The 68,091-nt window shown below is 59.2% G+C and overlaps 4 protein-coding genes across 6 annotated transcripts; 1 reads left to right on the top strand and 3 right to left on the bottom strand.

Moving 5' to 3' along the window:
• The first annotated feature begins 9,318 nt into the window (after positions 1–9,318).
• ALX3 (ALX homeobox 3) lies at positions 9,319–11,828 on the top strand. Its single transcript, XM_055728307.1, is given in 3 exon segments — positions 9,319–9,588; positions 10,800–10,874; positions 11,457–11,828. Coding segments are annotated over 3 exon segments (717 nt in total).
• Positions 11,829–15,009: 3,181 nt separating this feature from the next.
• STRIP1 (striatin interacting protein 1) lies at positions 15,010–25,359 on the bottom strand. The gene is made up of 21 exons (XM_055728256.1): positions 25,129–25,359; positions 23,645–23,714; positions 23,281–23,355; positions 22,622–22,756; positions 22,117–22,237; positions 21,680–21,748; positions 21,131–21,237; positions 20,575–20,702; positions 19,936–20,118; positions 19,597–19,814; positions 19,271–19,336; positions 18,988–19,051; positions 18,524–18,595; positions 18,177–18,251; positions 17,884–17,981; positions 17,476–17,602; positions 17,283–17,383; positions 16,993–17,059; positions 16,601–16,705; positions 16,090–16,294; positions 15,010–15,762 (listed from the first exon to the last, which is right to left on the bottom strand). The coding sequence occupies exons 1-21, from the start codon at positions 25,342–25,344 to the stop codon at positions 15,515–15,517; spliced, it is 2,550 nt and encodes an 849-aa protein (XP_055584231.1). The 5' UTR covers positions 25,345–25,359; the 3' UTR covers positions 15,010–15,514.
• Positions 25,360–25,955: 596 nt separating this feature from the next.
• Positions 25,956–53,725, bottom strand: AHCYL1 (adenosylhomocysteinase like 1). Of its 2 annotated transcripts, XM_055728194.1 has the most exons (18): positions 53,423–53,521; positions 52,409–52,559; positions 38,107–38,218; positions 37,601–37,744; positions 36,689–36,789; positions 36,308–36,410; positions 35,966–36,060; positions 34,962–35,068; positions 34,765–34,881; positions 34,484–34,547; positions 32,948–33,036; positions 32,397–32,467; positions 30,872–30,966; positions 30,689–30,787; positions 30,042–30,110; positions 28,793–28,871; positions 28,189–28,309; positions 25,956–28,041 (listed from the first exon to the last, which is right to left on the bottom strand). In XM_055728194.1, exons 3-18 carry the CDS (start codon positions 38,195–38,197, stop codon positions 28,035–28,037), a joined length of 1,452 nt encoding a protein of 483 aa, XP_055584169.1. In that variant the 5' UTR covers positions 38,198–38,218; positions 52,409–52,559; positions 53,423–53,521; the 3' UTR covers positions 25,956–28,034. The 2 variants fall into 2 exon arrangements, with proteins under 2 accessions (XP_055584169.1, XP_055584167.1); XM_055728192.1 differs by lacking the exon at positions 52,409–52,559 and having other exon boundaries at positions 53,423–53,725.
• A 4,485-nt stretch (positions 53,726–58,210) lies between these two features.
• CSF1 (colony stimulating factor 1) lies at positions 58,211–66,681 on the bottom strand. Of its 2 annotated transcripts, none has more exons than XM_055728257.1 (9): positions 66,561–66,681; positions 65,153–65,284; positions 63,305–63,367; positions 62,812–62,991; positions 62,370–62,547; positions 60,556–61,394; positions 60,233–60,288; positions 60,091–60,143; positions 58,211–59,758 (listed from the first exon to the last, which is right to left on the bottom strand). In XM_055728257.1, the coding sequence occupies exons 1-8, from the start codon at positions 66,579–66,581 to the stop codon at positions 60,092–60,094; spliced, it is 1,521 nt and encodes a 506-aa protein (XP_055584232.1). In that variant the 5' UTR covers positions 66,582–66,681; the 3' UTR covers positions 58,211–59,758; position 60,091. The 2 variants fall into 2 exon arrangements, with proteins under 2 accessions (XP_055584232.1, XP_055584233.1); XM_055728258.1 differs by having other exon boundaries at positions 60,556–60,683.
• Positions 66,682–68,091: the final 1,410 nt, after the last annotated feature.

Below are 68,091 nucleotides of genomic sequence, written 5' to 3'. Positions count from 1 at the left end.
CTCCAATCCTCCCAACGGAGCAAATCTGGAATAAATTCCTTTTAATCCCTAGAGATATTCCTGATTTTGCGATCGCTATCAGATTTTTAGGAGTCAAAACACCCATTCGGCTCCCAGTTACATGTCTTTTACTGGGATTAATGCCGTAAGGACACATCCAGCCCAGCATCTCCCCCGAATCCCCGGCACCACCGGCTTGCTGCCACTTCCAGGCTTAATTTCAGCTCCTTCTTTTTTATATAATATATATATATTTGGAGCAGCTGGAAGGAAAAACAAGCCCGAACTCAGCATCCCGAAGCACTTTCCAAAGCAGCCTGAAAGTCCCCCACAAAACCTTTCCTTATTAAAGCAGAAACTGGCCGGCGTAGGAGCACGGCGATGGAAGAAGGGATCCATCCCTCCGGCTGGGAGCCGGCAGCACAGGGCTCGGCGGTCCCCGCTGCCTCCCAGCGTAAAATCGAGTTTATAGAGCCCAAATTACCCAGCACTGGAAATCCACCCCGTGCCCCTGCCTGCAAGGATGCGGCCGGATCCTGGTTTAAAGCAGCCTGAGGGAATTCAGCTCATTTATTCCTGCGGCTCCTCTAAAGGCCACTACATATCCGAAGCACTTTATAAACACTTGGCTTTTTAAAAAACTGCTATTTTTTACATCGGTTTGGATCAAGCCAAAATACTGTTGATTTTTTTTTTTTCCTTTCCTCCTAATCTATCTCCATGAACGCAAACGAAAACAAAAGCGATGGGGCTTGGCTTTCCCGCCGGGTTTCATCCCGTCCACAGCCCCGCCGTTTTCCCGGGTTTTGTTTCCTCGACTGTTATTGCTATCATTAATTTACGGCACGCTTTGACACCGAACGCTGCTCCGAAGTGAGCGCTGGAAGGCAGCGCCAGGATGGAAACAGTAACTTAGAGGTTTCAATCACCAAAAAAATATCTCAAAAATATCGCCAAAAAAGTTACCATTTCAACAAATTTGCTATTTGCGGGGAAAAATCCCCCCCTTGTTATTGCAGCAGCCGCGCATCCCTCCTCGCTGCATCCACAGGGTTCCAACCCAGCTCCGCAGGGCTGGCCGTACAGACGATACCACCACATTAAATTTGTACAAATTTAGGTATTTGTGCAATGATGTGGGTGCGATTTCCACACGCTCATCTGCATGCCTGCGCAGTCTAGACGCAAATTACGTGATTTTAGTGCCCGTGTGCTGATACAGAAACACGCTGCGTTTGTGTGCAAAATTATAATACGCATTTGCATGGGATTAAATTCTCAGTGCATGTATCTGGATGGCTATGAATATGTGTGGCTATAAATGTGTGTGGCTATAAATATGCATGCATGTATAAATGTGCATGTATAAATATGCATACGTTTATATGAATATATACGTGTGCACGTAAAGCACGTTCATGACACAGAGGCTGTCGCCTGCCTTTGTGCAGCGGGATTACACGTGGGTGGATGTTGGTGGTTGCGCTTTGCTTTTGGGAGACCTGGAAACAGGGCCGTTTTCTACATCCTCAACCTTGTTAAATACCGAATCTGGGCCCGGCTCGGTGGATCCCGTGGGTTTCCAGCAGGATCAGCCCGAGGGGCTCCGTCTCCCAGTCGCTAACGCAAACCCGGGGTTGCAATCAGCAAGGGAGATTTCCCCAGGTGAATCAATAAAGACATTTTTGCCGGCATCAATGTGCACATTCCTGAGCGAGATCGACCCGTAGGTTGAGACGAAGCTCTGCAATGAGTCGGACGTTAGGAATCGGAGGATTTTCTGGGATATTTGGGAAGCAAAGAGGGATGAGCAGACAGGGAAGGGCTGAGGATTGAACCCACAATAGCTCTGCAGCTTTAGCCAAAAAAAAAAAAAAAAAGTAAGCAAGGGCACAGATTCCCTTTGCTGCTCAGAGCCGAGATTATTGTCCCTGTGTGACAGAGAGGCAGGGATGTGCCCAAGACAGCTAGAAGCCTGTTGGCACCCAACAAGTGGTGGTATAAATCTCCCCAGGGATTAGGAGAAGGTCCTCGCTGTGGGACGCGAGCAGCCAGCGTGGCCAGCTGAGTCCCCCGCCGGGCAAGGGAAGAACCTCCCCAAAACGCATGTCCTTGCAGAGGTGGGGGGGAATGGCCTGCGTCGCATCGTCCCAGCTCCTTTTGTCCATACGTGGGGTTTCTCCAGGCTGAGGACCTGACCTGGGCATGGAGAGGAGCAGCAGAGCTGGAGATCAGCCTCCAAGCGCTGGGCCAGCAGCCACCCAGCACAGCTGGGGATGCTACAGGCTGGAGGGGGGCTTTGGTGTCTAACAGTGTCATCAGGAGGACAGATGTCCCCAGGCTCTGTCCCTCCTGCCTTCAGCCTGAAGCTCATGTGCCAGAGCCACGTTGAGCTGAGCTGCCTCCCTGCTTTCCAGAGGAAGCCATAGCTTTCTCCCAGCAGGCTGCTCCCCGGAATGGGCTTTCTTCCCAAACTGCAGAGCGCAGAGGGGAAAAAAAAACAATAAAAATCAACCCTCTGGAGAAAAAGCCCACGGGCTGGACCACGGCTGCTGGTCCTCCTCTAGGCTGCCTGCTGCTCGACCTCCAGGCTGGGAGGGAAAGCCCAACCTTGGAAAAGGAGAGCCCATCCCCGGTCCTGTGCGTTAGGCACTGCTCTGCGTCCCGCCAGCATTTCCAAGGCTCTGGGTAATGTTGCAAAGTCTCGGCTGTGCAGGGATGTTCATACAAACCACAGAGCTATGCAAACCCTCCCAGCCTCCTGCCGAGCTCTTCAGTGACATCTCATGATCCCAGGGGAGGCGAGGCAGCTCTCTGGGATGGCTGGAGACGTGGGGAAAGCCAATGGGAGGCAAAGGGGGGGGGGGGAAATCCTCCTCCCAGCAAGCAAGAGAGAAACTGAAAACAGAAAACATTTGCCCACAGAGCATCCTGCTGGAGTCCTCCCACTGCACTTGGTGGCTCTCTTGCCAGGTCTCGTTTGGTGGCAGATGCAATTAAAATGGGGCCACAAAAGGTCATTTCAACCCAAGAGCCGACCCAGCAGCGCTTCCCCTCCGGAGATGGCCAAGTCGGACACTGTGACATTGTGAAAAGTTTCTCCTGGAAGCTTTTCAGCCGAGGAGGTTGTTGGGATCATCCTTCGCCCACAAATAATCCGGTTTGTGGCAAATAAACCCCAGTGAGACCTGGGAGCACCATGGGGACCTCCATGTCCAAGTCAGTCCCATACTGGCACCCATCCCCGGTGCTCTAAGAAGAGGCACCCACCCTGGGCTGCCCCAGCAGCCTTTGTCCCCGATCTCAAAGCACCCAACACCAAGCACCAAACCAGCAGAATGAGGCACCCTGGTCTGGCTCTACACACAAAAAAAACCAAGGTAGAGGGTTGGTGGAAGGTTTAGGAGATCCCAGGAGTCCTGGTCCTCAGCCGTGCTCGCTGGAGGGACCAAACCCCGCAGCAGTTCCATGAACCAACACCGACCCCACAAAAAGATCTCACAAACCTCTCCTCACACTGCCTTCAGCTCCCAAATACCCCGAATCCCACCTTCCCAAGACCTCTTCCACCTGCCCAGAAGGGTTCCAGCAATGGCTCCAGCCTGGAAAACCAGCACATCCCAAACCAGCCTGCCCATCCCCTCCGCACCACCGGCACACATGGAGAGACTCATCCCCCTGCTATCAAAATCCTTTAAATGCCAGCAGTAAAACTGAGAGATGTACATTGAAACTAATAAGCCTTTACAGGAGTTATGCAATGTTTAATAATGTTTAATGACTTGTTGCATGCCAGAGGACTTACAGTCCGTATTTAGCAATAATTTACAACACGCAGCAAGCTGCGGACAGTCAAACAGGGAAAATCCCGACAGCTCCAGCTGCTGCGAAGGGAAAGCGTCAGGGAATGCTGCAGGATGCAGCGGAGCTGTCGTGGGCATATAAAGGGTGGGTGAGGAGGGGGCACTGCACACTCAGACCCCCGTTTGCAGAGCCAGACCCTCATGGGACTCTCTGCCAGAAGAGGTTTGAGCCCAGGATCCCAACCCAGCCGCTATTTTTCTTGCAACTCCCAGGTTTCCCCGACTAGGGGCTGGAAAATCCAGCCGTGATTTATACCACACGCCACAAACCCGCCGCGCCTGCGATAACACGGGTTTTTGCAACGACCCAACAACATCGTATCCATCCTGCAGCTGCTGCCAAGACATTATATTTTTATCATAAGCTCTTTGAAACGAGACTGTCTTGTGATTCCAGATTTGTACCGTGCCCGAGATAACCAAGCACAGCCCCAGCACCGCAATAAAAGCGATAGCACGCTGCATAATGTTATTTAATGGTCGGTGTTAGCCTGTTCCGCTATTTAACATCACGCGTCTGCGAGCCGCCTGCTCCTTCTCCACCTCTTTTCGTGGCTCCCAACCAGTCCATCCCCTGCCCTGCAGCCCCGATACCTGCAGGTTATTTTTTTCTAGACCTGGTGCAAGGAGCGATGCCCCAGGGTGAGTTAAAAGCTGCGGTCTGTGCTGTGCATAAGGGAAAACTGCAAATGGAGGTGTAAAAATCACCCCTCAGCCCGGATATCTGCTCATTTTTCCATGCCTGTTATTTCATCCCCTCTCTCCACGACACCAAGCCTTAGGATCGCCAAAGCTGCCCCGTTATTCCGCACACAACCCCCCCCAAAGCTGTATAACCCCCCTCCCCCTCCACCAAGCCCAGCGCCCGGCCACCGGGAGCAGCCGAAGCGGCTCCAAGGCGGATGGATGCATCAGAGCAAAAAGAGAGGAGAGAGGCTGGAAAAAAAAGTTCAGGCAAGCTCTGATCAGCTCTGCCCCACACTGGTGCCCGCTGGGATGGGGGGACCCAAATCCTGGTGTGGGACCAGTGGCAGGGACACACCGAGAGCAGGATAGGGCCACCTTGGTGCTGCGGGCAAACACCACCCATGCCAGCAGGCTCCAAGGAGGGACATGTCACCGTGGGATCCTGGATCCCATGTCCCAGTGTCATGATCATTGCTGGATCCCATGTCCCAGGGTCACGATCATCCCTGGATTTCGCATCCCAGGGTCACGATCACCCCTGGATCCCACGTCCCAGGGTCACGATCACCCCTGGATTTCACATCCCAGGGTCACGATCACCCCTGGATCCCGTGTCCCAGGGGTCACTATCACCCCTGGATCCTGCATCCCAGGGTCACAATCATCCCCGGGTTTCACATCCCAGGGTCACGATCACCCTGAATTTCGCATCCCAGGGTCACGATCACCCCTGGATTTCACATCCCAGGGTCACGATCACCCCTGGATCCCATGTCCCAGGGTCACGATCACCCCTGGGCTGCCCTGCCCAGGCAGTATCCCTGGCCCTGGGGAGGGAAGGGCCGCCGCCGGGCTCAGCACAGCTTGGAAAAGGGAAACGATCCCAGAGGGAGTCAGGGATGGAAGTTTCTCCCCCCGCCTGGGATCTGGAGCCGCTCGCAGCGGCTGGGGACGAAGCTTTACGCCAAGGCAGGGCCTGGGCATTTCCTGCGGCTGGGAGACACTGGGAGCGCTGGGAGGGGGGGGGGCAGGGCTCCCCCACGGCCCCTGCTCGGGGCTGGGGAGGGGGGGGTCCACTGCTCCGCTCCGACCCACTCGGGAAGGGCGCTGGGGTGGGGGGGCCGGGATTAGCGGGCTGAGGAGGGGATGGGAGGACGCACGTGACTGGCTGTGGAGTGGGGGAAGTGGGCTGGGGTGTGCGGGTGGGGGGGGGGGGGGCGGGGGGGGCTCGGCGATCCCTCCCTCCCCATCCCCACCATCCCCCTCCTCCCCGGCCCCCCGCACAAAATCCGCTCCCGCCGGCCGCCCCACTCCCTCCAACCTGCGGCATGGAGGCACCGGGCTGCCCGGCCTTCCCCCCGCCGGGCCGGGCCGGGCCCCCCCCGGGGCTCCCCCGGGCTCCCCCCGCCTTCCCGGCCGGGCCGCCGGGCCCCCCCCCGGCAGCCGCCGCCGCTCAGCCCGCGCCCGGCCCGCTGCCCGCCCGGCAGGGCTGCGCCCCGATACCCGGGGGCCGCCGGCCCGGGGCCGCTCGCCGGGGCCGTCCGTGGGAAGCCGTTCTGCCCGGCCGGGGCTGCAGGTACCGGGGGAGCGGCGGGGGGGAGGGACCCGGGTCCGCGACCCCCGCCCCGGCCCCTTCGGCTTCACTTTGCTGCGCTCTGCCCCCGCCCGGGGCCTGATCCTGCCGCTGCCCTCGGGGGGGACGGCCCTGATCCCCGCGCCCCCACAGTGTCCTGTCGCCGACACGCAGCCCCCCGGCTTCACCGAGGCGGCCGCTGTCGCGATGTGGCCCCGTCGGTGCGGAGACCGCTCGGGCATCCCCCGACGGTAGCCGGCAAAGGCCGGGCCGGTGCTGCCGTGTGTCGGGCAACCGGGCCTGTGTCACGACAGAGAGACCGAGGTCTCCGGGATCGTGCTCGCCCTGCTGGAGCGGCGGGAAGAGGTGGCGGGAGAGCCCCGGCCCCGCTGCCGCGACGGCGGGGACCGGCCCGGGCCCACTCCCCCGGCCACGGAGCCGGTTACCGGGCAGGGAGCGGCCCCGGCCACGGAGCCGGTTACCGGGCAGGGAGCGGCCCCGGCCCGCGGAGGAGGCTGGAAAGGCGCCGCCGGCTCCCGGGACCGGGCCGCACCGGGCACGACCAGAGGCAGGACCGGCCGCACGGACGGGCCCGGGGCTCCCCGGGACGCGCGGCTGCCCGGTGCCCGGTAGCCCTCCCCGCCCCCGGCAGGACGAGCCGCAGCCCCGGGGCTCTCCCCATCGCTCCCCCCCGGCCCAGCGACACCGCCGGCCCCGTCGCGCTTCCCTTCCCGGCCGGGACCGTCGGGGACTGCGGCCGGGGCTGACCGGGCTCGTCCCGTCCCCCCGGGGCTCCCCGGCCCTTTCATTCCCCCCCTTTTCCCTTCGCTTTAATATAAGAAGAAACAGGCAGCGCCGCGGGTGTAATGGGAACCAGGTGGGGCCCAGCAAAGCCCCGCTCCCGGCTGGGGGGGAACAGGTAGAAAAAGCCCCCCCCGGGGGTCCCGGGGGTCCCGGGCTGGTGTCCATCCCCCCCGCGCTTACCTGCTGCCGCTGCAGCGGGGCTGTGCCGATCCCGGGAGCCTCTCACCGGTGGCCAGGGTGGTGGTCCCGGTTCCCGGGAGCCCTTCCCGTGCCCCCATCCCTTCGCTAATGATCCCTTTGAGTTCTCCTTTCCCCTCCCGGTTACAGCTGCTCCCCAGCTGCCGCCTTCCCCAGCGCCGCCAAATCTTGCGTGGGGGTGTCAGTTTTAGGAAGGATGGCGGGGGGGAAAAAAAATATCAATATCTTCCCTTTTTCCCATCCTCTTTGTCCCCCTGCGATGCCGTGTTTATTTAGCTACATGCCCGTATCCTGCTCCCTTCCTGCCTTCTCCTTCTTTCTGGCCATTTATTTATTTGTCTCCAACGCCAAAACCCGCGGGTTGCTCGGAAGCACGGCGCGTTGCCTTTGGAAAGGGGGGAAAAAAACCCCCAAACCCGCTCTATTTATCGGACCGCTTTGTGCAGAGGAATTTATTTTAATTTATTTCGGTCCTTTTTCCTTACTGTCGGTCCCATTTGGGGGTTTTTGCCTTCACTCTGCACCTTGGCGGGACTTGTTTTTTACCGGTAAACCTCCCCGGCCCAGCGGCCGAGCCCTTCAGAGGAGAAAACAGGGAGGAAACGGCAATTTGGCCTCATCCCTTCGCCGTTACCCACCGCCGGGCACGTAGACAGGTCAGTACCGAGGGGGACAAGGAGCCTTCACCCCCCCAGACACACCCCCCGCCCCCCAGATAACAGTTTGCCATTAATTCGAAGCAGCTGGGGCTTGGCGCTCAGCTGCGTGCCGTAACCCCCAAATTGCCTTAATTACAAAACAACCAAAACTCAAAACCGAAAGTCCGGAAAGGGCCGCGGCGCCGAGGGCTGGTTCAGGGGGTGCGGAGCCCCCGGTGGGTCCATCGGGATGGGGACCCCGTTCACCCGCTCTGCCAGGATGTGATGGTTAACGGGACGGGAAGGAGGATCCATCCCGAAGGAGGCGATTTCCCCCCTTGCCGGCCCCAAGCGCCGTGCTCTGCCCAAGGCCCAGCCATGGGCCTGATCCTGCCCCTCTGAGGGGGCCAGTGGTCTCCACCTGCAGCAAAACTGCATCTCCGGAGCCGGTGCTCAGCTTGGGGGTGAGACCAGGGCAAACCCCCGTATTTTCGGGTTGTCTCCTTCCCAGGTGACACCCCTGTGTCCCCTCGGCCGCTGGGGGACACCAAGCCATCCCTTCCATCTGCTGAGCCCCCCCTCAGTTCTCCCATCACTGGTTCAGCTCCTTGGGGTACCAGTAGCACCCGGCATCAGCCAGAGGTGCTGAGCTCCGTGTGTCCCTGCGTGGGGACAAACCACCCTCCCGGGGGACAAAGGTGACCTCCGAAATGCGTTGGCCGTGACTGATCTTGAACCCGTTTCATCAGACACCCCAGAGATGCAGCAGCAGCAGCCAGGGGAAAGGGGGGAACCCCCATATTTCTTGCTTTGCCCCCCAGCCCTGAAGGAGCGTGGGGAGGGGGAGCTCCTCCCAAGCAAAAAGGCTGGGGGGGGTGGGTGGGGGTATTTTTCACTCCTTTCCAAATGGTTTCCTGAGAGTTACAGCTGCAGGGAAATGCTGGGGGTGGGGGAGGGAGGGGGGCAGGCAAAGGCTGCCCTTGAACCGAGCTCAGGCACGGGGGTCTGGATAGGGCCCAGCGCCAGGGTGGGCTGGGGGTGCTGGTGGCACCGATGTCTCTGCGGTGGGCACAGCTGGGCAGGGTGGAGGCGCCAGCCTGTGCTGGGGGGGGGGGAGGGGAACTGGAGGAGAGGGACGAGGAGAATGGAGTAAACCCTGCCTGCAAGGCAGCCCTGCGCTCGCCTTCTCTGCCCCCCATCCCTTAACAGCAGCATCCAAAAGGGTCCCCGAGCGGGGTCCCCAGCCACCCGCTGCTTTGGCCGGGCTTCCCCCCACCCTCGGGGGCCATTGCATGCCCACAGCCCCGCAGCCAGCAGGAATTTTGCTCTCCCCCATGATGGATTTGACCCGCTGCATGCCTGTGCCGAGCCCTTTGCCCGAGCCTTACCCCAACATCCCCCCAGGATGGCTGGGGCCACGCAGAGGTGGGAGGGGAGGGTTGGGGCTGCGGGCACGGGGGGGCTTTTGGCTTCATTAGCACCATTAACACCACCCCACCTTGTGCCTCTCCCCCTGCCAGGCGGCGAGAAGGGATGCAAAGGCGGGTACCAGGTGATGCCCGCATCCTGCCGGGCCCCTGTGAAAGCCCCGGGGGAGCTGGGGTGCCCGCTGGCAGCACCCCTGGGCAGCCTGCAGGAACACAGGGTCCCTGAGCTCCCCGAGCCCCTGGGCAAGAGCAAAAGCAAGAAGCGGAGGAACAGGACAACCTTCAGCACGTTCCAGCTGGAGGAGCTGGAGAAGGTCTTCCAGAAGACGCATTACCCCGACGTCTACGCCCGCGAGCAGCTGGCGTTACGGACAGACTTGACCGAAGCCAGGGTGCAGGTACGGGCGCGGGTCCCCAGCTCCCGTAGGGACGGGCACGGCCACCCCGAGTGGTGGCGGGCAGAGCCGGAGGAGGTTTTCCCCTCCTCCGCAGCTGTTTTTCCCAGGAGAATTAACGCTATGCCTTGGAGAGGAAATCCAGCCCCCGGCACACGCTTCACCCACCGCCACGGGGTGTGGGTGCTGGTTGCCTCTCAGCTCTCTCCAGTTCTCCCCTTGTCCCCTCTCTGCAGCACCCGAGGGGCAGGAAGAGCCAAAATTTGGGAGGTCACTGCCAACCTGCCCCGCTCAGCAGCCCCTAAATGTGATCCCCCCTCCACCTCCAGCCCAGGATGAGCAGCGATGGAGCTGCCATCCCAGGAGAGGGATCCCTGGGAGCTCAGCATGGATGGGGTGGGGGGGGGGGGTAGCATGTCCCAGGAGGTGGGGCAGGATGAGGCCCTCCCCCACCACCCCGGTTCTGCCAGCATCACGCTTGCGTCAGGCCAGCGAGGTGCTTCCAGAGGCATCTGCGGTTTGAGGCTCCCAGCGGGAAGAGGCGGCTGGAGGGGGCACCCAGCAGGGAGAAGAGCAAAGGTGAGCGGGTAACGAAACAAACAGGGAGCACCCATTGGGTGCTGGGTACCTCAAGCCGCCGAGTCCTGGGTGCTGCCCTCCCTGTGGGGCAGAATCTGGGGACACGGCACAGGCAGGGGATGCACACCCTGAGCCTGCAACCGCCCAGCCCCTCAGCACCCACCACAGCCTGGAGCCCTGGCTGGGGCTGGATTTCAACAGAATTACCTGTAACCGTGAAATCTGGGCGCTGAGCACCCCCGCACCACGTCCTCTGCCCCGGGAGGTGCTGCTCGACCCAGCACCACCCCAGCCAGCACCACAGAGGGGACATGCAGGTGGGTCATTGTGACCACGCAGGACCCAAAGAGCCTCATTCTGCATCAAAACCTGGGGTGAAGGAGGCCTGGAAGCACAAGGGAGGGAAAAGGATGGTGCCCAGAGCAGGACCGCTTGTTTCCCAAGAGGGATAAGAGATATTTCTGCTACTGGTAGAGAAAAAGGCTGCATGCAAGGGCAGCTTCCTCCATCTCCGCTTTACCGGGATGTGGGGGCACCATTAGGGCTCCTTTCCTGCGGGAATTTGAGCGTGGCCATGACCAGAGGGCTGCCTGGGCAGGGGTCCCTGCACCTCAGCCCCCTCCTCCATCCCCCAGGTCTGGTTCCAGAACCGACGGGCCAAGTGGCGAAAACGAGAACGTTACGGGAAAATCCAGGAGGTGAGAGATGCTGTGGCGCTGCCTGCCCCAGCCCCCGCCCAGGGCAGGGGTCCCATCCCTTTGCCCACGGGGGTCCCGTGGGGTGACCCACATCACCTGTTCTTGCCCCTTGTCTCCCAGGGGCCCATCCCCCATGGGATGCAGCTCCATCCACCCGTGAGAAAGGCACGTGGTCCTGGATGGAAAAGGGGGAAAACAGCAACGTCACATTTTACCACATGCAGGAAGATGCTGCTTTATGTCCCACTCCATCCCCTGTGGGAACATGTCCTTTGGGACAGGCTTTGGGGTGTCACCCCCCCACCCCAAGAAACCCCTGTAGCTGTCCCACATCCATCAGTGCTTCCCACCCCCCTTTTCTGCAAAACTGCCGTTATTTTTCTCCCCCCAACACTGAAAAGTGTAAAAATAATTTAAAACTCAGTTTCATGCACATCCCTGATGCGAACCCCCCCACATCCACCCTGGATGGCAGGGGAGGAAGATTTCACCCAGGGATCAACAGCCCCAGGCGATTAAAATAAAGCATCCCTCGCTTTGCACCCTGTGGGTGAGGGGAATCCAAGGTGGGGGGATGTGGTTCCCCCCCCTCAGCTGGCCTCCCCCCACTCCACTTAGGGCTTTCCCCCCCCCTCCCATCCTTTCTTTCAGCTGCAGAACAACCTGTGGCCGAGCTCTGGCCCGGGAAGCCCTGCGGGGCTCCTGCCCCCCGAGAGCATCCCGTCCCCCTGCATGTCTCCGTACCCCCACACTCACAGCAACATCACCGGCTTCATGGGCATCCCTGCTTCTCCCGGCCCCCACCCCGGCATCAACAGCCTCTACTCCCTGCACAGCCTCCCCCCCGCGGCCCTGGGTGCCCACCCCTTCGAGCCAGCACCCGAAGATTACAAGTCACCCACCCTGGTGCCGCTGAGGATGAAGAGCAAAGAGGCGACCAGCAGCCTGCTGAACTGGGCTACATGATCCCCCCGTGGGGAGGGACACGGACCATTCGCACCCCCACCCCCACCCGACCTCGTCCTTCCCCCCCTCCCCCCCCCAGCACCAGGGTGGGGAGCGGGTCGGTGGGGTCACCCTTCCCCCCTTCCCCACGCACCCCGATCTCCACGAGCTTTCCTGCATCTCAGCCTACTCCATCGTGGTGCCCCTCCGGTGAGGGGTGGTCAAAGCGGGGCTGCCGGGGGAGGGAGGACACCCCCAAACCCAGTCCGCCCCAGCAGAGCTGGCACTGGCAGCTCAGGACCCCGAAAGCAGCTCCCAAAAAACCCCTGAGCCCCCCAAAGCACCTTCAGTGGATGGGACGTGATGGAGACAGGCAGTGGTTTGCAGCAGGGTCGTTGTCCCCCCCCGGCTGCAAGGCCCCCTGACCAACCCGGGGGGCACCAGCCTTGGGTACATGAGGGGAGGGGGCTGTGCCGGTGTGGGGTGCCAGGGGAGCACCATCGGGGGGGGCAGCAGGTTGTTTTGGGGGTAGCGCTCCCCTCCCCAGCTGAAATTTGCCTGTCAATCCCCAGTGCAGGCAGCAGTGACAGAAATTGGGCTCTTCACGTCCCAGTCCAACCACACTGGGGAGACCCATGGGGGCTGCCGGTGGTCGGGGGGTGTTACTGGGGACAAAGCAAAAATCCCAGCCGTGTTCAAGGAACCCCCAAAGCCCCCCCAAGCCACGGCAGCCCTTTCTGCTCCCGCTTGGAGGGGGTACAAGATTCAGGACAAGCCCCTGGCACAGTCACCAGCTCCCACAACACGTGGAGCCCCCTGGGATGGGCAGTAACCCAGTACAGGGCAGGGGGCTGCGGCGATGAAGACACTTAAACCAAAGCGGTTTTCCCTGGGGGGGTCACCCATAGCCACCCCATCCCTGTGACCCCTCAGATCGATGAGGCAGGAGGTGCTTTAATCCCAGCGGGTGGGATCCTCATCCCGGGTGCCTCAGCTCAGGGTGTTGGGGGCACCAGTGGCCGGTTTGGGGGGGCGGGTTGCCCCATTCTGGGGGCCTGCAGGAAGCCTGTTAGCGGTGGTACCTGTACAGCCAGTCCCGGGTGTCTTGGGTGGGGGATCAGCTCGTCGCATCCCACACGCTTCATCTGCTCCAGGGGACCCAGGGTGCACGGTGAGTTCCTCCAAGCACCGCGTCTCAGTAGCATGTCCCACCCTGTCCTCCAGCCAGCGTGACCCCCCCGCCCCCCCAGCCAGATGAAGCCACAAATGGGAATCCCCCTTTTGCTCCCACTCTCCTTACTGCCAGGAGATGCCTCATCCTCAAGAGCCGCCTTGTGCCAAAAAAAACCCCAAACCTGTGATGCCACCCACCCCCACCCTGCCCCAGCTCCTGGTCTCCAGCATCCTGATGCTAAGATGGGGGGGGGGGGGTGGGGTGTCGGGGGCTGGTCAAGCACCACAGACCCCCCTCAAGGAGGCATCCAACCTGTCAGTCCAGCCTGATTTGGGCCACAAAACAAGGTTTGCAGCCAAAGGGAGCCTGTGCGGGTGTTCCTTACCCACCAGGCTTGGCACCCCCGGCACAGCCTGGCCACGGCGGGTGCCCCCCGGGGGGGCAGCTCACAGCCCGGCCACGCACCCAGCGGGTGCCCACCCTCGCCTGGGACATCTTGCACCCTGGCTCTCGCAGCCCGCCTTCCACTGGCGGGGATTTTGTTATTCATTTATAAACAATAAAACACATTTTTAATAAGTTATTTATGGCTCCGGCAGCACTATAAAAGCCGCCGTCTGTGATGGCCCCGCGCAGCTGGGGAACATTCTGGCACAGGCGGAGGGGAGCGAGGTGAGATGGAGAGCGCTCAGCCGGGCTCGCACCTCATCTGCCCGTGTCCCACCAGGCTCCCCGGGCCGGCTCCTGCACTGGGACTGGGGTCCGGGGTCCAGGGGGGGCACTGGGGGCAGCCGGGCAGAAGGAAAACCCCCAGCGAGGGCTCAGCACGCTTTGCAAACACGCACCACCCAATGCAACGCCACAGCGGTGGTCACAGCCCCCACCCCCATCGGCCAGATCCTGCTCAGGACACAGCACCCCCCCGACCCCGATCGGCCAGATCCTGCTCAGGACACAGCACCCCCCACCCCGATCGGCCAGATTCTGCTCAGGACACAGCACCCCCCACCCCGATCCGTGCTGCTTACGGCGGGATGAGATCAGGGTGCAGCACCAGGGACCCTGGAGGGATCGCTGGGCTCCAGCTCAATGCCACCACCCAGCCCCTGCCCGTGGCTAAGGGGGAGGGGGGCAGGATAGGTCCCACAGCCCCTCTCAAGGCTGCGCAGCCTGCAGACTGTGAGCACGGTACCACTGAGGCTGAGCTGCTGTGGCTTCTCTGATGTCTCCTAAGGGCTGAGTTTGGCATCTCCCGCCTCAGAGCCCCCCTGAAGGTCTCCAAGCCAGTGGCTGAGCACCCCCACGGCTGGCCTCGCTCCTGGAGCATCCCAGCAGGCGACAGGGAGGCAGCTGGGGCTGTGCCACCTCCCTGTGCCCACAGCCATCACCACAGCTGGGCAGGGAAGCAGCTTCCTTCTGCCCCTCCCTGCTCAAACCAGGGGGGAAACTCCTGGGATTTCACCCACCCGAGCTAGCTGGGGCTGCTGCCCCCCCTCTGCCAGGGAAACTGAGGCACAGCAAGGCGCCGGGCCGAGCTCTGCCGAGGGCAGGCTTTGGGGAGCGGGGTTTGACACCTGGCTCCTCTGCTGGGAGCAGGGGCCAAAGAAAATCCCAGTGACACGAGCACCGGAACGCCAGGACAGAACTCGAGGGGGTTCAGGGAAGGCTGCCAGCTCCTGCCTGCACCCCCAAAGGTCACCAGCTCCCCCAAAGCCAACAGATCCAGTTGCAAGATAAATATTTAAAATCTTGCGGTAATCCACCCACAGTGGGACCTGAGGAGGGAGCAGGGACAAGGACACGAGCCAGGGAGCCCCGTGCAGCAGCTCTGCCCCATCGCGGGGTCCATCCCTTGCTGCTTCCCAGGGGCGGGAGGGACGGGGACACACGGGGCCCAGGCACACTCGGAGCAGATATCACGAAATAGATATATATATATATATATATGTACAGCTCATCCACCCCACCCAGCGGGGCGAGGGAAGACTGCAGTCTCCAGCCCCTCGACTCCCCCCGCCAGCATCCCCCCAGAGCCCCCCCGACCCCGCCACCGCGTCCCCAGGCAGGGTCTGGGCAGGGGGACAGACTGCCTTCCTGCCACAGCCACCTCTGCTCCCCGTGTCCCACAGCAGCGCCACAGGGACCCTCGCCTCGCTGCCCAGCTCCCCGCACCGCCGCCTGCTCCCCCTTCTCGGCACCGGCTGGTGGGGGGCAGGAGGAGGGGGGTGGGGGTGCTGCTTCCAAAAGCATCGCACAGGTCCCCCCCCCACCCCACGGGAAACCCCCAGGGCACTGCGGCCACCACCAAGCCCTCATCCTCCGCTCAGGGTTGAGCCTGGCACAGCCTGGAAGGAGGCAGAGGGGCAGGACGGTGTCTTGGCAAGGACCCCAACAGCTCCAGCCTCTTCCCAAGCCCACCACGGGGGTCCAGGCCCCCACAGACCCCCCAAAAAGCCTTGCTCCCCCTGCCCCTCGGCAGCAGGCCAGCCTCGAGATCTCCCCAAAGCAACCCCTCCTGCCTCCCCACCATCCGTCACTGCAGCAGCTCCTCCCAAGAGATGGGTCGGGAGAAGACCTCCCGCTCCAGCCACAGGTCGTAGTTGACCTGGAAATCCTCGGGCAGGTCCACGCGCTGGCCCAGCACGCTCTGCAGGCAGTTGTCCACAGGCAGAAAATCCGGGTTGCTGTGCGCCCGGTCATAGCGACGCGAGTTGAAGCGCTCGATGCTGGCGCGCAGGGCGCACTCTTCCGCCTGGAAGTCCCAGGGACGGGCGTCCAGGTCTGGGCAGAGGGAAAAGGGGTGTCAGAGGGGAGCTGGGGGGCTCTTCAGCCGGCCCAGCCCCCCTGGGAAAGGTCTTTGCAGGTCCTTACAAAGAGCAACACGCAGGGTGCAGAGCTGACAGCCACCAACAGCTCCACCAGCCGCTGCCAGCCCTTTCCCTCTTCTCCGCGATGCCACCACCCCACATCCCTTCCCTGCACACCAGACCCAAGGGCCGCCCAAGCCCCAAGCAGCAGAGGGACAGCTCTGGGCACAGACACGTCACTGCACGGAGTGGGAAGGACAGTCGGTAACGGGACGCTCTGCAGCCGCTGCACAGGACGTACCGTTGCCGTAAGCCCAGTCGTCGTTGAGACGGTGCCGCACTTTCTGGTAGATGGCCGACATGGTCTTCATGTTGCTCTTCCTCCACTGCCGGCCCAGGTACTTGGTCTGTACCTTGAGCAGCTTCAGCACGTAGAGCTGCATCATGGCCTGCTTCACCTTCAGCGCCCGCTTCAGGATGGGTGCTGACTTGAACACCACCAGCATCTGCGGGGAACAGCCCCCCCCCGGCAGCCGGGGACAGCGGGGTGACACGGCTGGGGTGGGCACGTGCGGGTACCTCCCACCGCACGCGTGCCACCCACCTCCTCCAGCACCCACAAACCCTTCCCTGTGGTGTGCACTCTCCCTCTCCCTTTCCATCCCGCCCTCTCCGCTCCCGCTCCCCAGCGAGGTCTGGGGTGCCAAACAAAGGGCACCCCAAGGTATCCACAGCCCCCTCGCCCAGCCCAGGCACCCCGTGACAGCCCAGCGTGGCTGGGCTGAACCCCCCGTGGGTTCCCCGGCCCTCACCATGGTGCGGGAGTGCTTCCACTTGGTCAGCTTGTTCAGGATGCGCAGGAGGTTTATGCAGGAGAAGAGGTTCCTCCAGCAAAACTGGTTGTTGTCTCCGGCTTCCTGCAGGACAGCGGAGGCAGGGGTCAGGCAAGAGAGCGGAGCAGGGATGAGGAGAGGGTCTTCTGGTCCGAGGACCCTCGCCCAAAGAGGTACAGCACAGCACGCAGGCAGGAGGCGTCCGCCAGCTCTGTGCACCCCACAAAGCCCCAGCAGCGCCAGGGGCTGAGCACAGGAGTGCTGAGAGTGCCAGAGCTGGATGCTGGAGCCCCACCACCTCCCCACACCCACAATTCCCCCTGGGAAGCACCCCAGGGTGCCAGGACCCGGCAGAGAAGTCAGCGACTCACCAGGCTCTCTGCCGTCAGCTCCGGCAGCTCGTGCACCACACAGTAGGGGTAGTCCAGGACAGAAATGCTGCGGGAAGGAGAGAGGGTGTCATCCTGCTCCCCCAGATCCTACCTGGCCTGGGGGTAACGCAGCCCCACACCTCCCACCCACCAGAGATCAGCTGCAGTGGGCACTTTCCCGGGTCCACTGGCACCCAAGGCACAGCCAGGGAAGGACTGTGGAGGGCAAAACAAGCAGGGACCCCTCCCCACAACCAGCAGGGATGCAGGCAGGCAGCACCCTCTGCTACCTGTTCTTGGCAGTGATGTAGGACATGATGTTCTGGTTGAAGAACTTCAGGATGAGCGGGATGCAGTTGGCAAAGACCAGATGCTGGGCCATGTACTCAAACTGGGGAGAAAGGCGGGTGAGCTGGGACCCAGCCTGGGTCCTGCCCACCCCCAAAGCCCTGCAGAGGGGGGCTGGACCCTGGCCCATCTCACCTGGTAGATGTGATTCAGCTTGAAGTGCTTGAGCAGGAGCAGCAGTACAGCAGAAATGGCTTTGACGATGATCTCCTTGTGCCGATTGACATCCACCCCCAGCTTCATGCTCTGCAGCACTGTTGTCCTGGAGGACACAGAGGGATCCTAGGGCTGGGGCACTATCCGCACCCTGCCAGCCCCAGAGGTGCTGGCAGACACTCCTGCCATCCCCTGGGCTCTTGAGCATCCAGCTCCCCTGGCAACGCACGATTCCTGGCACACCACCGAGCAGCGGATGGTCAGATCACCCAGGAGGCCTCAGCAAAGCCCCAGCCCAAACCACACCACCCTGCCTGGCTCCCTCCCACCCCCCCTTCCCTCCCCACCACCACCCAGCACCTCTGCTCGCCCTCCACAGTCACTCACGGCATCTCCTCCGGCAAGACGTCTGCCAGGATGTTGATGGAGTCTGTCTTGGCTTTGGAGGTGGGGGCTGCGGCAAGGAGGATCTTCAGCAAAGCGATCTGGGGAGAAGGGAGAGATGGAAAAGGGTATGGGAGCAGGAGGACTGGCCACAGGCCCCTCTCCCCACAGCAGGAGGGAGTAACGTATGTGGGGAGGGAAGAAAACCTGGGGGCACCACTGGAAAGGGATGGAGGGAGCAGTGGAAGGAGGCCCCCACCACTGAGCCCACGGACCCCCAGTGCACCCCAGCTCACCATGTACTGTGGCAGGCTTGGCAGGAGGCCCTGGTACAGTATCTCCGCAGGGACTTGCTCCACTTCTTCTTCCCCCTGGTGCCAGGGAAGACCAAAAAACCTCTTACCAGGAGCTGCCACCAGTGCCACGCGCCTTACTCAGCCCAAGGTCGTCCAACCCCAAGGATGGGACACCCTCGGCACCTGCCCGAAGCCTCCTCACACACCCCACCCTCTGCCCCAGAGAAATCACTCCTCCTAGCCCTTCAGCAAACCCCCCAGCCCTGCCAAAAGCCAAAAGGCCTGGCAGAACAGTGTCCTCAACGTCCAGCCCAAAATCTTCATCCCATCCTCATCCCCACACTCACTCCAGAGAGCGGGGAGCGCAGGTACTCGTCTTCCATGTGCACCTGCACCTCTGCGATCGACGTGTACTTGTGCTGCACAGAAAGAGCACAGGGCTTCACAGCACGGGCCACCCCATCGATGCCACCAGCCCCAGCCCAGTCCCATCATAATTTTAAGTCCCACCCTGCTATTCCTGCTCCAGTGGGTAACCGGCGTTGATGGGCAGGGTGTTGGCCACCCGCCTCACCTCTGGGACAACCCCAGTAAAAAAGGCATGAAGCCAGTAAGGAAAGGGGCTCAGCCAGCCTGGGAGATCGGGGTTGGCATGAAAACTTAAGGCTGCTCCCGTCATGGGGCTGAGCATGTTGGGGAGGGGTCAGGAAAATGCACCACTGGCCCTGACCTGTGATTGATGCAGGGGTACGGGGAAGGGGCACCCAACACAGCGGCAGCGGCTGGAGGAATTTGCTGCCAACGCACTCACCAGTTTCAGGGTTCGGATGCTCTCGTGGATGGGCCTGGGCAAGCCCACCACGGTGTTGGTGTCACTAGAGAGAAGGGAAAGAGCCAGGCTGGGTGCAGGCAGGAGCAAACCTGAAAGCCACCCATGCACGGGCCAGAGACCACCACGCCACCCAGGAAGCAGCCAGCAAGCTCAGGACTTCTCTGCTGCCAAGCAGAGGGCAATGGCAGCCCCCACACCAGCAGCCTCTACCACGAACCCCCCAAAACCAGCAGCCCCCCAGGCTGGCTCTGCGGGAACCCACCTGCCCAGCGTGTAGCCAATGAACTTGCTGCGGCTGGACTCCAGAAACATCTCAATGTCCTTCTCTCTGAGCAAAGCGAAAAAGGGAAGAGTCACATCTTGCTGTCCACCTGGCACACCACAGCCCAGGCACAGGGCATCAACAAAAGCCTCGTGGTCGGATAAAGGAGATGGTGCTGAGCCCACCCCACCAAGGGAACAGCACCAAAGTGACCACCCCATCCCCAACATCTTCCCCACACCCCTGTTGAAGTATTCAACATTGAACAGCCTGGTTTTTCGACAGCGTATTCCAGCTTTCCCTGCAGGTCAGCCCCACGGACTCACCGGACCTTGGGGGCCCAGGGCAGCCCCTTGGGGCAGGTGATGCGGTCGCTGGGGGGATGCTGGGTGGGCGGAGGCATCACTTCATCACGTTCAAGGGGGAAGGTCTCTCCTTCTAGGCTGTTGTCGTCATCGTTCTCCTCCTCTTCCTCACGGGAATCGTCAGCTTTGTAAGGGTCTCGCTCATTGAAAGCGTCAAGGTTATCCTGCTTAATCAGGGCCTGGAGAGAGAAGGGCAGACAGGTGAATATCCCGGGGACAAGCTGCTCCAAGATCAGTGCCCCGACCCCAGCCATGCCCCCAGTAACGTCCCTGTCCCCAGCTTCCCTGCGCCAGCCTCACCTTGTGCTCCCGCCGGCCTCGCTTCTGCTGCTGCTCGATCAGATCGGAGGCGGACGCAGGCGGGGAGGCAGCTCGCATGTTGCGGATCACTTTAATGCTGTCCTCCGGGAGCGGCGGGAGGCCCAGGATCTCCCGCTTCTCTGCCTTCATGCTCTGGAGCTCCTCAAAGCCCCCCAGAGTGCACTGCAAGGGAGACCACAGCACCCTGAGCATGGACAGGGGACCCCTCAACACCTGGCGCCAGGGCCACCTCCACCTGCCCGTCCCAAATCCTTCCCCCAGGGTGTAAAACGAAGAGCTGCCCATCCCCATGCTGCTCTTGTCACTGTGAAAGGCCAAAGGGACAGGAGGGTGCTCAGACATTCGCAACCGAAGTGTCTGGACCTTTTCTTTCATGCAGACCCCAGACAGGGACCTTGCTTTGGGTCCATCCCTTTGTATCCAGCTCCAGACACCGACATCCAATGCTCCCCTACGGGATGAAACCCAGGGGTGGGTTTAATAGGGTGCAATCTACTCGGCTAAACGCCAGAAAAAGAGGATGGAGCAATTACAGCCAGCTCCGAGGGCAGAACTTGTTCCTCTGCCAAACGCCAAACCGCAAGACACGTGTCAGCACACCCCACAGCCTCTCCTTACCAGCACAGCCTTCCAGAGCAAGAGCAGCACCTTCTTCATGGGGAAGTGTGGAGCGTGGCCGCTGCAGAATTTGGTCACCATCCCAAAGAGCATGACTGAGAAGGGCTCATTGTTGTACAGAGGGGCTCCTGGAACCACATGGCAGCAATCAGCAGGCATTCCTCATCCCTGTCCTCACCCCAACTGCCAGGGCCACCAGCCCCTGCACCCTCACACCCTCTATTCTCCAAGATCCTCATCCCACCCCAGACAGCTCCTCTCTTCCTTTCCAAGGCCTTGTAAACTCCCCTAATTTCTTACCTCTCATTGAGAGGAAACAACAGCCCCACTATTGACATTTTTTTCCCCAGGGAGAGCACCCAGATAGCACAAAAGGCTGAGTGGCTTCCCCTGCCCATCCCCCCCTCACCTCACCAGCAAGGTTCAGCCTAGCAGCAACCAACCCAGTGCTGCCAGTCCCTATGAACCGAGGCCTAGAGCCAAAGCCCATCTCACTCTCTTGCTCTTCAGCCCTTGTAACCTCTGTCCCATCAAGCCCCAGGCACCTGGTCCTCACCCAGCTCTGCTCGGAAGGTCTGCCTCATGCTCTTCCACTCGGGCTTGTCCCCCTCCGCCTCCTGCCGAACCGTCTCCACGATCAGGTACATGATGTTCAGCAGCACCCTGCAAAAAGCAGAAGGTTGGGCCAATCACCAAAGGTTGGGATGAGTTATGGAGGCACCACCGGCACCCAGGGCTCTGGGGGGAGGCTGGATCTGCCCAGACCACAGCTGGTTTCCATGCACCCACTCCACACCAGGGGATCGGTGCTCAGGCACTGGGGAAAAAGGTCTCTGCAACTCAAAATGGGGCAAAAAATTGCTTTCCCATACTTCACTGCTTTCATGTCCCCAAGCAGCCACATGCCTGCTGTGTAGGCCAAGGACAAGGGACATCTGCCGACCTGAGCACGCCTGACGATGCTCACAGAGCCGGGGCAGAAGCTGGGACAGCCCTGGGACACCCTCCGGTGCCAACTGGCCCGTCTCAGCTTGCCAAAGGAACGAGCAGCTGGATCCCCCTCCTCGACCCCAGAGCATCCCCTCTCCCCAGCCCTGCTCCATACCTCAGGTCCGTGCTGTCAGCCAGGGAGATGGCCGGCTTTCTCACGGCACTGCTGCAAGCCGCGCTGTTACTGCGGAGGGAAAACGGCCTCAGAGGGGCCTTTGGAGGCAGCTTAACTTTGCCACAGGTAACCCACACACCACCGCCAAACCCTGGAGTAGATACCACCGCAGCAAGCCCCCTGCTCACAGCGCAATCGAGGGAGGAGGAACAGACCTGTCCCTATCTGCTGCCAGTCAGCAGAGCTCATAGCACATTTCTGTATAAATCAGGTATAACCCTACACTACGTATCCACCCAGAACAGCGGGAGTCGTTCCAGTGGCTGCAGGAATCACATTAGGGATAGGCAAACCAGGAATGGGACTGCCACAGACTGGGAAAACTCCTGCCAAGGAGCTCCAGAGCCATTTCTGAAGCGCCTTCCCTCAGTACTCACTCAATCTCCATGTTGAGCAGCTCCACCAAAGCGTTGAACGTCCCCACTTCCAGCAAGAGGAAGATGTTATACCTCATCCAAGCTTGTACCTCGGCCTCGGAGCCGCACTCCCCAAACGTGCCTGCAATGATACCCTCGCTGGATCCCACCTCTGCAGGGATCCCGAGGCCCTCCCACACCACCAGCGCATTTTGCAAAGGGAATAAAACCCACAGCCTTAATTTTAAGGTGAAAGTCAGATGCAGAGGACGGAACTGCGCTCTTGTATGGAATGCAATCGAGATCTGGCAGAGCCGGCACAGCACAGGGAAGTGGGCCAAATTTTGAACCAATCTCCTATAAACTGTCTGCCTCCCATGAGAACTAGCTTCATTCCAGACACCCCAGGTAAAATTAAAAAATACAAGGAAAGAAAATGATTTTAAAATACTTTAAACTGATCGCCTCCAATCCATTATCTGGATTTAGCAACGGGAAAAATAAAGGGGCAGAGGCCCGGCGTCACCTTGGGCAACATAAAGGATGGCTCGGGCAACCCTCAGCCTCTTCTCCCGCGCGGTGACCTCCAGCCCATCGAGAAGCCGCATGGCGTGGGTGCGGTGCTGGTTCTTGTCCAGCTCGGTCCATTTCTTGTCGCGCACTGAAAAGTCAAAGCGGGCAGGCTGAGGGCATGGGGCACCTCTGCCAGCCCCGGACACAAACGTTGCAGGAACAGCTCAAAAGGATTCAGCATGAGGGAAAACCGGGCTGCTTCAGGGAACACTGTGCTTCTGGGAGTAACGCCCAGGGATGTGTGATCGGCCCGGAGGGACCGTCTCCTGCCTTCCACCAGACGACTAGATGAATCACATCCATCTGAACCAGCGCTGGCAGCTGATGGGGAACAAGCTGGATGCTCTTGCTGATGCCAGTATGTTCCAGCAGAGCTGTCCCAGCGCCAACGAACCACTTCGGACACCAACATCAGCAAATGCTGAGCACACTGGAGGCAGCAAGCTGCGCTCCAAGGCCAGCCCACGCACACTAATGAGGTCTCCAGTACAAACCGCCTGACGATTACCAGTGCACAGCTCGAGCTTTCTGACGCAGTGCTAACGCGCCAATCCCCACGTCTCCTTCGGGAGACCCCTGTCCCTCCCCAGAGGTCTAAAAGAAGGGTCTTACTGTGGATCCTGAAGTCCTCCTCAAAGCACTTGCGGTTGAGCAGGAACTCCGGCCCTTCTGTGTAGCTGTACAGCTCTGCCAAAAGAGCACAGAGGAAAATCTCCAACAACCTGCACTGAGCCGCCAGAGAAAGCTGCAACTCAGCTACATTAATTGCAGTTCTACCCAAGATTAGGGAAATGCAAAAAACACATCCAGCATAAGGCTGAAAAAAATTAATTAGACAGTATCACTGCCCTTTTAACATGAAAAAGGCGTTTAAGGACAAGAATGGAGCGATACTGGCATTGCCAGAGCTGCTTTAATCACCACCGGGAAAGAAAATCATGGCTGATTAATTGATCTATCAAGATGAGATCCTTACCAGAGAGCTCTGCCGCCCATTTGTCGGTATCTGCATATTCAAACTCCAGGTCTGGGGACTCCGAATAGCCCTGAAAGCAGAGGAAGAATTCAGTTAAATTGCAGCGGTTTTGAGGAAAACCAAAATCCCCAAGATATTCCCAATTCACCTCATCCTCCCGCGAATCCAGGACTGTATCTTCTGTTTGAGCCCAAAAATGTACCCGCAGCAGCGTAAACGTTACCAAGGCAACTCCTACCCACCTCCTGCATCTCCATCACAGCTCCGCCGCATTGAGCCATGCTGCGCTTTGCCGGTGGGCAGCCTCTGCCACTGCACCACCTCTAAAACACTCCAGGAGCCCCAAAAGGCCAAAAAATACAGCAGGAGGCAGGGAACGTTTCATCTCAGGGTGGGAAGCAGGTTATGCGGGACCAGGCGGCTCTCAGAGCTCACCCATTTTGCAGAGATGTGTGAAAATTTGGGCTATCCCCCACCCGGTGCCGATCGGAGTGATGCCAGCAGATGCAAATAGCGAGACCGCAACAACTCCAAGACTGGAAAAACATCCAGAAGCCTTAGAGCACAAAACACCTGCTCCCTTTAAGTCACCCACGTGGACCCACCGCAAAACCCTCCCCACCCCAGGGCGCCCACTCCTCAGCAAGGGGCTGATCCGACCCACCAGCTCCTCCAAAGGGCAACGGGTCTGTGCCACTCTGTGGGGCTGGGGGGCTGCTCCCCAGCACCCACAGACCTCACGGCCCTCTTGTGTCACCTCAGGGAGCGTCCCCACGCTGGGGGGGACACCCCTGGAAGCCGACGGCTCTAGGGCCATCCCAGGAATTAAACTGGGTTCAGGGAACACGACGGCAAAGACATGGGATCCATCAGCTCCACCCTGCCCCACACAACCCTCCGGGCCCCCCACGGCGCAGGGGGCGTTCTCGGTGCCTCCCTGGAGGGGTCGGTCACCTCTTGCCACAGCGGGACCGACCCGCCGCAGGGGACCTGACACCGCGGCCCGCTCACTGCCGCACCGGGCCGGCACCGGCGGACGGGGCTGGGAGAGGCGCCGGGCGGGGCGGTGAGAGCCCAGGGCTGCCCTGGGAGCGGGGTGGCCGGTGCCCCGGGGGGCTGGGACCAGAGCCAGCCGCACGCCCCGGCCAGCGCAGACCGAGCCAGACTCGGCGGGAAGAGGCGGCGGAACGGCACCGGCCCGGGCAGCCCGGTACCGAGCGGGCCTGGCGGGGAGCGGCCACCGGCCCCGGCTGCTGGCGCGCCAGGCCCCGCAGTGCCAGGCCCCGGCTCCAGGGGCAGCGGCCGGCTCAGGCCCGGCCCGGGGGAAGGCGGAGCCCGGGTCAGGGCTGAGGCGGGCGGTGGAGCCCGCGGGCAGGCCCCGGGTCCCCGGCGGGAGGAGGACGCGGCCCGGCCCGGCCCGCCCCGCCCGGGAAGGCCGCCCCCCCCCCGGAGCCGGAGCCGGGCCCGGCGGCAGCGGCGCTGACCTCCGAGTCCTTGCGCGGCGGGCGGCCCAGGTCGCGGGCCTTGCCGGGCGGCGCCGCTCCTCCGCGGGCCTTGTTGTTACCGGGGAGCGGCCCCGCGCCCCCCGCGCCGCCGCCCGGCTCCATGTCGGCCGCCTCCGCCGCGCCGAGCTCTCGCGAGGACTCACCCCCCCCCTCTCGCGGGAGCGGCAGGGAGAGCCGGGGCAGCGCCGCCGCCATCTTGGGAGTGGCACCGCAGGGGCTGCGCCCGCTCGGGCGGCCGCGCTGTGACTCCGCCCGCCGGCCCCGCCGCTCCGCCGGCCCGGCCGCGTCACCGCCCGCCCCCGGCGGCCACAGAGGGCGCGGCGGCCGGCCCCCGAGCGGCCATCTTCGGGGTGGCAGGGCGCCGCCGGCAGCCATGTTGGGAGGGGCACTTCCGCCCGCCCCGGCTGGGCGCTGGGGGCCGCCATGTTGGGAGGGGCAGGAAGGGGCGGGGCCGCCCCGGGGGGCCAGACCCCAAACTGGAGGGCCAGACCCCAAACTAGGGGGGCCTGGAACGAGTGAATCGTCAAATCAAAGGGCTTTGGGGTCCGAGACCCCAAACAGCGGCGGGCTGACAGGGCTCGGAGGGGAGCCGGGCCCCAACAGAGGGGCCTTGGTGGGGGTTAAACCGCAAGCAAAAGGGCCCAGAGGGGGTTGGACCCCAAAACGTGATACTGGGGGGCTCAGGGGGGCCCCAAAGCCCATCTGGGGGCTGCCAAATTGATCCCCAGCCTCAGACACAACTCAGGGTTCCCAAAGGATTGCATTCGCTCGCCCTTCCAAATAAACTGCCCACAAGCAAAAGCGTTTCCTTTTTCCTAATAGTTTTAATTAGACTTTAACGATTTATTGCTCATCTGCAAGGATTAATATTGCATTCATTAAAAATCATTCATATACAAAATAAACCTCTCCCTCCCAGCCCGATGCTGCCACCGCCATCCCCGGGCTCCCCCCCCTCCCCCCCCAACATGGCTTATACAGAGATGGAGCCCTTATGCCAAGGTTCGCCCCTAACGTGGGTGGGAAAGGGGGGGCCTGTGACCCCCAAGCACAGGGAAGGGGGGAACACTCTTGCTCCCTCCCTGCAGACACCCACCCGGCTCACTGAGCCAGGCATGAGTCCCCCGTGAAGTTTGAGGGATGCCGGAGGGGACCCTGCAAGACAGGTGGTCCCCGAAATCTGTGGGGACAGCAAGTGACCGTCCAGGGTGAGAAAGGGGAATAGTCAAAGGACAAGGAGGCAGAGGGGAAAAGAGGAGGGTGATCCAAGCCACGAGCATCCCCTCCCGTTTTCTTCCCATCCCCTCAAAGGAGCTCCCCGGCAGGGACCCACCCCCACGGCACTAAGGCAGCATATCCCTGGTCCATGGGATGGGGTGGCCAGAGGTGAAGGAGCAGCCCCGGTCACGGGTACCACAGCATCTCCATTATCCTTGTACCGGGAAATGCTGGCAGGGCAGGCAACGGGGGTCCTCCTTCCCTCCGTGCTCTGGCCTTGGCTGGGGGAAGAAAGAGGCAATCTGGGGAAGATTAAAAAAAAAAAAAAAATGCCAAGAGAAACCTCACTGGGTTGCAAGGAACTTCCCCCATCCCGGGACAAGCTGCAAGAGATGGAAAAGAGAAACACATCACCAGCAAGGATGGGGAAGGGGATGGAGGCTGCGATGAGTGGCTGAAACGCACTGCGAGAGGGCAGGGAAGAGCTGAGACAATCCAGCTCGAGGGCCGGCACAGCAGCAGGGAGCAGAGGGCTTTGCGCAGGGGTCTGCGGTGCAGAGGGCCCAGGCTGGGGTATGGGGAAGGCTCATCTCTGCATCTGTCTCAAAACAAGTGAAACACCCCAAAAAACTAAAAAGCCAAAACCCCAGACACCCTTTAAAACCACCCCATGGTTCTAGGTGGGAGCTGGAGCCATTCAGATGCAGCAAGCGCCCGGACTCGGCAGGCAGCCGCATCCCTGACACTTCCCCCCCTGCTTTAAAACATCTCTTTTAAGGATCAAAAAGGAAAAGAGGAAAAAACAAATAAACAAAAAAAAAATGTTTTTAACTCAATTAAGGTGCGGTTTGACTAAAAAAAAAAACAACAACCCAAAATCAAAAAAAAAAAAAACAAACCAAACCTAGGAGAGATGAGGATAATGCTGGGTAAGCGACCCCCATCCGAATTCAGATTAGCACCCTGAAACAGTGAACTCCCCCGTAACCCAGCCGGCCACCAAACCTGGGCCAGCAACCACCAAACCTGGGCCACCTCAGCGCAGGGACCTTGGCCGGGCTTGGGGACAGTCACCCATTCGCGAGGTGGCCAGCAGGCGCCACTCTGCTCCCAAGCAGCGCTAGGAGCAGGGATCTAGCAGCTAAAACTGGGCTCTTTAAGGCAATTTAGAAGTTGCAGATAATCCACACAAAGAAAGAAACGTAAGATAAGGTAGAACAGCATCTCCGTATCTGCAGGGATCCCGGCCGAGACTAACGCAGGCTGGAAAGGTGAAAAAAAAAAAAACAAACAACCCAAAAACCAAAAACAACCCCAAAACATCGCTGCAGGAATGAACTGCCCTTGGCACATCAGGAAAGGAAAACCCTCTCCGGGAGCCAGGGTTGGGAGCCACCGGCGGCTTCAGCCACATGAAAGCAAGAAGCGAATCCCAGGTTGTCTGCCAAGATCAGACAGAGATGTGATCACATAAAAGGGTGAAACTAAGAAGAAAGAGAAAAGAAAAAAAAGTGACCTTAAAATCTGATAAATGTAAAAACAGGTTCCTTGGTTGGTTAAAAAAAAAAAAAAAAAAAAGAAAAAGGTAAACCAAAATAAAAATTATCTTTAAAAATAATCTCTCTAATGTTGCCTTGTGTGGTCTGGTCCTTCATGGGTATGGTCCGTCAGTATCTAGGAGAGAAAGGAGGGGACACAGTGAGGCCATGGGTGCTTGGGGACACAGCTCCTGGGAGCCGATGCTGGCCCAGGGCAAGGGGATGCCCCCACGGCACCCACTGGGTGGGGAGAGGGCAGCCCCCAGCCCCAGCCAGCACTGACCTGTAGTAATTGGGTTTGAAAGGCCCGTTTTTGTTGAGTCCCAGGTACTTCGCCTGATCGTCCGTCAGTTCTGTCAGGTGGGCGTCAAATGAAGGCAGATGCAAGCTGGCGACATACTCGTCTGGGAAGGGGGGAAGAGGAAAAAGGGGATCAGGGGATGCGCACACACCCCCCCCCGCTGCACTGCCAGGGGCGTGATGTATGGACTCATCATATGGCATGAAAAGGGCCAGGCCACACGCTGGGTCTGGCTAGGCAGCCCTTGCCATCTGGCCCCACGGATTCACCACCACGTAAGCTGATGGCAGAGCTGAGCACAAGCCCTGGTGCTGAGCAGGGCTGGATGTGCACCAAAAGGCACAAAGGTTGCACGAACAGCTTTGGAGCAGGCAGGCTGCAGGATAAGGGATGCCTGCCACGCTGTAGAACGTTAAGGAAAATAAATCAAACCACCTGCACGTATTTCAAGGTTGCTTGCTGCCTCTGATGGCTTCCCTGCACTCCTCCTCTCCCTGGAAGTTTTTTCCAGACCAGGTCTGAGTTTCTCCTGACACACAAAACTGCAGGGCAGGGGGGTAAGTGAGCCTGGGCTCCCTTCACTCACCCATCTTCTTCGGCAGCAGGTACACGTCCTGTTTGTAGCGGCCCTCGGGAGCGTTGTAAAGCTCAATCAGAGCCAGAGCCTGCAGAGAGCACAGGGGACAGCCCGCGGACGGTCAGGGACGGCCACCAGCTGGGCAGCACTGAGCACCCACCACAGCACCAAGCTCTTGGCAGCAGACAGACGGGTTTGGGAGCCTGAGGGAGGGGGCAACCATTCCCAAAATGTCTTGAGGAAAGCCTTCCACCTAAGGGTACATCCCTCTCCGGGTCTTTGTAATCCCTCCACCACCAGGGGAGGACCAGAGAGATCGGATGCCACCCAGCTTTTTGCACCATCTGGGCTTAATGCCCCAGGGAAAACCAGAACACAAGGATGGAGGAGACGGGAGCAGATCCAATTCCCTTAAACCATACGGCTGCTGCGTCACACGGAAACGAAGGGACTGCTCGTTTTAAACTGGCGTCATTACTCCAAAAAAACCACGGCCACTCCTTCAGCAGCAAGCAAATTGCATCTCCCCCAAGTGCCGCTTCACACAGCTGAGAGCCAGGTCCAAAACACATCCCTGGCAGTTCGGACCCACAAGCATGAAGCCAAGGAAATTTCCCACCATTAGCATGGCTGCCCTCCCCCACCATCGCCATCCCCAGCCATCAGTCCCCTCCACCTTTCCAGCCCAGCGGGTTTCCTGCATTGCTCCCTGACCGAGGCTGCTGCTCGCACAGCCAGCACCGACCGCAGATCTCAGAGCGGAGCCAAATTTAATCACCATTTTCTTTGGAAAGGCAGAGTCATGACAAACAGTGACAAGCCGCGTCCATCCAGCTGAGCCAGCGCTGATGCTGGGGAGCATTTTAACCACTGACCTCCGCATCCCCAAAATTCACCCCGGGGTTTTTTTGTGCTGTTGAAATCAGAGTCCAGAGACAAAACAAACTCCTGCTTTGAGGTTAGCTTAAAGCCGTGCTAGGGGAGCTCTCCAGTGGCTTACAGCACAGCAGGAGCTCTGCCATGAAGCCTGGCTCATTTAAAAGCTCTCTCCCAGCTGTAAGCAAACCAGTAAGTTCCTGCCACCATTAACTCATCCCAACAGAGAGGTGGTGGCTACAGTATCTCTAGCACTGGTGCCATCCCAAGGACCCGTCCAACTGCATGTTCCCAGCTTCTTCCAAACCACCCCCACCCCAAGGCTCATGCAAAGCCCCGGAGCATCCTCCACCCCTCACGCCCCACCCCGAAGCCTACGGACCTGAGTGGTGGCCGTGATGGAGAGAACGAAGGTGGGAACCGTGGAACAGCTCAGGTTAAGAAGTCGGCCCTAGGAGACAGCAGGAGGAGTTGGCAGAGAGCTGAATTTGCCACCAAACCAAACTGAATCTTGAGATAGGATTCACCTCTACCCCCTCTGGGGCAGAGGGCAACCCCAGCACAGTGATTCAAGAGCCACCTACACGATCAGAGCATTCAAACTCTGCCTCATTTTCCACCCTAACCCTTAGCTTTAAGGCAGGGAAATTTTGTGGTCCCTAGAAAGAGCCAGTCCCTCCTACTGCCAGAAGAGCTCAAGTGCGAAGAGAGCACACCCAGCCAGTTTGCTGCATGGGAAAACCTGCCAAAGCCAGGAGCAGATGGCGTTTGGCTGATAGGGATGGCTCCCAGCTCGGAAGAATGGAGCCAGATGGCACCTCTGTGGCTGCATGTGGTACACGGTACCTCCCTCGCCTCAAGAAAACGAAAAAAAAAAATAAGAAAAAAGAAAAAAAAAAAATCAAGAAACCCTTTCTTGAGCTCTGATCCTCCTCCTAGCACCCTTCCACCTGGTTAAATCTCTGTTACAAACTCTGGCACGCAGTGATAGCGGCCCAAAGCACTGTCGCGGCACAGCTCTCGGCGCACCTCGGCCAGCAGCACCACCCGCTTCCCATCCGGCCAGATGACATGGTCCACTTGGGAGCGGACCCGCTCCCAGGTCAGCTCTGGGGTCCGGAGACTGGTCTGCAAGAGCAGGAGGAAGAGGCTGGAGTCAGCATGGGAGGACAGGGGGGTGGACACAGCCATCGAGGCCGCAGGCAGACTCACCACATCGATCTCCGTGTTGGAGTGGCCCATGTTGCACACGATGCAGCTGTTCTTCATCCGATCCAGGTGTTCCCTGGTCACAACATTCTTGTTTCCTGCAGGCAGAGAGGGCACAGATGAATCCAAGGCAGTGCAAATATAACCCTCCAATTCCTCCTTCCCTGCGCTCGAGTCACAGCAGCTCAGCTTGGGGCAACATCAGATCAACTTTCCACAAGGATGAGAGCCCACCTGGCTGTGACGGCAGAGAAACACACGGGATGAACACTGATCTTTGGTCCCATGAACCAACCAGGCTCTAGGAGACCCCAAAATACCCTTAGGACACACACCTCTGATCACAGAATGAGCCTGGACAGGACCTCTGGAGATCAGCTAGTCCAACCCCCTGTGCTAAAGCAGGTTCACCTAGATCAGGTTGCGCAGGATTGCGTCCAGGCGGGTTTTGAATGTCTCCAGAGGAGACTCCACGACATCTCTTGGCAGCCTGTTCCAGCGCTCTGTCACCCTCAGAGGAAGGTTTTACCTCATATTCAGGTGGAGCTCCCTGTGCTGCAGTTTGTGCCCGTTGCCCCTGTCCCTGGGCACCACTGAAAAGAGCCTGGCCCCGTCCTCCTGACACTGGCCCTTAAGCTCTTTGTAGACGTCGATAAGATCCCTCTCAGTCTTCTCCAGGCTGAACAGCCCCAGCTCTCACAGCCTGTCCTCACAAGGGAGATGCTCCAGCCCCCTCATCGGCTTTGTAGCCTCTGCTGGCCCCTCTCCAGCAGTTCCCAGCTCCTCCTGAACCGGGGAGCCCAGCACCGGACCCAGCACTGCAGATGTGCCTCCCCAGGGCAGAGCAGAGGGGGGAAGGATCCCCTCCCTCCACCTGCTGGCCACGCTCCTCCTCATGCACCCCAGGGTCCCACTGGCCCCTTGGCCACCAGGGCACAGTGCTGGCCCATGGGCAAGTTGCTGTGCACCAGCACTACCCAGGTCCTTCCCCGCAGCGCTGCCTCCAGCGGGTCAGCCCCAGCCCTTACTGGTGCATGTGGTGGCTCCCCCCCAGGTGCAGGACCCTACACTTGCCATGGTTGAACTTCATCGGGTTCCTCTCTGCCCAACTCCACCGCCTGTCCAGGCATCACTGAACGGCAGCACGGGCTCCTAGTGACTCAGCCACTCCTCCCAGCCCTGTATCATCAGCAAACTTGCTGAGGGTGCACTCTGTCCCTTCATCCAGGTCACTGACGAGGAAACTGAACAGGACTGATGTCCCAACTTATTCACTGATGAATGACTAAGTTGAACAGGTGATGTCCCTCCTCCCAGGGGCTGAGGACTGTGGCCAAACAACAGACTAGGGGGGCAGGAGGAAAAGTTCTTGCCAGAGCACAGCTATTGCTCTTGTAAAACCAGCAGCACATGGCAGCAAAGCGTCCTCCATCCCCAGCTCCCCCAGAGCCCTTGAGACCCCCGCTTTGGAATGACTGCTCCTTCTCAGCCTGCTCCAAGGCTCACCCACGACCTTCTCCATCCCTACCTGTGCAGGTGATGACGACATCCACCTGACGGATTACTTCGCTCAGCTTCACCACCCGAAATCCATCCATGCTGGCAAAAAAGGGAGAGAGGGACCACGATGAGGAGGAGAAGCCTGTTCCCTCTGCCCCAGGCCAGGAGGGCTCTCAGCGCTGTATTGCTGCAGCAGCTCCGAACTGCTCACGCAGCAGCCAGGCTATCCTTCCACACCCCCAGGGACGCCAGATGCACGAGGAAGGGCTGTGCAAAAGATGTGGCGTCAAACCTGCTCTCACAAATGCTGGAGGAGCCAGGGGAACATGCGGAGCATAAAGCTAGCCCTGCATGAACCCTCCAGCAGCCTTCCCAAGGCAGCTGGGGCAAGTGTCTACTGCTTGGTACCCCACCAGCCCTGAAAGCTGCCCCAGCCCTTCCCCATCACACCCCAACCAGATGTCTATTCTCAGACATGAGCCACACAGATCCTCCTGCCTCTGTTTCAGCCCCCGTCAGGGTTTGAAGGAGGCCAGAAGCAGATGAAGAGATGCTCACAAGCAGCATGTAACATCTTACCAAGCTTGGAGAGCGCAGATGGGGTCAATCTCCGTGACGTACACAATTGCTCCCAGGGCTTTCAGAGCAGCGCAGCACCCCTTGCCGACCTGCCAAAGCAAAGCGTCTGTGTGAAGGTGAACACTGGGCACGCCAAGTGCTATAACCCCTTCCCTAGAACAGCCCAAGCGCATCCCGGACTGGGAGATGCTCGTCCCAGCCATTTGCCTGATGCCAGGAGCAGCTCAGCAACATAAATAGCCAGTGGCACTTCTGCTGCAAGCCCAACTCCCCCTCCAAGGCCACCAGGCCTCCAGCAGGGCCACCAGCTGGCAGCAGCTCTCCAAAACCAACATGCTCGCAGCCTGCACAGCCCCCAGCATTGAAGGAGCCCTTCTGAGCTCTCCTCCAAGAGGAGATTAAAGCCAGCCTGGATAAGCACGCACTTCCCCCACCTGCCTTTGAGCCAAGTGTTTCTGTGGCATTCAGAGCTGCCCTGCACTGATCAGGGGACAGATCCTCCATCCCATACCCCCCACATAAGCATGGGGGAGAGCAGAGCTCCTCTAACAGCATCTCTGGCTATCCTCACCATAAAAATAAACTGAAGTCTGGCTTTCCACGCCACTTACCCACACTAACACCTGGCTAAGCTGTACCCATGCTCAGCCCCATTTTCTGAGCAGCAAGATGCTGCCAGGCAAGAAACATCTCCAGAGACACCTTCACTTATCGCTCAGCTCTGACCTCAGGTCTACAGAAAACAGCCAGGCAGGGCAAACTGGGACTCCAGCCCACATCCAAAGGGGAAACCAGTGAAGGTGGAAGGATTCCCTTGTTTTGAAGGAGTCCAGTAAAACTCAGGACAGGCCTCGGAGACTACAACTCCCAGCATGGCTCATTGCTGGAGAATCAGAATCAGATGCCACCCTGGAGCGCCTGGGCAAGAGCCAGGGCAGCCTCTCGGTCGAGCAGAGCTGGGCTCCACTGGCGTCTAAATAAATCAGTAAGTGTGCTCCTGCCGGGAAGCGAGCACTTGCAGCTACTGCCAGGCCCTTCGCAGCGCGGGAAGATAAACACCCACGCAGACAGTGCACAGATGGAGGGAAGGTGTCAACTCCCAGCTCCATGCTCTTCCAGGGCAGAATCATTTACAAGTTTGTGACACGATTCCTCTCTGCCAGAACATTATCCCCCAGCGAGATGCAGCCTGCCCCTCCACCTCCTCTGTCACAGGCTCAGTGACAGCCGCGCTGGATGCTGAACTCTGTCCAGGGACAGCAGATGGGAGCACCCATGGGTAGTTAAAATTCAAGGCCAGCGCTCCCAGCAACTGTTGTATTTGCAGCCCAGCTAATCTGCGGGCAGACTGGGAAATCTGATGCTTGTTCTCCAGCCTCCCAGCAGGTTCCAGCAAGATTTCCCTGCTAATTGCTCACCAGGTTTGATCTGCTCCTATATCAAGGGCAAGTGGTCTTTGCACAGGGAAGAAGCAGGATGCTGAGCTCAGGGGGAGGCTGACTCACAGCTCCACCGACTGCCGCTTATGAAACTCACCTCCCCATAACCACAAACCACCACTTGCTTCCCTCCAAACATCACATCCGTGGTCCTCTTCAGGCTGGGGGACAGAGAGAGACCTGTGTTGGGATTAGTCAAGCGCACACCGCTGACGGCACAGGGCAGTGCTCTGCTGTAAGAGCCCCCCCAAAACCAGGTCCTGCAAGCACACAGCAAGGGCAAAGCAGCAAAGAGCCCAACCTCTGCTCAAGAGGAGCTGGAGCCAAATCCACTGGTGTGAGAGTGAAAGTGGGGATGGGAAGAAGGGTTGGACTCACCCGTCGAGGATGGATTCCCGGCAGCAATATAGGTTATCAAATTTCTGTTTGGTGACAGAATCGTTCACGTTCATGGCTGGGACACACAGCTTCCCGGCCTTGGAGAGCTGGTACAGCCTGCAAGAGGACAAGCAGGTCAGAGCAGAGAATGGCAACTCAATAAAGGATGTCCAGATCAGCCTTCCCAAACTTCCCACCTGTGCACACCGGTCACGCTCTCCTCCACAATTCCTCGGATCTTCTTGAATACGTTGGGGTATTTCTTATAAACCCAATGGGTCAGGTCCCCACCGTCATCCAGGATCTAGAGAACAGGCAAGGAAAAACATAGAGCAGTCAGGCCTTCCACTGGGAAAAGCACTCACTGGGAACAGGATGGGGGGAAAGAAAAAAAAAAAAAAAAAAAAAAGAGAGATGGAGAGCATCTTCAGGCACTAATGGAAGGCTGTTTGGGCAGAGGCCTGGGGGCCAGGACTCCTGGGTTCCCCTAGTTGCCAGCAACTTGGGGTCTCCTCCAAAAGATAGAGGATTTCTTACCCCCTGCGTGGAGCTGATGGATCCTAACAAGGTTTTCTGCCCCCGCTATTGCTCTGCAGCCTGGAAACGTGACCACAGGCAGTACTAACTAAACAGGCTGAGATCAGAAGGACGCCACAACATTCATGCCCTGAAAGCAAAGAGTTGAGAGGAAAGGCTGCAGGAGCTGTCACGGCCCACTGACGCGTGCTGTTGCTTCATTAGTGATCACGGACCATGCATCAAGGCAGTGAGAGGTGTCATGTGCTTTCAGCCAGGGAAAGGCCCCCCGCAGAGAGCCCTCCTGCTCTGTGGGAGAGGGTGGATGGGATCTGTGTCAAGAGAGGAGCTGTTGGGGCAGCTCCCAGAGGGGTGACCCTGGGCAGAAAGAGGTCTTGTAGTTTCTCAGCTTGCTGGCAGCTCCAGCAGAAGATGGTACATCCCAGTGGCACGGGAGCAACTCAGGACATCGTCTCTGCAGCTCCTACAACCCTCACGGCTGCCCCCAACCCAGCTCCGGCTGCCATTCTCCAGGATCCCCACTTTAACAGAGGCTCAGAGGCTTTTGCAAAGCCAGCAGGTGCCCAGGCAGCCCACGGGCTCCCAGGGACAGCCCCAGAGAGGGGTGAGGAGCACCCAGTGACCACTCCAGAGGAACAGGAAGGGCTGGAAGAAGGCTCATTACCATGTTGGCCTGCCAGCCATCTACGTTAACACAGCGGTCAATGCACCACCAGAAGTCATCCTCTGACTCCCCCTTCCAGGCGAACACGGCAACACCTAGAAGAAGAGGAGCATCCTTGGCATCTGCTGAGCTGGGCAGAGCTCCCTCCTGCTTGGCCAACTCAGGAAACCGCGGACAGGAGGGCCAAAGGGCCACATAGAGATCAAACCGCGGCCCACAGCAGGATTAGACCTGTTCATCCCTCCCTAAAAGATACTTGCTCCAAACCATCCCCCAGCGACAAGGCTGCAGAGCCAGGAGGGGCTGGAAGGGCACTGCATCCCTAGGCGCAGCTGTACTCACCAGCTTCTGCCAAGGCAGCCGCCACTTCATTCTGGGTGGAATAGATGTTACAGGCAGACCAGCGGCACTGTGCTCCCAGCGCACACAGCGTCTCGATCAGCACCTGCGAGAGAGCAGGGTGAGCGGCAGGCCCGGGGGAGCGGTGATGGGCACACGGCGCAGGGCCCCGGGCACAGCCTCGTGCAACAGGCAGACAGGAACAGAGCGGCTCCAGCAAACGTTGCCCTGGGGAAATGCAGGCAGCAGAACTTTTCCAAAATGTTTCCAGAAAAGTGGAGGTGCTGCCTCTGATACCCCAAGGCTGGGAAGCTAAGGGACTTTCCTCCCCAGGGAACAACCAGTCCCTTCCACCCCAGACACCCCAAAGAAGCAGCCACTCACCGCAGTCTGCGCTGTGATGTGGGTACAGCCCACGATTTTAGCTCCAGCCAAAGGCTTCTCCCCTTGAGCTCGTTTCCTGAGTGAAATCAGAGCAGACATGTCTGCAAAAGGAAGAGAAGGGGGTTAACGATGGCTTAGTGCAGAGAGGCCCCCCTCTGCCAGAGCTGCTGTCCCTTCTGGGGTCTCACAGGCTACATCCAGCCACACAGGTTTTGCTATAGTCATTACACAGCTGGGGAGAAAACTCCTCATCCCTGGCCTGGCAGGTCTGTCCAAAATGGAACCAAAACACCAGTGTCATTTGTCACTTGATCATGTAACGAGAGAGGTCTGGGTCAGGCGCTGCCCAAAGGCAGTTAAGAACAGTCACCAGCCCTGCAGCAGAACAGCATCAAGGAGAAGCACCTACAGAAGATGAAAACAGTGCTGCCACATCCCAGGAGAGCGGCTCTAAACGTGCCTGGATGATCTTTCTATTCCACAGCTTTGGCAGCATGTGTCTCAAAGCAGCCCAAAAGCAAAGTTACCCAATCACCCCACTGGAAACGGTAACTCAGCTTCCCGCAAGCCCCAGGGGACGGGCTTGGGACTGTCAGTTTTCATGTCTCTGTAGGTGTTGTCTTTGCCCACTGATTGCAAAATGTCTTTGCCCATTGAGGTTTCTCATGCAAAGCCACCAGAACATTAAACCCTGCAAAAGTTCTGCTGCTGTCAGAAAACAGATGCCACACATTTTTAACGTCTGCCGTCACATCTAGCTCTTCCCCACATAATCTGCTGATTTGCTGGGGGAAAGGACAGTGTGTCCAAGGCTGTAGCATGAGTTGCGGGAATGACCATGGCTCAGCTCCTGGACTCCAGCAAGCACAGCACCCAGCTGCAAGCCCCACGAACTCCATGCTTCACTTTTACCTTGTTCAGCGATCTCGATCTCCCGGCGCCCAAACTCTGCCTGCTTGATGTTCTTCACACAGAAATTGCTGCTGCCTTTGGAGTTGGTTTGTTGTTTCTCTCGGGGAGACACCTCATCATCAGAGCTGTCTGTGTAGGAGGCAGCTAAAGCCAGGAGAGGAATGCATGTTACCCCAGGTCTGAGGAGGCCAGGCACCTCAGGTTTCTGCTGCATTTCACTTCCCAGCTTTCATACACACACACACACTCACGGCTCAAACTACAAATCTCCTAAGGAAAACCAACGTCCAGAAGGAATTCTGCACACTTGTTCTCTAGAGATAACTGGGTTATCAACTGGTAATCAATGCCTGAGCTTCAGGAACCCCCAGAATTATCCCCTCCACGTCTGAGTACAACACAGCAGTATGGAGCATCCTGAGATGCTGCACGAGCAGCACACTCACAGTGGCACCAGCGCTGGACTTGGGGGAGGACCACGCACGGACGAGGAGCCTGGGACCTACCAGAGCTGTAGCTGTCGGTGGAAGACTGCGAGATGGAGCGGGACAGGGACCGACGGCCCGTCTTGGTTGGGAACTTGGTGAACTCCTGCATGTCATCTGCAAACTGGATTTGCTGAGAAGTGCAAAGGAAGAGAAGTGCTAAATCAATAGGTGCTCCTTACGGCACGGCATCTTTCCAGGCTATACGGGCCTGCGGCTTCCTTCAGTCTACCCTGACTGTTGTAATCTCAGAAACAGCCATCATCAAATGAATCAAGGAATAGATCTGTGGCTACAGATGCCAAAAAATGAAACCCCCTCCTCTGCCTGATCATCTCTGTCACCAGAAGGGTAAGGCAGACTTAACACCTGAAAATAAAAAGAGCACCCAGCGAGGCCTGAAACATCCCCCTTAACCCATCTCAGCTCCCTGACGCTTCTCCAAGAAAGTCAGGCTGCTTGTACAACACAAACACTGGGCAGCCCTCCGGACAAACCCTGCGCAGAGACCCTGCCCCAACCGGTCCCGACGGATTTCTGCCCCAAAACTGCAGCAGCGAGAAAGCTGGGGTGGTCCCAGCACAAACTCAGATCCCTGGGGCTTCCAGGCTCTTCCCCAAGAACAGAGCATCCCGCAGGTTAAAAACACGGCGCATCCTTCCAAAATCGACACTAAAAGCAGGGGGAAGAAAACTCAGCAAGAGAGAACATTTCAACAAAAAGTAGTTGACATTGCATTGGCTTTCAGTCTCCTCTGTATTACAGATGTTTCCATTGTAAGAGAAGCCCTAAAACAGCCACCCCTCCTTCCTCTCTCAGCCAGAGGCAACTCAAGGCTCCAGCACCTACCACTGGCTCATCAAATTCAAGTGCGGTGGGCCAAAAGTAGGGGAAAAAGAGCCCCAAACTGCTCAGCTGCTGCACTCATCCTGTGTGACCACCCAGCAAAGAGCCTTATTGCTGCTTCTGCAGGAGAAAGATGACAAAGATAAAAGGGAATTAGGAAAAGCGCCAGCAAATCCAGCCTGATGCCCCCCTCCCCAGCACACTGCCATGTGGGAGACCCTGACAAAGAGCCCCAGCACAGCTCTTCCCTCTGATCACGTCACTGCAGGATTTAATTTTGCCACTTAACAGGGATGAGACGTCATCGCAGGGAGTGGGATTAACAAAGCATCCCCACAGACCCAGGAGACCTCTAGAAGAGTCCTGAAGAAATCAAGATGATGGAAAGAGACAGGCCACAGTGGCCTTGAGGAGGGGTTTTCCATGCCACAATCATCCTAAAAGCTCCCTGAAAGCTTTGATGCAGCAAACAGCTTTCAAGAGGAGAAGAATGAAACTATTTAGTTGAGATGATCCATCTCAGAAAGGAGGAATCTCCTCAGTCTGGAGCGTCTGCAGCACTAGCAGAGCTATTGGGGCTGTAAAATGGAGCTATGGCTCCTGGAGAAACCCAGCTGACGGGCCAAAAGCAGCACTGGCATTCTGCTCGGGAAGAACAGGGACACGAGAGCCACTGCTCAGTCCAAGGCAGGACACGTGGGGGGGGTGGTGGTGACTCCAGCACCCCCTCCAGGAATGGGGCTAGCACCAGATCAAGTCCGTCACCACACCCAGGCAAGCACCCCATGCATTTTTGTGGGTGCTGCTGCTAAAAGGATTTTAGCCAGCTCCTCTGTACTGGCTAAGTTACAGTCTGGTATCTGCTTCCCAGAGCAGGCTTCCCAGCAGACACCTGTGCAATTCTGACGCAAATTGCATGAATTTGCATTAGTGGAAGGAATGAAAATGCTAAATGGAGTTTGCAAGTTTGGTTTTGCGAGTGTTTTAGGTCATTTGCTGCAGAGGGAAGAACTATACGACGTCATAACCCATGGCACCACCGGGAGAGCTGGTACCAAGCGATAAAAGAGGCGCAGAAGCACTTCTAGCCATCAACAGCAGGCACGTAGCAGCAGTGTCTTTGGGGTGCAGGGCTGGAGCTGGCAGGCACAGCGGTTTCCCAACCAAGGAATTGTATTGCTGGAATTTGTTCAAGGTCTGTGGCTTGGATCAATCTTTGCTAGACAGCCTGGGAAAGGCTTGTGCACCTCTGTGCTGGTGTATTGCTCATGGCCATTTCTGGGGTGGGGCGGAAATAAAAAAAAAAATGTTAAAAAAAAAAATAATAATCGATCAGCAATTTCAGAACAGTAAGATTTCAACCCCTTTGCACCCAGCTCTTCCTTTGGCAACTCATCAAACCAGAGGGTATAAACACGCCCCATAAAACAGCTGCTGGCATTAAAACAGCTTAAAGTGTTAGCTGAGGAATTTTCTCCATCTCAGGGAAAGGTTTCCAGGGAAGAGGTGAATCCACGAGGGAAAAAGCAGATAACCCAGGCTTCGCTGCTCCGGCCCAGGGTGCAGGTGGGTGTCTGTCTGGCTTACAGCAGCCAGAACACCGGAGCCCCAGGCCAGGGCACTTCCCTGCAGTGAAATGTGCTGCCTGGATGGTCTCACGCAGCAAATTTTGGGATGCAAAGGGAAGGAGAGGGTGAGGATGGAGGGCTGCTGCGCTCCCCAGCTCCACACCATCAAGACAACCAAGATCTACTGAACACCTTCAACCTCATCAGCAGACCAGCCACGGGTGTTGAGCCAGCTCCTGGGTACAGTCTCACTTCTAAGGAGAAACAGCAGGTCTAGAAATAGAGGGTTTGAACCCAAGGGGAAAAAGAATCACTGCTAAAGAAACCAAGTGCTGAATTAACTACAGTAATCCCTGCCGTGGCTTTACCAGAGCTCATCTGAACTCCACAGCTTAGCAAAATCTGCCCTGTCTAAAATTATCATCAAACATTGCAAGCAGCTTCCGAGTTGAACGCGCCATTCGCACATCAAACCCCCTCCTAGCCCAGCAAATTAACGCGGCATCCGGCAACCAGCCGAGAGGAAGATGAGGGAGGACGGCAGGTGCTGCCACCAGGCAAAGCGACCCAAGCGACTGGCGACGCGTGTGACCGTCGGCTGCGTTACCTTCCACGTGCCGGGCTCTCTAGCTGCATTAAGGCAACAGAGAAAATCTCGTAATCCCTCGGCTTGGCATGGGAATTTGAATGAATGCATCCCCCGCCAGGGGCTGCAGATGACCGAAGCCAGTCTGGCTGCGGCGAGGGGGGACGGGGATGGGGACCGTCCAGCTGCAGAAAGCACGATCACGAATCGCATCCCAAACTTCATCCTGCTGGATGGAAGCAGCTTTTCCAACCGGGTGGAGCACAAGGGTTTGAGAGCAAGGAAAATATTTTTTCATCCCAGCAATTCATGACCAAGGAGGCAAAACAACACAGCACCTCTATCTCTGCACAGAAACAGAGCCGGGGTGGCTTCCAGCGTCACCATCCCCTTACAGGACAGGATGGGGCCAGGGTCCTGGGTAGACCCCTGTGCCAAACCAACAGCTCCTTGCTCATATCACAGGGGGGTTTGGGAGATGTCCTGATCTGACATCTCCAGCCAAGTTTTTGCAAAACAACACTGAACGCTGCCTGCTCCCAGTCACACCTGCCAAGCCAGAAAGAAGCACATTTTTCTCCCCTTGTGAAATCTGGCACGTCCGTGCCCATTCCTACACGGATCCAACACTTTCCAACGACGGCCGCTGAGGTGCCAGGGACCCCTGGGTCCTCCCAAGGCAAACACCAGCCACTTTCTTTGGCTGCACTGCCCAGCACATCCCAAAACCACCATGAAGCTAAACAGTCCGCTTCAAGGAGCTTCTCCCTGTTAGAAGGTACCTGCCCACACATGGGCACAGCGGCTGGGGAACCCCGAACCCAGCAGCACACACAGCCTCTTTTGTTTAAATTATTGCCACATAGAAAGAGCAAACAGATCCCAGATCCGGACTGCTACCATCGAAACGAACCGGCAGCTCGTGACTGCTGGGTGTGCCATCCTCAATGGTTTATCCTGCATTTTTCCCCAGCGTTCCAGCTCGAGCACAGCTTTTTTGAGCTTAGCGAGTAAGAGAAGTTACACACACCCGATTCTGAGCTGCAGAGGACTTTGTAAATCCAGCCGGATTTACTTCAAGCACAGATGAGCTAGGCACAGTCCCTCTCACAAAAGACAACCCCACTTCTTATTTGAAAACTCTTTCTGTTCCTGAACGGCTGCAGAGAGGATGCTCAAGCTCCTTCACCACGCTACAGCCCCGATCGCATCCTCTTCGGCCTCGGGGGACGGCAGCGGAGCAGGTTGCGGAAGGAGGATGAAGAGGTTTTGGAAAGCATCCACCAACCCACAGCCATCCCCAGGGCCGCATGCTGACCCGGTTCACTGAGGTGCAGGCTCCACAGGGGAAAGGACACGTGCCAGGGAGCAGCTTCAGGCTCCCATCTTACCAATACCACTTGCCTTAGCAAGTCCTTTTTTTTAATTATTATTTTTCATTAAGGACAATGCAAGTGATGGCACACCCACAACAGCTTAAAAAAAAAAAAAAAAAATGCCCTTACAGCCGCTTCTGTCCTGGACTAAGTGGTGGGGTGGGTACAAAAGCAGGCTCTGCACATCACCCAAGACAAGAAGGAAGCAGCGAAGCACCTAAAACCCTCCAGCCTCCTAAATTCCCTCCACCACCATCCATGGACGTGATGATGCAGCAGCAAGAAACAGCAAAATCAGAGCAGAACATGTTCTCACCCCACCACAACCACCTGGAATGCGAGAAAGTCTCTTTAATCCACTTCTGCCCTCCCAGGGGAAAGCCTGGAAGGATCCAGGGTCCTGAGACCTTTCCTTTGACTGCAGAAAGCAGCAGAGATCAGGACTATTCAGGGCAGCCAGTTCCCCTTATTTAATCTCCTCTCCCAAACAAAAACCCTCTGGCAGAGGCTGGGAGGGCACTGCTGGTTACCCACGCTGCTAAGGCAGCCCTGACGTGCCCTGTCTTTTAAGTTCATCGTTTCTTTGTCATGCCCAGAAATTCAACCAGACTTTCTTTACAGCTTTACAACTGCTTTACAGCTCGGATCAGCACTCATCCTGCTCGCCAGCCCCACTCACACATGAGACATGATCAGCGGCTTGCACCAAGGCTGAGTTTTGCAGACCTGAAGATGATGGGCACTTTCACACACCCAGGCTTCGAACGCAGAGGATTTGTTATCTGCAGAAGGATCGTTTCCTCCCAGGGAGCTGCAACCACCTTCTCAGGAGGAGCTGTGTCCTGCCAGGCTGATGAGTTTGGGCATTTCTAAAGGACAACTTGTTTTAATCCACTTATTTGCAGAAGTGAGCCAGCACCTTCAGTCAATGCAGCAGCGAGGGGAGGAAAGAAGCGGCCCAGAGGCTGAGGTCTCCAGCCATGCATCAGCAGGGGGAGGGGAGATAACCAGCATGAAGCTTTTTTTTTTTCTATTCTAGGTCAAAAAGAAGAGAGTAGTAGCAGGTTTGCTTGTGCCACCTCCTCAGAGAAGGGATAGCACTCTTCCAGGCTCTGCTTCTGCAACCACTTGGGTCCCACAGGGGACCCCATGCTTCCCAACCAGGAGAAATGAGCCCTCCCCAAAGCCATCCACAGCCTCCCACCGCACGTGCCTCCCTTGGGACGAGGGGCTGAAGCCCCCCCAAGCCCACTCGCTGCAGGTTCCCAGTGTCTCTCCCCTGCACTGGCCCCGGGGCTGGTGGCCATCCTGCCACGGCCGGGGGAATGGCCAGCGTGGCCATGCCAGGGTGCTTGGTTTGTTTAGAGGACTTGGCTGTCACTGTCCTCAGACCCCTTCTGCCCCACTTCCAGGCTGGGAGAGCCAAGCCCCTGCTCCCACAGGACAGCATCTAGACACAGAGCAGGGAACCCACCGTAGTCCTCAGCCCTCCAGGACACAGCTCCTGCTCCACAACCCAAAAGGACACATGTATTTTTGGGGTGGAAATGGGCAAGGCGGACACAAATGTTCTTAAGGTTCCCCTCCTGTGAGGTAGCCAGCCCTGAAGGGGTATTTCTGGACCACAGCATCCCGTAAGGATTGAAGGAAAGGAAAAATCAGGTACTTGGAGCAGAGGGATGGGGACATCAGGATCAGTAAGGCTCCCACCCTGACCACTCATCATCCTCACCCCCAAATCACTAGCAAGGGGAAGTTTCTGAGGTGGATTCAGCTACGCAGTTCATAAACCACCCCATTTTACCAGCTCCGAGCTCCGGCCAAGTGAGCCAACACACACCTTGGTGACAAGCGGCTGCGTGAATTCACACGAGGCTGCAACCAAACTCATAGGACAACCAGACTCCCAATCCAAACCAGTTCAGCAGCAAGAGATACCCCAGCCAGAGCACAAGGCCAGGCATAGGCAGTGGGGGGGGGGGGGGGGGGGGGCGTGTGTGTGGTGGTGGTGCATTAGCAGTGCCCATGGCTCCAGCCCCACCATGCCACAGGAATGCTGGAGGAGCAGGCTGGCAGGCGGGTGCTCAGCAGGCATCTTCTGTTCCTCCACATCCACTGGCAGAGCACCAAGGGCCCTGGGGAGAGCTAGAGGTGGCACAGCCCCAGCTGGAGATGTTGTACGGAAGAACACGACCCACTTCTGCTGCCGGTGTGGCCTTTGCAACAGGAGGGCTTTCACCTGATGGTTCCCCCAACCCAAACCTTCAGAAGAAACCTCAAAGTGCTTTGCTTGGACAACATAGCTGGGAAGAGCTGCCCGAGGGTGCTGTTTTTTGTGGATGGAAGCACGATCAGTGCTGAATTCTGTGCAACTTGGCTCTGTACCTCTAGCCCCCAGAGGGTTCACAGGGCAGGTTTTTCTTCCCGGAGAGGCAGAGACCTGGCTGGCACTCTCCCCGCCAACTCCCTGAGCAGGAACTGCAGCCAGATCTCTGCCTGGAAACCTTTACACCATTCTTGACAAGGAAATAAACGGCACTGAGGTCCTGGCAAAGTAAACCGGCCAAGCCCTGATACCAGCCTCCATCCTTCACCGGCAGAGAAGGGCTGGTTGGGTAAAACACTGGGAAGGAAAAAAAGCCCCAAAGTTTCCATGAGTACAAGAGGGGAATGAAGTACATTCACACGAACCCCAAAGCTTGGCAGAGAAGAAGAAACACCAGTAAGAAAATGGACCCATTATGAAGGTTAATAGGCTGGAAACCACTGCAAGGTTTCGGTCATCATGGGAATCACTGTAAATGCTAGTTAAAGGAAAAATAAACAGAAAGCGGGATTAAATAAAATAAATGTGATTTCGAGTGCCCAGCTGTTAAACAGTAACTGGGAATAACTACTGCCTTATAAACACCTTGAGGTCAAAGGTGCACTGCCTCCAGCAAAAGCAGAGGGAAAGCTCCCCACCAGCAGATAACGCATCTCGTCCTTAGACTGCAGGAATCTCGTCCTTAGACTGCAGGAATCGAAGCAAAGGCTTGCTCCCGGCTGTCATGCAGAGGGATATCTTCCTCACAGCAGGAACAGCAGCAGTCCGGTATCTGGGATCCTTAAGGACAGTGAGCTCCCACCACGTTGCGCAGGTCAACCCTACAAGCCCAGCGCAGCTACCCAGGCGTGCAAACATCGCTTCCCGCAGCGCAAAAAGCAATCGGTTTAAAGACATCCCAGACTTCTCACCTATGGGTGGACCTGCAGCGCCCAGCCAGCTGTGCGCCTCTGGCACACCAAGTGTTTGGGCAATAGGATAATTGGTATTAATTGGAGTTACCTTGCTGGGAGCATTGCATGGACAGGACTGTGGGTTAAATACTCGCGGGGCAGCCCAAGGACTAACGGCCTGGCTGGTTGCTTTGGAGCTGGAAGCCGATGGAAATGTGTTTGTGTGCAATAGCTGATAAGGAATCATCTTCCATTAGCATTGATTTTTAAATTAGAAAACTCCTCTACAGCCACAGCTGCACAATCCACCTGCCTCCTTTTCTCCCCCAGAACTGGCTTGCAGAATCACAGCATTTCAAGACCCCTTTTGGTCTTTCAAGAGGCCAATATAGCAAACACCACCGGGACAAGGCTCCAGCTACACTCAGCAGACCCTCCATCCACCCCTATGCCACGGCTCTAAGGGAAAAATGCCTGGCAGGATCAGCATTGAAACAGGAGCAGCCTGTTTGCAATACCTCCCAGAGAGTCAGGGAAACCAGCCACACAGTCAGAAAAATCACCAGTACACCCACCCCATACCCCTTGCTTGCCCTGGCTGACCCCCAAAAGCCCCTCGCAGCGCTATTTCCACAAGTGTATCACCTAGAGCTGCTCATTTCTCATTTACCAACGCACTATTTTCAGCCCTGGGAAAGACTTTGATTTTGATGCACCCGCTTAGAGGCAAGGCCGGAGAGGAACCCCAGGCTTCAGCTTAGGCTCTTCACTGCTCAGGATTCAGAGGAATCGTCACCAGGATGGAGAAACATCACCGGCCCAGACACCGACTCCTCGCGTCAGAGCAAAACCGACCCCATCCTGCAAACAGGGTTGATTCAATTAAGCTCCTTCCTTTCAAGTGGGGCAGGAAGGGTAACAAGCGACATCCTTGCGGGGATGGCGAGCTCAGAGAATATTTGGAGAAGGGGTTGGTTAATGTAGGGGGACACAGGCTACGCTGCCTGCAAGAGGCTGATGGCTCCAAGGTCAACAGGGATTGGCCAGATGTTCTCACTCCAAAACATGCCCAGGTTGGATGCAAGCCTCGCCCCCAAGGTGCAAGAATGTGCAATACAGAATGTGCAATACTCGGAGCTCCCTACAGGAAGTGAAAGGAGGAGACAGAAAACAGCAGACACAGGTTGAACCTCACCCCAGGCCATCTGGAAGGAGAAAACCAAAACATGTCTTTTTCAGCAAGGCAAAGCCCTGAGGAACCTCCTTTTCCAGGCTGCCTACCTTCTCCCTCCCCGCAGAAGGCTGGAAGGAGCTATTCCCTAGGCCCACGCCTTGCAGATAAACCAAAATCCCACAACCCCCACCCAAATCACGGCTCCTGAATTAAGAAGGCTCCGCCACCAGGCACGAACGGGTCCTGCCAAGGGGAAGCCGAACCCACCTCGGAGGACCGCGGGAGCCTCACCCGAATTACAATGCAGCCTGTTTGACAAGCTGGAACATCATGTCCTCGGCCACCTAAGTTCTTTGGCTGTCACCAACCTGAAGTAAACAGATTCTGCAGCAGCAATAAGCTCGTTACCAAGGCCACCGTATTGATCCCAAAGTGTAATTAAAATTCACAGTTCAAGCAGCCCAATGCAACAGGGCAACTGGGGCAGCCTCCTCAAGGCATGAATAGCCCCAGCTTCCGCATCCCACTTTCTCAGAGGCAGGGAGCCCACAGGGTGAGATCAGCTGCTGGAAAAAAAAAAAAACCAAAAACCAACCACCCCAAGTGGCAGCTTTCTCTCTGGACCATCAGCCAAGCTGCCGCAGAGCGCCCATTCCCCGCCGAGGGTTACCCACGCTGGGAAGCGTGAGGAGATGATGCTTATCCCACGCTTAGAGGGGTACGGAGCAGACCAGGTTCAGGCACTGCTGAGGGTGGCCAAGTCCCCAGGGCTTTGATGGGGGGCTCCAGCATACCCTGCTGAGACGGTAACAAGATGCTCCTCCTTGGTGGGACCCCCCGACCTTCCTACAGCAGCCCCCAGCCCTGCATTGACCCAACCCACAGTCTCATTGAGAAAGAGCAGGGTCACGCTCTGCAGAAGCGTTAGCACAAGGTCCTTTGCACCCACGGCTCCACAGGGCCAGCAGCAGGCCCTGGGACAGTCACCTCAAACGTCACCACCATCTGCTGAGTGAAGGTGAGTCAGAGTCCCCAGATAAGCAGCCCTGATCAAAAGGCTCAGCAGGAAACGCAACAAACCCTCTGCAAACGTGAACAGCGCCTTCAGGAAACTCCTGATGATAAAAAGACACAGCCAGGCATAAGCAAATCTCTTCACCTGAGTGCTGCTCCGAGCAGGCAAATCCCACACCTTCCCCGGCTCTAACATCTGGGACGAGGCACCCACCAGCTCCTCGGAGGAACAGCACGGACAGGATCCTCACCTGCAAAATCCCCGCATCAAGCCAGTGGGTTATCCGAAAGGATCAACTCCAACCTGACCTTGAAGAGCTGGTTTCCAGAGGAAAAAAATCCCGGCCCCAACCTCTAGTAGGGAACACAGGAACAGGCTCCGACATTTGCATGGGCTGGAAAGCACGGTGAAAACTGTTCAGGCCCCAAAGCAAGTATTGTGGTAGGCTGGTCCCTAGCAGGAGATAATCTCACATTTTGGGAAAGGCCAAAAGAAAACACTGTGCTTCTGCCGCCAGCACACTTCCCACGCTCCAGACCTGGCTGCTCATATGGGAAGGAGGCTCCCACCAAGCACAGCAGGGCTCGCAGGAGAGCCAGCGCTGCTCAGATGGGTGGTCCCCACGCCCCCACCATCAAAAGATGATAAGAGATGCTTCTGAAGACTGGGGAGAACGAATATCCAGCTCTTCTACCGCCTCCAAAGGCCAGACCTTGGAGTGGAAACCCAGCCTACCTCACGGGACTGCAGGTGGTGGAAAACAGGAGCAAAAGCCAAATGCCCTGGCACACCGCTTTGAAGATGGCTTGCATCCCTCAGACCCCGAAGATCTCCTTTCTTCCTCCTCTCCAGTTTAATAACTCAATTAAGCATCTTCTGGCCTTGCAGTAATGCTGGGTCACAAGGATGAAGCTTCCCCTCTGGACAGCAATGAGACCCTCCAAAAAACCAAAGTGATGAGAAGAACCCAGGACTGACTTATAACAGAAATAATTACGATTTTATCACTTTAATATAGCACCACCAGTGACCTGTTGGCTTCCAGCACCCAGTAAATCATCTCTGTTAAGAACACCCTCATGGTTTGCTCTCAGCACAGGTCAGGGTATGACCAGCTCAGCCTGTGACTGTCTAACCACAGCAGCGTGTTCGCTTATTGGGGTTCTCCTGCACCCCAAGGAAGGCCAGACCCATCCCAGGTGATCCACACAGAGTAGCATGAGCCATTCAGCTCACCCCAGCCCAAGCATCTCATTATAAGAAGGAAAAACTGCAGCGAGAGCAAGAAAGCAAAAGCATGGAGGATCTGGGCAAGGAAGCAAAGACGGTCGAGTGTACGTTTGGCCAAACCACCGGGAGAGGAGGTGGTGGCTGCTGCCCTGGACAAGCACACAAAGGCACAGAAGAATTTACGAGCAGCCAGTCTAAAGGATGAAATTAAAGAAAGGAAAATCAAGTGACTCCGGCAGCTCTGTCAGTACAATGACAGTCTCGTCCCCCTGACAGAGTGAAGTGGAAGGTTGTTTATTAGCACCCGGCCTGGCAGAGCTGCAGGGACCCGAGATGACTCCGGACTGAGAAAAATGGGGCAGAAAAGCCGGCCCTGGGAAGGGGCTGTGCGCAGGGCAGGGAAGCAGCCGGCTGCAGCAAGGTCAGACACCGCTCAGGCAGCAGCAGAGCGGCTCCGCAGGCAACTGCAAAAAGCAGCAGCAGGAACGATGCTCTGGAGGAGACATCCAGCCCTCCCCAGGAGACGCAGCTCCCCACGGGCTCCATCCCCCTCTCCCCATCCTTCCCCTGGCTCCCACCTCCTGCCACCCCCGTGCCAGCCAGCACGCAGCTCCGGCTCGCTACCACTGCAAAGCTGCAGCACTGTGCATTAGCATTCGCCGCCGCACAGCCTCAGCGGGACTCCTCCAGTGCCAGCATCCGCAGGGGCACAGCACCAACCCAAACACACCAGCCACAGGCTCGTCAGCTTCTCGGGGCGCAGAGGTGCCATGTAGCTCACCTCCCCAAAAGCAAACTCGAGGCTTTAGCCCATTTCACACTCCAGGCACGCTGCATGAGTAAGCAGATCTGTCTGCAGAGCATCCGTCTGTCTGTCTGTCCGCCGGCAGCCAGGTGGGAAGGAGCCCACCAGACAGCAACCCTCCCCCCCTCCACCCGAGACAAGGCCACCACAGGGATCAGGTGAAGTGACAGACAGGAATAACACTTGTCGAGCCCCCCTGCTTTGCCACAAGCACAGGCCCACGTCCTTCCCAGCTGAGGGCACCCACGGTTCAGTTGGGGGTTTAAGGCTCCGCCAACTGGCTGACGCAGATTCGGAAAGCAACTGCCGTCAAGGGCACCCACGGTCCCCAGGGAGGCAGGAGAGCAGATGCCCAGACGCAGCAGTGATGGCACACAAGGATCTGGAAGAGCACAACCTGCCCTTGAGCTCTGCCATCATCCCCACACCCGTATTCACTTAACCCAGACAAGCCGCAAGCTTCTGTTTCAAATCCTCCCCAGCAACATCAAGGCACGCAGGAGAAAGCAGAAAGCTCAGCGCTGCTCACCTCTGCCTTTAAACCACTCCCCACCAAAGAACCGCCTAGCTCTGACCAAAGCTGGTGTTATTTTGCTGACAGACCAATTTCCCATAAACTGCAGTGAAAAAGGAGCTCTGGCAGAGCCAGGCAACCCCAGCTTTTGGGGAGAAACCACCCCATTTCTGCAGAAACGCTACAGCTCCATTCACCTCAACTGCATCGGCTCCTACTTAAATCCGGGGTTGATCATATTTAATCTCTTAATCTCTTACCTCCTGCTGTTTCACTTTTTCACCTTAAACAAGTCACTGGCAAGAGAGGAAACAAGAGGTCAGCAATCCCCAGGCTGGCTGGGCAGCTCGGGCTCGCTCCGGGCACCCTCGATGCAGCCTGCCAACAGCAAGGAGGATGCCGGTGACTTCTCAGCACCCGTGGGGCTGATGTACCTCCAGCTATGTCCGAGATGCTCCCCCAGATCCCGGCTGGACGCGGGACGCTGGCAGACTCACACCGGCTCTTCCGCTGCACACTGGCACTTTCCCCAAGCACCAGCACAAGTTATAGCTCCTCTTTGGGAAGCTATTCAGCGGCAGGTCACACGGAGGAGACGGAGCCTGCACTAAGCCTGGCCACATTCCCACCCTCCCCATCTCCAATCACCTTATGCAAACTGCATCGACAAAGTTCAAGGAGCCTAAAAGCCCAGGGAGGGACCTGCTCCAGCAGCACACCACGACTTCCCCTACCTCAATGCTGGTAAATCATCTCTCTCAATCATCTTCGCTGGCCTCTGACCACGCTGAGAGCTCCAAGGGCAGTGCGCACAAAAGTCACTTCGACTTGCATTCAAACAGAAAGGTGCTTTAATGGTTTAATTGCGATCCTGCTTCGAAGGCATCTGAGCTGGGGGCATGCACCATCTTATCTCAGGAGGGCAATTCTCCCTTCCTTGTCCTTTTATCCTTCTGCCAACGCCTCTGCTATTACAGAGCTCTATCCACAGTAACTAGCCAGGCAAGGAAAATAGTGGCCTGAAGCATTTTGTTCCTTGACCTCAGCTGCATCCGTGCTCCCCAAGATCTCACTGGCTGCTGATGTTATCAGCCTTAAATGTCGTGTCTCGCTCTGGGCACCTTTAATATCATCACCCAGCCAGGAAAGGCTGCAGCAGCCGCCGAGTCTGACCGTGCTCCTCACGCTGGGCAACAAGCCTGTGTGTACAGCAGCTAATTCAAGGTGATACAAAATTCCATACCCCCAAGACACGCGCAAACTTTGCCTCTGAGGATGCCGGATCGATTACCCTCTACACACATTGCATTTCTTTTCATGACGCATATTTTGACTCTATAGGATACTTCAGGATTAGTAGTTTGCTCTCCCCTCTCAGCTCAGCCAGCTGCAGCCTTGCACTGTTCGCTCCCCAGCTTTGAGAAAGACGCCGGTAATGAAAAGGTAAAAACAATCTGCAAGTTTGAGCTGCGCAGAGCCACTGCTGGAAGAGACAGATCGCAGCTCCGCATTCCTCTGCTCCTTCCTCCAGGCTATGCATGTCCACAGCCCAGCTAAACAGGGTTGGGACACAGGGAGAGCCTCCAGAGCCCTGCTCCCCAGCAGCAGCCATGAGGCTGGGCGAGGAGAGATGCCTCCAAACAGCCACCTGACGGCAGCCCCACCAGGAGGGTCGGACGCTCCCCTAACCCCACCACCGGCCAGAACAGGCAAGAGAGACGTTCCTCCAGAGAAGGAGGACATTGGCCTTTTGCTGCAACTGCTTTGCTTTTGCTTCCAGCAGGGAGGCAGGTGGCTGCAGCCCCAGGGGGAACACGATGATCAGCACAGCAGGGACCTCTGGCCGCAGCCCCGGAGCACAAAATCCGCCTCACAAAATCCGCCTCGCTGGCAGGACAGGGACTTCAGCAGCACCTTACCAAGCCCGGCAGGTCTGCACCGAGGCAGAAGCACACGTCTCCATGCGCTCATCTATCTAAAAGCTGGTTACCCGAGTTAGTGGAGGTCCTGCACCCTGTCACAGCGGCGTGGCCAGCGCTCGCCCACCCACAGTGCCATCTGTATGCCCCGTAAAGGTTACACAAGCACCGCGGGCAGCAGGGAGCGGCACCCGGAGATCTCAGGAGCTCCTGTGAGAAGGCCTTCAAGGATGAAAGGGTAAAGAGGTGACTCAGGAGAGCTCAGCGCCAAGGGGCTGCTCCAGCAGCCTCCTCCCCCCGCCCAAAGGTGCTCCCACCCACATCTCCAACAGACCCCTTGCCCCAAAAAGAGTTCAACACTCCAAATTTCCTCGTGCTGCCCTTCAGAGTGACCTACAGCAGGGTCTCCAGATCACTGCCGCTAGCTCGTCCTATTTAACGGGTCCCCCTCCTCTGTCCCCACTGCAAAGTGCTGTCACCTCCACACACACGGCACTCCCACGGCCCTGACACACAGGGCCCCCAAACCCACTCCCCCAGTCGTACCTGCCTGTCCCCCTGCCCGGGGTCCCCCTGGCACCCCTATGCCACAGCCAAGACCCCCCTCTTCCCCCCAACCTCCTCCTGCCCAGAGGGGGCCCTGGCCCCCCAGGGCTGAGCCCCTGCCCTGCCCATAGCAGCCCCCCCTCATCCCCAGCTAGGCCGGGGCTGTACCCCAGTGCAGACCCTCTCCCCCAGTACCCAGTGTCCCCCTGTCCCACCCCAAACTGGGCCAGCATCCCCTGCCGGCCACCTCTGCCCCAACGCTGGGTACCAGCCGCCCCCAGCCCGGGCCAGCCCCCCCACCGGTACCAGCCCCCTCCAAGCCCGGTACCGATTTCCCACCCCTCCCCCTCACAGGCACCCCCAAACCGGCCCAGGTCTGCTTCCCCAGCACCCCCCACCCCAGGGGGCTGCTCCCTCGGAAGCAGGCCGGGCCTCCCCTCAAACCAGGGGCTGCTCCCCTCCCCAACCGGGCCAGGGCCTCCCCTCCGAACCGGGAGCTGCTTCCCTCGCGCTGGGCCGGCTCCCGCCGGTACCGGTACCTTCTTGGGGGCCTTGGTGACGGTGGCCATGAAGGAGTACTTCTCAGCGTCCTCCACCTCCTTGGCCTGCTTCACCTCGTCGCCGCCGGCGGGCTCCGGCACCGACATCCTGAGGCGGCGGCGGCGGGGCGGGCCGCCCGCGGCACCGGGCGGGGCGGGGCACGGCGGGAAGGCAGGAGCGCCCCGGTTCGGCTCGGCCTCGCCCGGCTCGGCTGGGCCCAGCCGGACCCGCGGCGGAGGCTCCGGTGCCGCCGGCTCGCAGCGCGCTGCGGCGGGGACTGCGGCCGCCGCGCTCGGCGCCAGGGGCGGCCCTGCCGTGACGTCAGCGCGTACTGACGTCAGCGCGCACCCGCCGGGCAAGTGAAGCCACACGGCGGCGGCGGGAGGAATGGGCGCGGCGCCCCCTGGCGGCGGCGGGCGGGGATGGCTCGGCGGGGGCGGAGCCGAGCAGTGGCGGGGCGGAGAGGGGGAGGAGCCGGGCAGGGGCGGGGCGGAGAGGGGGCGGGGCCGGGCAGGGGCGGGGCGGGGCGGGGGGACCGATCGCGGGGCGCATCCCCATGAAGCTGCCAAAGGGGAAACAAAAGAACCTGGATTCTCAGGGAAAAGTGTGTGTGTGTTCAGGGGGGAGGGGAAAGGCGGGGGGGATAAAAAAAAAATCAGGAAAAAAAATTAAAACACGGGGGAAAAAAATTGGGGAGGAAAACATAAATGGGGAAAAAGTAAAAAATCAAGGAAAAAGAATTAAAACTGGGAGAAAAAATAAATTTGTGAAGAAACAATTAAATCGGGGAGGAAACTAAGAATAAATCAGGGAAACAATAAAATACGGAGGAAAAAATAAAACGGGGAGGAAAAAGATACATGGGGAAAAAATAAAAATAATAAATTAAGGAAAAAAATAAACGAAAACTGGGGGAAAAATAAATTGGGGAGGAAACAAATAAATCGAGAGAAAAAATTAAAAATAAATCAGGGAAAAAATTAAAACACGGGGGAAAGATAAATGGGGGAGGAAAAAGTTAAATCGGGGGAAATTAAAAATAAATCAGGAAAAAAATAAATTAAAACATAGGGGAAAAAAATAAATTGGGGGGAAAAAAATCAGAATTCCAGAAAATGGAGAAATAATGGGGAAAAAACAAGTGACAGGGATGGTGGCAGAAGTTGGACATGGGCAGCGCCCGTGGGAGCGGGCGGGGGGGGGGCTGGGGCACAGACACCCTTTGGACCCCAGGACCCAGGCTGGGAGCAGCCATGCTGGGCCTGATCCTGCCCAGTGCTGAGCTCCAAGCCAGGAAGGCAGAGGGAGCGGGTGTGGGCTCAGTGGGATGCGGGTGCACGGGCCCGGGTGCGTGTCCAGCCCTGGGTGGGTGCACGGTCCATCTGGGTGCCTGGTCCCAGGCAGGTGCCAGCACCCTTGGGTGCTGGGCAGGGTCAGCCCCGGCCACACAGATCCTGCTCAGCGCCAGCGTAGGGTCAGGTCCGTGACCTCCCCAGCCCTCATTACCCGTTAACGAGCTGCACGGGGTCCTGAGGTCCCTGGGTATCCCCAGCCTGCACCCACAGCCCAGATGGGGGATGCTGAGCCCCTTTTGGGGGTGCTGGGCAGGGCTGCCTTCCTCCCCTCCTCCTCCTCCTCCTCGGGGTCCCCAGTGTGGGGTCCATGCTGGCCCCCTCATTTCAGGCAGGGACACCCACACCCATGGGGCCAGGGATACCAAGGGGCCGCATCCTGCACCATGGGCAGGGCTCAGGGATGAGCATCCACCGGGGCACCCACCTGGGATGCCAATGGGTGTCCGTCTGTCCCCACCGTGCCTCTGTCGCCACTGATGGGTGTCCGTCTGTCCTGTCCCCACCAATGGCTGTCCGTCTGTCCCAGCTGTGCCTCTGTCCCCACCCATGGGTGTCTGTCTGTCCTGTCCCAGGCCCCTGTCCCCACCGATGGGTGTCCATCCATCTGTCCTGCTGGGCACCACCCTACTTGCAGACCCACCCATGGGTGCTCACCCACCCGGCCCGAGCATCACCCCCAGGTCCATAGGGTCCCCAAACAGGCTTTGGGGACAGGCTCATGCCCCTGTCCCGGGCACCCTGACCCCAGCCCCAAGCCCCCCAGGGGCACCCAAGGTGGGGTCTGATCCTTGCAGGGGCTTTGCTTTCCCCGGGGCATCGCCTGAACACACAAGCTGCAAAAACATCGCCATTTGGGTTAAATCCCAAGGCGGGGAGGGGGAGGCGGGATGCAGATAACATTTTTTAACCAAAATCACTGTGTCTGGCCACAAAACGGCCTCCAGCCACCAGAACCCTCCAGCAGCCAAAACCCCATCCCGAACCCACTGTGCCCCAGGAACCGCGGTCCTGGGGCCTTTTCCGGGCACTTCTGCCCCGTCAGCAGCTCTGTGGTGGCGCGGTGGCGCGGGGGGAAGCTTTCCAGGGTGGGCAGAGCCCTCTCGGGGCGCCTGGGGGGGTCTTGGGGCGCTTGGGGGGGGTCTCAGTGCAGCAGGATGAGCCTGGGAGGTCCCAGTTCCCCTGATGCTGCAAGCACTGGGGATGCAGGAGGACCCCCCAGGTTTGGTGCTGGGCGCCCAGGAGGGGTGCTGGGGCAGAGTGCCCCCCATCTGTGCCACCCCAGGAGCTGCTCGCCGACACCTTCCCCTCCCACCAACCATCTTTTGCCCAAAACCATCTTTTTTTACCCCACCCAAGCAGCTTTTTAAGGGACAAACACTCATTTTGGACCCCCAAGAGTGACCCCAGGGTGCCACCACCCTCCCTGCTCCCCTCAACCCTAGTGGGGGGATTCTTTTTCCACCCTCCCCTACAACCGTGGAGGGACGGGATATGGCTCCTGGCTCTGTGTGTCCCATGATGTGGGGGGCTGAGAGCAGGTTTTGCCCCTCCCCTCCCCGCCCCCCCCGCAGGGGGCTGGAGGGGGGTGTCGGGGCAGGGAGTCACTTCCCTGCTCCCAGCTGGGTCAGCAGCAGGGTGGGGAAGAACCCCCAGTTGTGGCCATGAGAGAAGCAGAGGGACCCTCCTTGCCCAGACCCCCAGATTTTTGCTTTTTTCCCCCGTTTTCCATGTGCTTATACAGGTTTGGGCTGCTCCAAGCAGCCAGAGGGGCTCAGGGATGAGGGTCTGTGGGGTGTAAGTTCGGAGGGGCCGGGTACGGGTGCTCCTCACAGCCCCCCAGCAGCCAGGGCCGCCTCCACCTTCGCTCCTCTGAGCTCTGCCAAAGCATTAAGCTGCCACCACGGCCCTGCCATCATTCAGCTCCAGAGTTAACACCCTCCCCTGTGCAGCCGGCTTCCACCTGGAGCTGCCTGCGGGGCAGGGGCTCGCTTCCCCCAGCACCCCCAAACCCGGGCACCCTGCCCACCCCTAAGAGCAGCCTCTGACCTTAAATACCCCCACAAATCCAACCATAATGATTGTGGCCCGAATCCGGCGGGATATATATAGGTCCCACTTCCCTGGGAAGGGGATGTGGACCTGGGAAACCCCCGGGCTGCTGCTGGGGAGAGGAAGGGCTGGGCTGAGTCAGCTCCCCTCGAGGAATCCTGTTTGTCAGCAAAGGCAGAGCAACCTCAGGACCCTGACACCCGCAAAAGGCTCCCGGGTCCCATCCTGCCCTTCCCGTCCCCCCCCCCCCCGGGCGAGCGATGGAGGGGGAGGGGCTTAAACTGCACCCCCAACCCCTCCGTGAGCACGCTGGTAGGGGCTCCCCATGGTGTCGAAGCCCCCTGGGTACCCCCCTGGAGATGCTGGATCGGTGCGAGAGGAGCGGGGTGCAGGGCTCCCCCATTCCTGGAAGGCAAAAGTGGCCGGGGGGGCGGGGGGGGGGGGGGGGGGGGGCAAGGAAATGCCTCTTTTCGCGCTGCCTCTCCAAGTGAAGTGCTCGCAGGAAGCTTTGCCGAGAGCAGCCTCGAGTGTGTTTGCTTTAAACAGCTGCTTCCCCAGATTTCGGGGGGCCCCACCGCCAGGGAAGAGATGCCGGGCTGAAGCCCCTGGCCCCCACGCTCCCGGAGGGACACGGGTGGGCTGGGGGGGGGCAGGAAGGTCAGACCCTCCCCTCCACCCTCGCGCCACTGGCCATGAACTCCCGCCTGCATCAACAGGAAAGCGGCCGGGAGCCTGATCCCGAGCCAGGGCTCCGGCAGCCTTCCCAGAGCCCCCCCAGAGCTGCCCCCATGGGCTCCTGGGGACTCCCCCCTGCAGGACACTAAAGCCACCCCCTCGGTGCAGGGAGGGGACACAGCCTGGGGTCCTGGGTCTAGCCCAGGAGCATCCCCTGGGCACAGGGGTAGCTCCAGCGGGACCCCCAGGTCCCAGACTCCCCCATCAGTGACCCCAGGAGCATCCCCTGCACATGAGGCTTACTCCAGCAGGGCCCCCAGGTCCCAGACCCCCCCATCAGTGACCCCAGGAGCATCCCCTGCACATGAGGCTTACTCCAGCAGGGCCCCCAGGTCCCAGACTCCCCCCATCAGTGTCCCCAGGAGCATCCCCTGGGCACGGGGGTTGCTCCAGCAGGGCCCCCAGGTCCCAGACCCCCCCATCAGTGACCCCAGGAGCATCCCCTGCACATGAGGCTTACTCCAGCAGGGCCCCCAGGTCCCAGACTCCCCCCATCAGTGTCCCCAGGAGCATCCCCTGGGCACGGGGGTTGCTCCAGCAGGGCCCCCAGGTCCCAGACTCCCCCCCCCCCCGCCCCATCAGTGACCCCAGGGCTGGGCGCAGGCTGTATCCCCTCCCCACCCCAGAGCTCCCACGCTGACACAGTGCTACACATCTCTGTTTATTAATAATATTAAATATACAAGTTGTTTTCTATTATTTTCTTTAAATAGACTTCTTTAAATGACTTTGTATAAAATATTTCAACATTTCATCGTAAAAAAAAAAAAAAAAACCACAAAAAAATGGAGGCAAAATAAATCCAACACAGCTTAAAGGCAAGTTTTCTCCCCCAGGAGCAGGGCCAGCACGGTGTCAGCATCTCCTTCACGGTGCAAATTGGTGCTGAGCCAGCTGCTTACACCAGCAGCAAGTTTGGCCCCAGCCTCCCTGCTGCAGTCAGGGCTTTCCTCCTGATTTACACCAATCCCTTGCACTGGAACCCCCTCCTTCTAGCAGTCATAAATACACACACACATATATATAAAAAAAATTAATAGTAATGCTTTCTTTAAAAACAGTTTGGTTTGTCCATATTTTCTTCCATCATATAAAAATAATACTTCAAAACCCAAGAGCAGCGCAGGCCACGCTTCACATTCGGGGCCAGAGGGGTGCTGCGGTGGGGCAGGATGCAGCCCAAGCCTGGGGTATCTCTGGGGCTGGTGCATCCCAGACCAGGCTCTTCCCAAGGCCACGGAGCAGGGCTGAGCCGAAAAGCCCCCGGGTATCCGAGTGGGGCATCTCCATCCATTACACCCACGTCATTCCAGTCCTTCCCGGCCCCGTTTCCCTTCTCCAAAGCGCAGTCACCAAAGAATTCAGTCGCCAGCGAGGCCAGCTCGCAGCAATAACCCTGCAAGGGGGCAGGACAGGCCCCCCCGGAAAGTCCTCCTGCGGGATCAAGGCTTTTATCCACTATATTAAAAAGAAAACCCTAACGGCATGACAGCAAGCCGAGGCCAGCTCGGGCACAGGACCGGAGCCAGATCTCCGGTGGCAGGAGGATGGGGACCAGGACGGTGCCAAGCGTCACCCCGAAGCCTGGCCCTGCGTGGGGACACAGGCACTGGTGGGCTTTAAATATTCACAGTGTGAGGGTTTAAGTTGCAAGTGGGGGCTGGGGTCGTGCAGCCCAGGGGAGGCCCGGTGGCTGACCACCACCCCCCCCAATCCCCCAGCATCCAGGATGCTCCAGCTGAAGGCAGGGCAGAGGGGGGGCGATGGGTGCTGCTCCAAACCCCACCATGCTGGGGTGGGAGGAGAGCCAGGGATCTGGGGAGCTGGTCCCCTCCATCTTCAGCCAGCACCAGCCATCTTCGAGCAGGATCCATCATCCCACATCCAGCGCCAGCATCTCCATCATCCTGCTCAGCACCCTTGTGCCACACCAGCCCCGGCAAAGCCCTTCAGTATCGGTCCAACACCTTCCAGCCCTTCGCTTCCTGGTGCCTGGGGGTCCCACTCGGGGTGCATCCCCCCATCCTTTTGTCCCTGCCAGGGAGTTTTTTTTGCAGTCTCTGGCCACCGGCGCGGGGTGAGGGAGCATCAGCATCATGGTGGGACCGCAGAGGGGCCAGCGTGTGCCCACCCTCCTTCACACAGCGAGGAGTGGCCGGATCCATCCCCCGAGCAGCTTCACATCCCGCCTCGGGCCTGGGGAAAGGAGGGGAATGATGAACGGGAGCAGAGGCTCTGCCAGGGAGGGCGGGGTGCGGGGAGAAATACATAAAAACCACAGGAAAAAATACTATATATATTAAGAAAGTGCTGGTAATGGATTAATGGGCTGCAAAACCGCATGCTGGCAGTGCTGGGGCGCAGACCTGTTCCTCTCCGGGTCTTCCCACCCCATCCACTCCCTGCCAGCAGCCAGATTTCCCTGCCTGTGGCCAAGGTCAGTGCCAGTGGGGACACTCCAGGGACTCAACACTGTCCCCACGGGCTTGGACCGGAGCCCTGTGAGGTCCCATCCAGCCCCTGCTCACCTCAGAGGTCCTGAGTCTCCAGCTCTGGACATCCCCTCGCTCCCTGCAGCGCCCTGCGGGGGAAAGTCAGGGGGGTTTAGGGCAGGGTAGGCCAGGGCGGGGGTCCACACAGCCCCCCCAGGCAGGATGGTACTGCACCCACCTCCTCTCCGGCTCCTCGGGGTCGCAGTCTCCATCTTCCAGTGGCCGTTCCAGGACCTGTGCAGAGGAAAGGGGAATGGGGGGGTGAGCCCTGGGGATGGGGAGGGGGCTGCAGCACAGCGGGGCAATTCCCCATGCAATGACGGGGGGAATCTCCCAGATAACATCCTCCCACCCCTCTCAGCACCACCACTTGTCCCCATGACCCCCCCATCTCAAAATGATGGGGAAAGTGGGGCTCAACCCCCACGCACCAGGACACAAGTGAGGAAACTGAGGCAGGAGAGGATGCTGGCGCCTGGGGAGGGGCAGGGGCGAGCTTACCCTGGACCTACACTTGTAGAAGAGCAGCCCTCCCATGGCCAGCAAGACGGCCACCACGCTGGCCACCGTGATGTATATGAGGGGCTCCCGGCGGCCCTCCCTGACGGCTGGCTCCTTCCTGCGCTGCTCTGTGCTCGGAACAAAGCCAGAGTCAAAGCTGGGGCCGGCACCGCCGTCCTGGGGCTCCCGCAGCCGGCTCAGCCCCCAGCCTCGCACCCTCGCCCCGTCCCCGGGGCCACCCGGCACTTGGCCCCGTGGCTCTGGGGCCATCCTGGAGAAACGGAGCTGCATGACGGGCTCCGACGCCTCAGCGGGACGGATCCTGGCTCCATCGCCCACCGAGCCGGCGCTGGGGGATGCTGCCAGCATGGTGATCCTGAGCCCACCGGGATGATCCGGGAGGACGGAGGCTCCCTGCTGCTGGGCCGGATCCTGCGGCAGGTGGTTGGCCACCGTTTCGGTGCCCCCCTCCACCAGCTCTCCATCCCCACGCAGGATGGAGACATCCACCGCTGCCAGGCCAAGGGTCCCAGCTGGATCCAGGAGGGCTTCGGCGCTGTCGGCTGGAGCTGTCTGCTGCATCGCGGGGGACGGCACCGACGCCACATCACCTACCCCAGCACCCAGGACCTCCTCGGTCCCTGAACCGCTGTCCATGCTACTGGGGGGCTGTGACGGGGTGTCTAAGTCAGCGAGGGTGGCATGGAGGAGGCTGTAAGGGACCTGGGTGCTAGCGGGTGCCACCTCGCTGCCGGCATGGGTGGCAGCAGGGAGGGAGGGCTGGGTGGCAGAAGGGGGGGCAGGGGACAGGCAATTGCAGTCAGGATCTGTCCCCACACCTGAAAGAAGCAGAGAGAAGAGACGGCCGTGGGGTCACCAGCCTCCAAGAGGGGCACAGCCAGCAGATCAGAGGTCGGGGGCAGCATCCCTGGCCCTCCCCGCAGCCCCGGGGAAGCGGGTCAAACAGCCCCCCAAAAAAACGGGGAGAGCCAAGGTGAGGCAGGGAACAGGCAGGGAGCAGGCAGGGACACAGGCGGCAGCACAGAGATGACAAGCAGATGACAGGATGAAGCAAACCCGAATCAGCGGGTCCCCTGAGCCGATGGCAGTGGGTTATCCACGACTTGCAGGAGCCACGTTTAACGTCCCCCACGGCACAGGAACACGGCACGGCTCCAACACACAGATGACAGCAAGACATGTCCTCCACGGGCATGCAAACACACAGCACGGGCACTCGCAAAAGCACGGACGGCAACACCGGGCTCTTCCACCCCGGCAGGCAGGGCTCTCCCTGAAGGCTTGTTCGAGGGAAACTGAGGCACGGGGCAGTTGAAGTCACACAGCCAAGGTCATGCAGCACATCGGTGGCAGAGGGGTTTCAGCGCCTTGATTTCTCCGTGTTACGCTCAACCCAGGTGCTGGGGCTTTGAGATGAAGCCAAGCCTGATGCCTCCAGCCCAGCCGATGGAGATGCCTCCTTATTCCCCGCCAGCATCTCTTTCTGGCCTTGTTTCCAGCAGGATTCGGCCCAAATCCCACCTCCAAGGGGTGGCCAGCCCCCTTCTCCCCACCCTGGCTCTCCCCAGACACAGACACGGAGCTCGTCAACACACCGCCCAGGCCACCCTGCAGGGATGGCCACCAGCCGAGCGACAGAGACAGGGACCAACTCAGACACATGCTGTGCCCATGACGCCCACGTGTGCCCACGGACAGGGACACGCGGCTGCCAAGCTGCTCCATGCAGGTGAACCCAAGCCCCCCAGCCCAGCACACGTTTGCCAGGCAGAGGCAAAGCCTCAGCATCTCACCTGGTGAGAATCCAGCCTTCCTGGGTCCCAGGCAGGTCCTGCGGTAGACCTGGCTGCAATCCTTCTCGAAGGTCTCCTTGTTCTGCAGCAGCTGGTTAATGTCCTGGAAGAACTGTTTCACCAGCACCAGCATCTCATAGGGGGAGGTGGTGAACTCCTCGAAGCACATCTGCGAGAGCTGGAGGAAGAGCCAGGCTCAGCAGCAGCTCCACAACCACGCAGGGCACCGGTGCCACCACCACGGGGTACCACACTGCACCCAGGGCAGGGTCTGAGCCCCCATGGCTCCTGGTGTCCGTGCACACCCCAGCTCCGCTCCACTTCCAGGTCCTGCCCATGCACCCACCCCAGGATGCTCTGGACACCCCATTTCACCCAAGGATGAGGGCTCACACCCACAGCCCTGCAGATCTGGCACCCCACAAGGCAGGGGACACTGTACCTTTCTCTCCTCATCATCCTCCTCCCTGATGCAGGGGTCAACATTCTCGTCGATGCGGCTGTACATCCTGCGCACCATCTGCATCTTCTTGGCATTGGAGGAGTTTTCCTTGAACTCCGTTCGCTCCAGGATCTTGCCCAGCAGAGGAAAGGCAGCTTTCACGTAGCAGACGGAATTGTTCTGCAAGGACACAGACCCCCCACCCCAAAATTGAGATTGGTTACTTGCTGCTGCCTCTGCCCATCCTCCATCCCACTCTCTACCTGGGGGAAACTGAGGCATGGAGCCACAAAATGCCTTTCCCTGGTCCCACAGGCGGCCCAAGCCAGTGCTTGACAGTTGCCTGGCCAAGCAGGACAGGTCCCTCCTGGGCTGCCTCCCGCAAAGGGGGACAGGAGAGGGGAGACTGGGGATGCAGGGACACCCCCCACCCCCCACCCCAGGCAGCCCTGGTCCCCTTCTGTGCCCCGGTGTCCAGCAAGGAGCCACTCACCAGCTGCATCTTATCGATGAACTTGAAGGAGACCCTGCCCGGGTGCTGCATTTGGGTGTCAGCCTGGAAGGACAGAGCAGGATGTGACCCCACGGCCATGGGCGCTCTGAGGGGCTGCAGCTGAGCAGCCCTGAGATGTGCCGTGCCCTGGGCACAAAGGGGTGCCTGAGCCGACCAAAATCCACAGGGCTGGGGGGGGGGCGGGGTCTGCTGCCACCCATTCTTCATCCCACACCGTCCTCCTCCTCACAGACACTTCCCTAAGGTCAAACCTCAGGCAGGGGTGAGCCCCGCTCCCATCAGGACAGCGTGCCCCTCATACCAGGGATGGCTGCCTCCCCCTGCCTGCTCCCACCCCGCTTCCCTTCCTCCTTCTCCTCCTCTTCCTCCCAGCACCACACAGAGCCCAGCTAGATCCTCCCAGAGTCTCCCCTGCTCCGCCGAAGCCAGGCTGCAAAAGAGCATCCTGCCATGCGGGAGGTGGCTGTGACACAGAGGTCACAGATCCCTCAGCATCACACAGCGCCGGGGTCCTGCACGCAGCGCTGCTGGCCCCCCACACCACAAGTCTTTCCGCTGGGGGTGAAAACCCACTCCAAACAAGCCCCCCACCTCCAGGATGGTATCCCAGGCTGAGAGGGTGAGGGCTGCCAGAATTGCCGGCCGGCAATTCTGGCAGCCCTCACCCTCCCAGCCTGGGATGCCGGCCCGGAAACAATTGCTCCATTATCCTGCAGAGGCTGGAGCGAGGGTTGGCTTCTCCGCCAGCGGGAAGAGGAGAGGGCTGCAATCCCCGGCAGAAAAACCACGGCTTCCATTCAAACCTGCTCCATCCCCTTTCTCCCCCCAGCCACTGCACCCGCTTTTTAATCCCCAGGGCTTGCAAAGCAAAGGCTTCCCGGGGCTGCGGGGTGCTGGGCCAGTTGGAGCTGAGGAAGCAGAGCTTGCACACACGGATCTGTTATCTCCTACCACCACAACTCGGTGCTTGAAGAGGAAGAGGTAAACCAGCCCCAGCCCAGCGGTTAGGCGCTGTGAGCCGGAGAGCTCAGTGCAAAGCAAGCGAGGATTCAGAGGCACAGCTATGGCTTCTCCGCCGCGCACCCCGTTTGCTGCAACAGCAGAATTTAATCTGCGCCAACCGTGCAAATAAATCCCTGCGTGCCCCCGATTCCCGTTTCTCCCCTGAACATCCGCGTGATTCCCCGTCCGGAGGTGAGCCAAGGGCCAGGGCGAGATACGGCTCCAGCAACCGGGATGGGGCCAGGAATTGCCTCCCTGTGGGGTGAGCAGGAGCACCCGGAGCTGCCCATGGATGAAGGCATCCCTCCTCGCCCCAGCCCGGCTGGCTCCAACGCTAGCCTGGCCGGCGGCCCCCCTCGCCTGCCACCCACCCACAGCCCCATTGCCAGCCCAGCTTCCAGGCAAGCAGCTGGACTCAGGAATGCAGCCGGATTCCTCAGCTTAACCCCTGCGCAACCGCCCGGAAAACAGCGCCGGGCCCCTCCACGGCTTCCCCATCACCCCCGCGTCCACCCAGCCCCACTCGGGTCCCCTTCCTGGCCACGCTCCTGCCAGCTCCCGCTTCCCCTCTTCTTCCACTTCTCCCGCCGGCACTTTTCTGCAGCCATCCCTGCTAAGGGCATGACAGCACGTTGCCCCCACCCCAGTGCCCACTTGTCCCTCGTGTCCACGGATGCTCAGCTCCTGGGTACCATCACGATGCTGGTCGAGCAGAAAATAACTCGACTTGCCTATTTTCAGCCCTAAAATAAGGGCTGATTTGTGCCTGCCCAGCCCCGAGCGAGCCCCCCTCTCCCCCCCAGCAGAGCCTGGCGGGGCACTCACCAGCTCCTCCAGCTCGGCCAGGTGCCTCTCGGTGATGATCTGCTGGCAGTAGCTGTTCTGCTCCGTCTCATGGATGCTGCAGACCAGGAGGAGGAGGAGGGACGACAGCACGGTGCAGCGGAGCAGGCACGCCTGAGCATGGCAGAGGGAAGGCTTGAAGCAGGGGTAACCCCCCCCAGCCCCCTAAGCCCCCCACCCTTCCCCACCACCCCCAGTGGCCACCTTTGTGGCGGCCAAGGCTTGACCACGATCCAGGGGATAATCCCACCGTGGTCCACCAACCCCGTGCCCATCCCCATCCTGCTATTTTTAGTCGCACCAACTCAGCCGGGAATTTCCCAGTGGTGCAGGGGCTGCGTGGCCAGGGCCTGGCTGGCATAAGCCCAGACATGGCTAGCAGCCACCTCCACATTCCCCAATAGCCCTCATCCCCTCTCCCGTACCATTTCTCAGTCTCTCCTGCAAATCTTCTCCTCCACCCCGGCTCCGGGGAGCCGTCTGACACACTGACCCACCCATCCCCAAAAATCCACTTCCCACCCTCTGGACCCCCCCAGCCTCCAGTGCCTGCACCCGCCGGGCTCTTTCCATGCAGTGGCTCTGGCGTGGCCCCAAATTCCCCTCCCAATCCCCCTGCAAGGAAGCGGGGAGGCCCCGAACCGCGGCGGGACCCCAACAGGCAACAGGGCTTGTCCCGGGGCCAAGACCCCAGAGGCGGGGATGGAGCAGACCCCCGGGGCTGGTGCTTGTGCCCCCCACCCCGCGATGCACCGGCACCGAGAGGGTGCCGAGGGTGATGGAGGGGCGGACAGGGGGGAATTTCCCTTGGAGCTGGTCCAGCAATCCTCCCCTCTTGTGAAACTGCGAGATGCCGCCCGGGCCACCGCCGAGCACGGCCACGGCTGGCTGGAGCCTCACCCCGGCGGGACGGGGCTGGAGCCTCACCCCGCGGGTCCGGGAACCGGGACGGGGCTGGAACCGGGGGCGGGATGGGGCTGGAACCGGGAACCGGGACGGGGCTGGAGCCTCACCCCGCGGGTCCGGGAACCGGGACGGGGCTGGAGCGGGGTACCGGGACGGGACTGGGGCCGTAGCCCCCCCGCGCCGGGCCCGGGAACCGAGATGGGGCTGGAGCAGGGAACGAGGACGGGGCTTCACCCCGCGGGCCCGGGAACCGGGCCGGGGCCTCACCCCGCGGGTCCCGCAGGCGGGCCGGGGCTGGAGCATCACCCCGCCGGGAAGCCGGGACCCCCAGGCGGGGACCTGCCACGTCTCCCTGCGCGATCGAGGAGGGGGGACGAGGAGAAGCGGGCCTGGCGGAGCGGCGGGGGCTGCTCCCCCCGGGGACCCCGCACAGGTGGCAGCGGGCGCCGTGCGGCGGAGGGGGGCACGGGAGGGGCCGCCGTACCTTGGCTCCGAGGCGGGGCATGGGGGCTGCCGTGGGGCCGGGGCGGCGGCGGGGCCGGGCGGTGCGGGCGAGGCGGCGGCGGGGCCGAGCGGGGCCGGGCTGAGCCGCCGCTGCCGCCGCGCTCCCCTTTATAGCGCCGCGGCAGCATGTGGTTTATGAGAAAGGGCTGGCGGGCGGCCAGCGCTCGCGGCTCGGCTCGGCTCGGCTCGGCCCCGCTCGGCTCGGCTCGGCTCGGCTCGGCCCCGCCACAGCCCGGCTCGGCTCGGGACACTCGCAGAGCCGGGGGCTGTGTGCGCGACCCCCAGCCCCTGCACCGCCACATGCACGCACACATGTGTGCACACGCACATGCATGAGCACTCCTGGGCACACGCACATGCACGCATGCACACACACATGTGCACATGCCAGTCACGGGCACCCTCCCGTGTGTGCGTGCACGCCCCTTGGGACAGGTACATATGTACACACACATGCATGCACACCCCTTGGGACAGGTACATATGCACACACACATGCACGCACACCCCTTGGGACACGTACATATGCACACACGCATGCACACCCCTTGGGACACATACGTATGCACACCCCTTGGGACAGGTACGCACACACACATGCGTGTGCACCCCTGGGCACACACATAGGCATGCATACACACACATACATGTACACACTAGGGACAGACACACACACACCCCCCATATGTGCATGCACATCCCCTGGAACACATACATATGCACACATGCATGCACATCGCTGGGGTGTATATACACACACACACTACTGCATGGACAGCACGGGGGCTTGCACATGTGTATGTGTATGGTCACCCCTGGGCATTTGTACCCATGTGCACACAGAGCACATGCACACACATACACACAGCCCTGGGGCTTGTAGACATGCGTATGTGCACGCTTACCCCTGAGCACATGCAGGCATACACACACATGTACATGCACGCACAGCCCCCACGCCTGCACGCACAGGCATGCATGCACACCCACACACGTGCACACACCCCCCCCACCCACGTAGCCACTGCACACAAACACGCACCCAAAGTGCACATATGCATTAACTCCTATGTGCACACACACTTGCACACACACCTGTGTAACTGCACAGCTGTGCATGCACCCACACGCACGTACATTCCACACGCTCAGGGTTGCATGTTTCTATTGGCGCACAACCCCCCCCTTACACGCACAGGGGTACACACACAATCCTACACGCAGCACGTGCACACACATCCATGCGCACACCACTGTGCACCCCGGTGCGCTGGCTGACGCGCAGCCCCGCTGCGATGCTGTGCCTTGCTCCCGGTCCACGCCGTAAGTTTTCCTGCAGAAAATCCTGCGTGGAACAGATGGGCGACCTTCCCAAGGGGGCGCGTGCCCCACTGCCCACCCCCCCACACACTCCCAGCCCCACTGCCTGCACCCCACCGCCGCCAAAATGCCCTTGGGAGATGCTTTTGCCTTGCACAGGGTCACAGGTGACGCGGGACCGGGGTGCCCTT

The sequence above is a fragment of the Falco cherrug genome, chromosome 16, assembly GCF_023634085.1.
Source record: "Falco cherrug isolate bFalChe1 chromosome 16, bFalChe1.pri, whole genome shotgun sequence".
Taxonomy (NCBI): domain Eukaryota; kingdom Metazoa; phylum Chordata; class Aves; order Falconiformes; family Falconidae; genus Falco; species Falco cherrug.
This window is presented reverse-complemented; position numbering and strand designations above follow the sequence as displayed.

Coding starts and splice junctions, on each gene's coding strand:
- STRIP1 (XM_055728256.1), bottom strand. CDS start 25,344: ATGGCGGCGGCGCTGCCCCGGCTCTCCCTGCCGCTCCCGCGAGAGGGG. Junction 21,238..21,679: donor GCTGACAGCACGGACCTGAG/GTATGGAGCAGG, acceptor TGCTTTTTGCAG/GGTGCTGCTGAACATCATGT. Junction 15,763..16,089: donor CGACTGGGCTTACGGCAACG/GTACGTCCTGTG, acceptor CCCTCTGCCCAG/ACCTGGACGCCCGTCCCTGG.
- AHCYL1 (XM_055728192.1), bottom strand. CDS start 53,530: ATGTCGGTGCCGGAGCCCGCCGGCGGCGACGAGGTGAAGCAGGCCAAG. Junction 36,061..36,307: donor GGCTGCCTTGGCAGAAGCTG/GTGAGTACAGCT, acceptor CTCTTCTTCTAG/GTGTTGCCGTGTTCGCCTGG. Junction 32,468..32,947: donor ATCTGCGCTCTCCAAGCTTG/GTAAGATGTTAC, acceptor CTTTTTTGCCAG/CATGGATGGATTTCGGGTGG.
- CSF1 (XM_055728257.1), bottom strand. CDS start 66,581: ATGCCCCGCCTCGGAGCCAAG. Junction 65,285..66,560: donor TGCCCCGCCTCGGAGCCAAG/GTACGGCGGCCC, acceptor TGCCATGCTCAG/GCGTGCCTGCTCCGCTGCAC. Junction 62,548..62,811: donor AGGATGATGAGGAGAGAAAG/GTACAGTGTCCC, acceptor CTCTTCCTCCAG/CTCTCGCAGATGTGCTTCGA.